Source organism: Lactuca sativa, chromosome 7 (genome assembly GCF_002870075.4).
Source record: "Lactuca sativa cultivar Salinas chromosome 7, Lsat_Salinas_v11, whole genome shotgun sequence".
Classification (NCBI taxonomy): Eukaryota; Viridiplantae; Streptophyta; class Magnoliopsida; order Asterales; family Asteraceae; genus Lactuca; species Lactuca sativa.
In genome coordinates this window covers 49,324,616-49,396,704 of record NC_056629.2, presented here as the reverse complement: position 1 = coordinate 49,396,704, position 72,089 = coordinate 49,324,616, and the positions used below count along the sequence as shown (strand labels likewise).

General features: G+C 33.9%; 3 protein-coding genes across 4 annotated transcripts; all 3 read right to left on the bottom strand.

Annotated features, from left to right (window-relative positions):
* Positions 1–9,077: 9,077 nt before the first annotated feature.
* Positions 9,078–10,020, bottom strand: LOC128127152 (chlorophyll a-b binding protein of LHCII type 1-like). Its single transcript, XM_052765553.1, has one exon. The coding sequence runs from the start codon at positions 9,943–9,945 to the stop codon at positions 9,145–9,147; it is 801 nt and encodes a 266-aa protein (XP_052621513.1). The 5' UTR covers positions 9,946–10,020; the 3' UTR covers positions 9,078–9,144.
* A 10,191-nt stretch (positions 10,021–20,211) lies between these two features.
* On the bottom strand, positions 20,212–21,137 carry LOC128127153 (chlorophyll a-b binding protein of LHCII type 1-like). The gene has a single exon (XM_052765554.1). It carries the CDS (start codon positions 21,077–21,079, stop codon positions 20,279–20,281), a length of 801 nt encoding a protein of 266 aa, XP_052621514.1. The 5' UTR covers positions 21,080–21,137; the 3' UTR covers positions 20,212–20,278.
* Positions 21,138–23,368: 2,231 nt separating this feature from the next.
* Positions 23,369–71,638, bottom strand: LOC111890303 (probable LRR receptor-like serine/threonine-protein kinase At3g47570). Of its 2 annotated transcripts, none has more exons than XM_042896214.2 (4): positions 70,607–71,638; positions 69,322–69,684; positions 56,766–58,739; positions 23,369–23,658 (listed from the first exon to the last, which is right to left on the bottom strand). In XM_042896214.2, exons 1-4 carry the CDS (start codon positions 71,535–71,537, stop codon positions 23,384–23,386), a joined length of 3,543 nt encoding a protein of 1,180 aa, XP_042752148.1. In that variant the 5' UTR covers positions 71,538–71,638; the 3' UTR covers positions 23,369–23,383. The 2 variants fall into 2 exon arrangements, with proteins under 2 accessions (XP_042752148.1, XP_023742217.1); XM_023886449.3 differs by lacking the exon at positions 23,369–23,658 and adding an exon at positions 31,416–31,827.
* Between the last annotated feature and the right edge of the window lie 451 nt (positions 71,639–72,089).

Here is a 72,089-nt window from a genome sequence, read left to right as displayed (position 1 = left end):
TGTTGTTATTATTGGTAATAAATTGTAAGTATCATGATATTGTTTTTAAAAACAATATAAATATGTTGCTATTGTAGGTTTTACATTGCACCAATAAAGATAAAAGATGAATTTTTATATAAGAATGGTTGTTAATGAAAATGGGAAGGCGTGCAACGAGACATTTGATCGTACCTTCAGTTACTACCATTGTGATAGGGAAGGTTTGGGCAAATCTAATGCAAAAATTGTGTTAAAAGGGACAAATACAATACAAAGAACTATTTATCTTCAATCTCTAGCCATAACTAAGATAGCTGATCATACATATAGCTAATTATACCATAAATGTTCTTTCAATGTATATACCTTTATAGGTAAACGAAACATCAACAAAATCACTGAGATCCCATTAGGATGGGATAGATGGGTTAGGAGGGTGACATATCATGTTGACAATTATGCCTCCTTAGGTGTAGATTGAATGATTCAACTAAATGATATTATAAATATTTATAGACGGACATGTACAGCTGTGTAGAGGGGAGGGGTGTAAATTGACACAAAAAATTAATCCCTTGTGCAAACACATGTAACGGTGACTAACCACAAGGAGTAGATCAATGCCAACACTAACACATTTGTAGTTTAAATATTCTATCACTAGGTGTGAGACTCATGTATTACATGAGTTTATTTAAAAAAAAAACTAAATATAAAATTCTAAACATTTGAAAAGTATGATCTTTTATAAGAAAAATGATAAAGTTTTAATTATAAAAAGTAAAGTGTTTTTTTTTTCGCTTTTAAATTTAAACAAGTAATTTAGATAAATAAATAAATAACTTTAATGAATCTTTAATTTGGTAAATTTTGAAATTAGAAGAAAAGTTCATTAATAAAATTTATATGCATTTAGTATTGAATATAAATATTATCTACAATTTAATAAAATGAAAAAACCATAAAATGACACGTGGAATAAAAATTAATTTAAATAACAAAAAAATTACATGTGACAAAATAAATAAAAATGTGACGTGTGACAAAAAGATCTTTATTTATTAGGGAGAATAATGATACATAAACAATATTAGACCACAAGTACATGGTGAATACGCCATAGAGAAATCTTAGGGCATGTTGTTGTAAGTTATTACATATAGAAACTTGAGAGAATTTTAGTGTCATCCTTTTGTTCATATTAGTAATCTTCTCCATTATGCAAAGTCTATACGTTTTAACGAAGAAAACTTTAGATAAATGGTAGAATGATATTGCGATTCGTAACATGTTAATAAACATTTTTTCAGTAAAATATAAAAGTACAATATATACAAGGTTTGTTTGTGCAATGTTGAGGCCATATGTCAAGAAAATATTGACAACAAAATTTATGATCATTATATATATATATATATATATATATATATATATATATATATATATATATATATATATATATATAATTTATTTTTAAAACTATATTACAGATTTGTAAACTATATTTGAAGATTATTTTTGGAAATCATATGTAAGTGCAAAAATTGTATTATTAGTCCATAAAACTATACAAATTATGAAATTACAATAAATGTTGTCTTTATATTTATTCTTATAAATTTACAAATTGAAGACCTTAATAATTATAAAAGAACAAACGAAATAAAAATCGATATATAAAATATTTAAAAAGCACACAGTAAACCCGATGGATAAATCTCATATGCTCTCCAACTCGATCACTGATGGGTCACACATACCCTAAATTAGATAGATCTCTGTCTATTTTAGAGTGTTCCTTTTATTCGTAATCAAAGATATTTTCTTGTCTCTCCTTTATGGTGGTTCGGCTTGCTTGTCTGTTCGCATTTCCTAGACCCAAGACCTACTAATATTATAATATTGCATGGATAATGGATAGCACAATTCGGAGTAGAAGATAACCAACAATGAGTTCCATTTGGTTGTAAGTCATAAAAATCCCTGACTAGGCTACTTAAATTGTCCGCATTTACAACGCAAACAACCTGGCGTTATCACCATTAGGAAAAACTATTAAGTCGTATACGAAAACCCCACATGCACCTTTCACCCCTCGAAAAATACCATTAGAGGTTCTTGGTCTATCTCCGAATGTGGGCCTAGAAGCATTAGCAAGCAAGGCGCCCAACGCCCAGCTCCACTAGGGAGGCCTTGCCGATCTGAGAAGTGCTAATTTGGTTTGTCTTCATGTGACAGATATCGAAAAAGTAGTCCGTTGAACTATCGTCGATGCTTATTCGAAAATAATGAATGCGACACAGCTGTCTACTCCAAGAGTCGCCACAGCTTCGCCTACGCGGATGATCTGGGATAGCAAGCAAGTTTATTGAAGGAGGAGCAATAGATTCTAGATCTGTTTCCCCACAGTTGAAAACTATGAAACAAATCAGCGGTAGTTCAAAACTGGAATTGGCACAAGGAAAGCGTTCATCACAGACAACTCCGTAATTACAAGACGGTATCTTCTCCTTAGGGTAAAGCACCCCCTTGGGTTCATCCAAAATCGATCTCTAAAAGCGTGGCTCGCGAGGCATCCCTCTCACAGTAGAGTTCCAAACCTCACCTCGCTCTTGTGACATGCTATGTTTCCCCCCAACTCTTCCCAAGGTAGTTCCTAATGTTTGGCACTTTCCAATTTATTGATTTGGAAGATCGCGACACCTATTTTTTTTTATTCGGATCCGATCTCTGTTGGACTCGTTGAGGAAGAAATCTAAGAGAAGACACTCTTCTCTTAGATAATTTTTTTTCAGTTCAAGAAAGTTGTAACATCCCAAAAATTATAAGGTAAACATTTCATTTTTAATTCAACCTTAAACACCAGTTATCCTTTTCAATCATACAAAAGCATATCAAAGTAAAAATAATTATCAAAGTACAATCCTAAAGTCACAAAGTGCGGAAACATGGGTAGATGCGCTACGATCAAGCCGCACCTTTCCCTTTCGAACCAAAAGTCTTAACCATAAACTATAAGCACAAAGCTTAGTGAGTTCCCCAAAATACCACATAGCATACATATATACATTCATCGGGCCCCGCCCGGTACAGATCTATCAGTAACATGCGATGGGCCCCGCCCAATACACTCATCAGGCCTCGCCTGGCATCGGACCCCGCTCGACATACATACAACACATGCAAGAGTCACACAGACAACTAGCATACAAATAACAATAATCTATGGGCCGACATTGGTGCCTTCGACCCGGCAAACACCGGAAGAACTCACCTCAAGTCGAGATAACTGAAACAGATGTGCTGCTGCTACTGGGTTCCTTACATTGAACACAACCAAATTATACCTAGTAAATAATTAAGATAATTCCCCATAATCCAAGGTCCATTTCATTCTCTATCATTACCATTGGTAAAATAACATTTTACCCATCTTATATCTGACCCAACAACTCATGACCCAACTTCCAAAAGACCCAAGGCCCAACAGGCCCAAAAGAGAACCTTGCGAGTATGCCCTACATACCAAACGCGTATGCCCCACATAATGCTCGTTGATGCTTAAGGTACAACTCGCGACAACATGAAATCGGGAAGACATGTATTACGCTGAGCGTACACATATGTACGCCCAACGTACCCCTTTGGTGACCATTTCTCATTTTAGGACTTAATGCTTGAGACCAAAATGTCCAAACTCATATCTAATCTCAAATCATCGACTTAAGTCATAAAGTTTCCACCTTTATTACTTTCCATGATTAGAAAAGGTCCAAAAGCTAAAACCCTAACTTATTTATCGATTAAGACATCTTAACTCTTGTATGGAGGGGATAGGAGGTCCAAGATCATATTTTTTTTATGGTTACTAATAACTCCATTATGGATAAAGTTTCCAAATTTATCCATTAGAATGGTCCAAACAACCAAGAACTAGTCTTTAAGTCTCTAATGGAACACAAGTGCATCTTTTTCAACATAATCCATTAAGTCCAAGCCTCCAAGCTTCATATCTGAATCAATATGATGTTTAGATGGATAAAGTTTCCAAATTTATCCATAACAAGGTCACAAACTTTTGAGATCTAAAGTTTATGCACTAAAGTGATCAAAAGCTCATAACACCCAAAACTAGCTAGATCTAACAAATACATCATCGAAATTCAAGCTTTATACCTCTAGAAGAAAGATCTAGGTGAACAAACTCTGGATCTATAAGCTCCAACAACCAACACTTCTCCAATGAGCTCCTTCTTGTCCAAGATGTACCAAGAACACTCCAAAACACTTAAAAACACCTTCTTTTTGCTCACAAGTCTCAAACTAGGGTTAGGGTTTCAAGGGAGGGTGTTGGACAAGTGGAGACTGAAAATGGAATGGGTTTGTGGAAGTTAAGGAGCTTAAATAGGGCTCAAACCACGAAAATAGGGTTTGGGCGCTGATCGCGCAAGCCCAACATACTCAGGGATACCCTAGTACGCCCATCATACTTCCACATACGCCTAACGTATGCGGCTAACCCAAAACCGTACTGACTTCAAACGGTCATAACTTCTTCGTTTCAACTCTGATTTTTATAATCTTTATATCCGTGGAATTGAGTTGAGGAGCTCTACAACCCTATCTAATTACTTTTAACTTAAAGCACATCGAAATAAAACTCTTAATTCATAAAAGAAGTCTGAAACATTACTTTTCCCATTTTACCCTTAGGCTCCAAAGCGTAAACCAAACTCTTGGATCACATAATCTACATTACCCACATCAAAATGGGTCTAAACCTCTCGTTCCATCAGGCTCAAATCCTTATGATAATTGATCTTCAGGTCATAGACCTGAACTATGGAACCACTCGAAACAGGGTGTTATAAAATGCTCTCTTTTTGACATCCCTGCTGCTTTCCTTTCCAGATTTTTTTTATCGAACGCATGGCATAGCTAGGACCATTCAAATAATGTTTGAGCCTATGTTCAAACACTACAGATCGAGTGGCTCTTCTTGGCAGACAGGTGGGTGCCAATACTACAGTGAAAGCAACGCTTTCGTGTATAGCATTTACTGTTTGAGATTTTTGGTACCTCCAGACGCGCCCCTGTTTCAAGTAAGCTCACCTCAACTGCTTCACCTTGAAAGGAAAGGTAGGAGCACTATAACGATGGAATTTACATATGCGTGAGGCCGCAATACATCTTTGTCATCATTTTCCTAGCCGGGTGGTTTACTAGTCCTCCGTCGGTACTTGTGGAAGAGTGAGCATCATTGACTGCGACAGAAAACCTAGTCGAAAAGCAAGAGTGGAGGCTTTGTTTGGTTGAGGCTTAATAGTAAATGTTATTTCGTTTAGTAGATATCGCTTCACACCTCGTAGTGTGTGCCCTAATTAATGAGGATAAGTTTCGATGTAGGGTATTTGCTATATGTTATGGCAAAGTCAGTTGTATAAATGAAATGAAACAAGACTTGAGCGTCAAGTTCCACATATGAGATAAACTATGGCAGTTCCTTTGGCAGCTCCTCGGGCCCGCAAAGATAAGAGGGCGGTGAGGCAAGGAAAAGTAAATCAACAATAGGCCATTTGCCGCCATCTTCTAGTGAACTATCGTTTTATTAGTCAAAATTTTACGACAAATCCAAACTGAGGGATGTTCTCTACTAAGGAGTTGCTTAAGTGAGAACTACCACTATGCGACTAGTAATCGCCCCTTCAAAATCTTGTCTTAATCATCATTTATCAGGACTAGTCGGCGTAAGTTCCTTTGCTTGGACACGATTTGAAGCTTTAATTCCTCTTTGGATGGTTTGCTTTCTCTTTATTTAGCTATTGAGCAAAAAGAGTTCGCTGAGATGCCTTGCTTTAGCTCCGTAATAATGGCTTCAACATCCTAGCCAAAGGAACGAACTTGGTCTGAAAAAAGTTGGAAGTGAGGACCATAAAGTCCCCAAAAATACAGCTTCTAAATAATTCTCATTTTAAAAAACCGGGTCTGAGTCTAGTAGGTATTTAAGTGGTCCTTACTTCTATCTAAACATTAAAAACCAACTTGGTAAAACTAATTAATAGGTGTAACGGTCCATAGTTAGGCCTCAGTAACTGGTTATATATGGCTTAGGCCCTTTTAAGCCATCTTAAATGATTTACAAAAGCAAATGAAAATTATAGAGTTATAATGTGCATTTCTTACTCGAAAAATAAAAAAACGGTTCGGGCCAAAGATGCATGGAAGTGAAGACCATTCCTTTTTGAAAACATGCAGCCGTTCATATCAACAAGTTTTATCTGATGACTTCAAGGCCTTAAATGCTACAATGAAGGAAGGTTTCTTCCATGTTAGTGTTTTAGTTATAGAGACAAGAGTCTAGTATGTTGCATTATGCTATAGAAGGTCATTAGAGTGTGGCCATTTAGTTTGTTGCGATCTCCAAGGTAAAGACCTTATCATTGGTTGAGTTTATGACTCAAATTGAGGAGGAGAAGGAGTCTCCAATAAATAGTTGATTTTGTAACTCGAAGGTTAAGACTGAAGGTCCAACAAAGGATGAAGAGTAGTTGGATGTTCGAGCACCACAACGAGCTAAGAAGTCCAAAAGTTTAATATTTGTTTAACAAGCCATAAAAATTTCGGCTATTATAGAGAGAATGTGAAGACGTATAAAGATGTTTGTTGTACGTCTGTATCCAGATACTTTCGAAGTGGTCAAGATGATCAATTGAAGAGCGACAAGTCGATTATCCCAACTAAGAGTGAAGGATGATATTGGTTTCAACAATCGTCGTTGTTGCAAGTATTACCCTCTTGTACCATATTGTACATGTGTGTGTTGTTAGAAGACTTCGTGCTTGTTAAGATCTTGATCAGACCTTGATTGTGAAATACAAGAACATCACTCATTATGAACCCTTGAAGTGATACTACGCTGATAAAGTCAACATATGAGAGTTATAAACAAACTGGACTTTTTAGGCCGTGAAATTAGCGATGTCACGCTAATCCAACTTAAATGATGAGTAAATTACATGAATGGTCCCAATGGTTTGGGGTAATTTGCACATGTTGTCCCTAACTTATTTTTTTAACTCGGAAGGTCCCTACAATTTGTTTTTGTTGCGCAACAAAAACAAACGCGCAGCAAAAACAAACAATAGGGACCTTTCGAGTTAAAAAAATAAGTTAGAGACTAAACGTGCAAATCACCCGAAACCATAGGGACCATTCGTGCAAATACAAACTTATAAAAAGTAAAAAAAAAATATATGCATTTTTACGAAGAAAAAAACGGTCCCAGCTAGGGGCGGTACCATAAATTTTCTCTAGGGGTAGCACAATTTTTTTTTCTTATTTATTCTTTATGTGAAAGTGTCTACAATGCAACTTGAATAAAAATGAGCAAGTTGTTTTAAATGGTATAAAAAAGTTTGACATGTAAAAGCTCCTAAAAACCATAAAGTAAATGTTTTGGCAACAAACAAAATGAGCTAATTAACCATGCTAAAAAGTAAATGTGTTGGCTTCAAATAAAGTGAGCTAACTAACCATCAGTACCCAAACTCATCAAAATGAGCTAATAGTAAATGTGTTGCCAATCTTGTTACAGTACTAACACCCGGGCATAGGAATGCTAACCTTTAAAAAGAAACTACAAAGATTGTTGTTTTGGATCATTATGCTAGTAATATAAACAAGTCTTGTTCTTTACTGGATTGGACATACACTTTTTACTCTCACAGACATAAGACTATTTCATTTAGACATTTCAGCAAACACTTAATGTGCAAAGACTTGTTCAAGAAACTCAACTTGTGCATATGAACTTAAAATCAGGAGTTTGAAATCAAATGACTAAGAAATTGTGAAGAGAATTACATACATTTCACATATACAATTCACATTGTTTTTAAAAACTCCAAGTACAAGAATGATGAACTCGTCGAATTACTTCTGCTGTTGAAATTGATTTAAAAAAATTTATTGCTTCTAATATGGGAATCGATTCAATGACACGCCTGAAAGCTAAAACACGATTGGTTTTATTGAAATTACTGAAATCATTGTCAATCTATTTTAAAAAGTTGATTATGTTGCGATTTTTCTGATCTGCGGATTTTAAACAATTCAAGGAGCCAATGAAAAGGGAAAACAGGAAACGAATGGAATGTAAACATGGGGTTAGCAGGAGTAAAAAAGACATATTTAGAGAGAACGATATTACATCAAAAATACAATTGTCCTTTCTAGCCACCAACCAAACATCCAAATTTTCATTCCTTTTGAATACGGTAGTCCTTTCCTGATTTTAATCATTTTATTACCACATACCAAACAAGGGATTAGGATTTATGTGTGATCTTGAGTTGCATAATTCATTTGAGGAGGAGCACGTTGGCATACATACGACTAAAATACGATTCATCGGCCTTCTCTTACCTTCTTCTCCGGAATTTTTGAGGGGTAGCCTGCGAACTAACTCGTTCCGCCCCTGGTCCCGACCAAAGATGCGTTGAAGTGAATACCATTCCTACTTGAAAACGAGCAACCCGTTCAAATCAACAAGTTTTATCTAACGAATTCAAGTTTAATACATTAAATGCTACGATGGTATAGTAAAGAAGCCTCAATAGTCCAATACCGCGTACACATCTACATATAGGTGATTTTATATCCAACATTTACCCGTCCAGGTCCAAACAAACCAAACTCTTATATCTACATATAAGTGAGTTAGTAAAGAAAATCAGTAATCGATGTGATATGACCCATAAACAGGTCATTGTAAGAAGTTATATGGCCCAAGCCTATCTAGCCAACTTTCTAACATAAATTATTTTGATTAGGGATGATCAAGCCTATCTAACCGATTTAAAAAGAATGTTTAAAAACGAGGTACGAAAAAGAGACCTCAACAGGTTGGATTTTAAAATCCTTTGACGAGTGTTCATAGCTGGTTAGGATTTTCATAACCGAAAGCAGTATTTTCTTTTGTGCACATCTACTTCAACCGTTGGGGCATACATAATATACGTAGGGACAAAAGCACATGACAATTATAACTATTAACTACTACATGTTATTCTATGATTAGAAATCATTTTAAGATATGCAGTCCAAAAATAGCTATATATTAATTCACAAATCATTTTACATCAAAACCCTTATTTAGTACATTCACTTTCCGGGGACAAAGTTTGTAGCATAAGACCAGGCGTTATTTGCAACAGGGTCAGCAAGGTGGTCAGCCAAGTTCTCCAACGGCCCCTTTCCTGTGACAATGGCTTGAACAAAGAACCCAAACATGGAGAACATAGCCAGTCTCCCATTCTTGATCTCCTTCACCTTCAACTCAGCAAAAGCCTCTGGATCATCTGCAAGGCCCAATGGGTCGAAGCTACCACCAGGGTAAAGTGGGTCAACAACCTCACCCAATGGTCCACCGGCAATTCTGTAGCCCTCAACAGCACCCATCAAGATGACTTGGGTGGCCCAGATAGCCAAGATGCTCTGAGCATGGACCAAACTAGGGTTTCCCAAGTAATCAAGCCCACCTTCACTGAAGATCTGGGATCCAGCCTTGAACCATACAGCCTCACCGAACTTCACACCATTACGGGCCAAGAGCTCAGGGAAGACGCAGCCAAGAGCTCCAAGCATTGCCCATCTGCAGTGGATGACCTCAAGCTCACGGTTCTTGGAAAATGTCTCTGGATCAGCAGAAAGTCCGGCGGTGTCCCAGCCGTAGTCACCTGGGAAGTCACCGGTCAGGTATGATGGAGCCTCGCCGGAGAATGGGCCTAGGTACTTGACACGGTCAGGGCCGTACCATGGACTTCCTGATGGCGCAGCCTTCTTGGCAGCTGCAGTCTTCCTCATGGAAACCCGTCCATTTCCGAAAAGCTCAGAACTTGAGGGACTTGTTTTCACTGCTTGGCCTGCGAAAGGAGAGGAGAGAGCCATGGTGGAAGCAGCCATTGTAAGTTTTCTTAAATTAGAAACTAAAAATATTTAGAAAGTTGGGGGCTGACTGCTTAAGTCATATGGTTCTTCACAAGTGCTATAAATAGGATGGTGCATTTTGTCGGGTACTGTTTTATCTTCCGGATATTTAGTTTGTTTTTGATTCGAGGCTGATATATTTGATCCATATGAACTACATCAATTTAGAACACCAACTAAAAATCGACAGCTGTACATTTAATTTCATTCCAAGATTTCCTATCCCAAATGTTTAAAAAACACTTAAACTCATGTACGTCAAACAAACCTTACTCAGTGCCCGCTCTACGTATACATCATTTTTAGTAACAAGTATATTTATAATTGGGTTTAGGATAAAATTTGATATCCAATCAAATTTCATATTTACCTATAGATTTGACCTGGTGATCTGAAATTAGTTAGTGGATCCTTATTTATTTGCAAAAACTAAAAGTGGAATCCATCATATAACAATATTCATTTTGAATTCAGATGAGTTTATTAATCATGATCTATGGATACTAACATACATTGCACACATGAAACATAAATAAACTCTAGCATTATTCTTGTGTATCGAGTGTTAACAACTGGAAAATCTAGTGCTGATAACTTAACCATGTCTATTTGATTATATGGAATTTTAAGGGAGGAAAGATTATATAAGAATACTTGTGTGGTAGCTCGCCTTGAACATATATGACACATTCACGTAATCATATTTAATTTTTAGTGCGTTTTGTCATCATTCTTGCATTTCTCAACAAATTCCATCATATATTAACTTTCTAGTTCGATTAATCATAATTCCTTGATTCTAAATCTGAATTATATACATCGTGGCATTATATTTTCTGTTTTTTTTTCAAGAATGACATGTACCTTATATATTTATTCGTTCATGACATCAACATACATTTATTTAAATATATCATCAAATTACTTTATCTAATGTCCATAATAACATTTTACTTAAAACTTTTACCCATAACAGAAAGTTACTTATATTTAGTTCATTATCCATGATAAAAACGTAGTTACATGAATTTCTATATATTAATAACAACGTATTTTATATTTTATCCATAATAACTATTGGTTTATATTTCATATCCATAATAGCAACATATGTGGATTTCAATACAAATATGGAAATGCACTTTATTGGTTTTATATATCATCATTATATGTAAAAAGTTTAGGTATGTTGTTATTATTGGTAATAAATTGTAAGTATCATGATATTGTTTTTAAAAACAATATAAATATGTTGCTATTGTAGGTTTTACATTGCACCAATAAAGATAAAAGATGAATTTTTATATAAGAATGGTTGTTAATGAAAATGGGAAGGCGTGCAACGAGACATTTGATCGTACCTTCAGTTACTACCATTGTGATAGGGAAGGTTTGGGCAAATCTAATGCAAAAATTGTGTTAAAAGGGACAAATACAATACAAAGAACTATTTATCTTCAATCTCTAGCCATAACTAAGATAGCTGATCATACATATAGCTAATTATACCATAAATGTTCTTTCAATGTATATACCTTTATAGGTAAACGAAACATCAACAAAATCACTGAGATCCCATTAGGATGGGATAGATGGGTTAGGAGGGTGACATATCATGTTGACAATTATGCCTCCTTAGGTGTAGATTGAATGATTCAACTAAATGATATTATAAATATTTATAGACGGACATGTACAGCTGTGTAGAGGGGAGGGGTGTAAATTGACACAAAAAATTAATCCCTTGTGCAAACACATGTAACGGTGACTAACCACAAGGAGTAGATCAATGCCAACACTAACACATTTGTAGTTTAAATATTCTATCACTAGGTGTGAGATTCATGTATTACATGAGTTTATTTAAAAAAAAACTAAATATAAAATTCTAAACATTTGAAAAGTATGATCTTTTATAAGAAAAATGATAAAGTTTTAATTATAAAAAGTAAAGTGTTTTTTTTTTCGCTTTTAAATTTAAACAAGTAATTTAGATAAATAAATAAATAACTTTAATGAATCTTTAATTTGGTAAATTTTGAAATTAGAAGAAAAGTTCATTAATAAAATTTATATGCATTTAGTATTGAATATAAATATTATCTACAATTTAATAAAATGAAAAAACCATAAAATGACACGTGGAATAAAAATTAATTTAAATAACAAAAAAATTACATGTGACAAAATAAATAAAAATGTGACGTGTGACAAAAAGATCTTTATTTATTAGGGAGAATAATGATACATAAACAATATTAGACCACAAGTACATGGTGAATACGCCATAGAGAAATCTTAGGGCATGTTGTTGTAAGTTATTACATATAGAAACTTGAGAGAATTTTAGTGTCATCCTTTTGTTCATATTAGTAATCTTCTCCATTATGCAAAGTCTATACGTTTTAACGAAGAAAACTTTAGATAAATGGTAGAATGATATTGCGATTCGTAACATGTTAATAAACATTTTTTCAGTAAAATATAAAAGTACAATATATACAAGGTTTGTTTGTGCAATGTTGAGGCTATATATATATATATATATATATATATATATATATATATATATATATATATATATATATATATATATATATATATATATATATAATTTATTTTTAAAACTATATTACAGATTTGTAAACTATATTTGAAGATTATTTTTGGAAATCATATGTAAGTGCAAAAATTGTATTATTAGTCCATAAAACTATACAAATTATGAAATTACAATAAATGTTGTCTTTATATTTATTCTTATAAATTTACAAATTGAAGACCTTAATAATTATAAAAGAACAAACGAAATAAAAATCGATATATAAAATATTTAAAAAGCACACAGTAAACCCGATGGATAAATCTCATATGCTCTCCAACTCGATCACTGATGGGTCACACATACCCTAAATTAGATAGATCTCTGTCTATTTTAGAGTGTTCCTTTTATTCGTAATCAAAGATATTTTCTTGTCTCTCCTTTATGGTGGTTCGGCTTGCTTGTCTGTTCGCATTTCCTAGACCCAAGACCTACTAATATTATAATATTGCATGGATAATGGATAGCACAATTCGGAGTAGAAGATAACCAACAATGAGTTCCATTTGGTTGTAAGTCATAAAAATCCCTGACTAGGCTACTTAAATTGTCCGCATTTACAACGCAAACAACCTGGCGTTATCACCATTAGGAAAAACTATTAAGTCGTATACGAAAACCCCACATGCACCTTTCACCCCTCGAAAAATACCATTAGAGGTTCTTGGTCTATCTCCGAATGTGGGCCTAGAAGCATTAGCAAGCAAGGCGCCCAACGCCCAGCTCCACTAGGGAGGCCTTGCCGATCTGAGAAGTGCTAATTTGGTTTGTCTTCATGTGACAGATATCGAAAAAGTAGTCCGTTGAACTATCGTCGATGCTTATTCGAAAATAATGAATGCGACACAGCTGTCTACTCCAAGAGTCGCCACAGCTTCGCCTACGCGGATGATCTGGGATAGCAAGCAAGTTTATTGAAGGAGGAGCAATAGATTCTAGATCTGTTTCCCCACAGTTGAAAACTATGAAACAAATCAGCGGTAGTTCAAAACTGGAATTGGCACAAGGAAAGCGTTCATCACAGACAACTCCGTAATTACAAGACGGTATCTTCTCCTTAGGGTAAAGCACCCCCTTGGGTTCATCCAAAATCGATCTCTAAAAGCGTGGCTCGCGAGGCATCCCTCTCACAGTAGAGTTCCAAACCTCACCTCGCTCTTGTGACATGCTATGTTTCCCCCCAACTCTTCCCAAGGTAGTTCCTAATGTTTGGCACTTTCCAATTTATTGATTTGGAAGATCGCGACACCTATTTTTTTTTATTCGGATCCGATCTCTGTTGGACTCGTTGAGGAAGAAATCTAAGAGAAGACACTCTTCTCTTAGATAATTTTTTTTCAGTGCAAGAAAGTTGTAACATCCCAAAAATTATAAGGTAAACATTTCATTTTTAATTCAACCTTAAACACCAGTTATCCTTTTCAATCATACAAAAGCATATCAAAGTAAAAATAATTATCAAAGTACAATCCTAAAGTCACAAAGTGCGGAAACATGGGTAGATGCGCTACGATCAAGCCGCACCTTTCCCTTTCGAACCAAAAGTCTTAACCATAAACTATAAGCACAAAGCTTAGTGAGTTCCCCAAAATACCACATAGCATACATATATACATCCATCGGGCCCCGCCCGGTACAGATCTATCAGTAACATGCGATGGGCCCCGCCCAATACACTCATCAGGCCTCGCCTGGCATCGGACCCCGCTCGACATACATACAACACATGCAAGAGTCACACAGACAACTAGCATACAAATAACAATAATCTATGGGCCGACATTGGTGCCTTCGACCCGACAAACACCGGAAGAACTCACCTCAAGTCGAGATAACTGAAACAGATGTGTTGCTGCTACTGGGTTCCTTACACTGAACACAACCAAATTATACCTAGTAAATAATTAAGATAATTCCCCATAATCCAAGGTCCATTTCATTCTCTATCATTACCATGGGTAAAATAACATTTTACCCATCTTATATCTGACCCAACAACTCATGACCCAACTTCCAAAAGACCCAAGGCCCAACAGGCCCAAAAGAGAACCTTGCGAGTATGCCCTACATACCAAACTCGTATGCCCCACATAATGCTCGTTGATGCTTAAGGTACAACTCGCGACAACATGAAATCGGGAAGACATGTATTACGCTGAGCGTACACATATGTACGCCCAACGTACCCCTTTGGTGACCATTTCTCATTTTAGGACTTAATGCTTGAGACCAAAATGTCCAAACTCAGATCTAATCTCAAATCATCGACTTAAGTCATAAATTTTCCACCTTTATTACTTTCCATGATTAGAAAAGGTCCAAAAGCTAAAACCCTAACTTATTTATCGATTAAGACATCTTAACTCTTGTATGGAGGGGATAGGAGGTCCAAGATCATATTTTTTTTATGGTTACTAATAACTCCATTATGGATAAAGTTTCCAAATTTATCCATTAGAATGGTCCAAACAACCAAGAACTAGTCTTTAAGTCTCTAATGGAACACAAGTGCATCGTTTTCAACATAATCCATTAAGTCCAAGCCTCCAAGCTTCATATCTGAATCAATATGATGTTTAGATGGATAAAGTTTCCAAATTTATCCATAACAAGGTCACAAACTTTTGAGATCTAAAGTTTATGCACTAAAGTGATCAAAAGCTCATAACACCCAAAACTAGCTAGATCTAACAAATACATCATCGAAATTCAAGCTTTATACCTCTAGAAGAAAGATCTAGGTGAACAAACTCTGGATCTATAAGCTCCAACAACCAACACTTCTCCAATGAGCTCCTTCTTGTCCAAGATGTACCAAGAACACTCCAAAACACTTAAAAACACCTTCTTTTTGCTCACAAGTCTCAAACTAGGGTTAGGGTTTCAAGGGAGGGTGTTGGACAAGTGGAGACTGAAAATGGAATGGGTTTGTGGAAGTTAAGGAGCTTAAATAGGGCTCAAACCACGAAAATAGGGTTTGGGCGCTGATCGCGCAAGCCCAACATACTCAGGGATACCCTAGTACGCCCATCATACTTCCACATACGCCTAACGTATGCGGCTAACCCAAAACCGTACTGACTTCAAACGGTCATAACTTCTTCGTTTCAACTCTGATTTTTATAATCTTTATATCCGTGGAATTGAGTTGAGGAGCTCTACAACCCTATCTAATTACTTTTAACTTAAAGCACATCGAAATAAAACTCTTAATTCATAAAAGAAGTCTGAAACATTACTTTTCCCATTTTACCCTTAGGCTCCAAAGCGTAAACCAAACTCTTGGATCACATAATCTACATTACCCACATCAAAATGGGTCTAAACCTCTCGTTCCATCAGGCTCAAATCCTTATGATAATTGATCTTCAGGTCATAGACCTGAACTATGGAACCACTCGAAACAGGGTGTTATAAAATGCTCTCTTTTTGACATCCCTGCTGCTTTCCTTTCCAGATTTTTTTTATCGAACACATGGCATAGCTAGGACCATTCAAATAATGTTTGAGCCTATGTTCAAACACTACAGATCGAGTGGCTCTTCTTGGCAGACAGGTGGGTGCCAATACTACAGTGAAAGCAACGCTTTCGTGTATAGCATTTACTGTTTGAGATTTTTGGTACCTCCAGACGCGCCCCTGTTTCAAGTAAGCTCACCTCAACTGCTTCACCTTGAAAGGAAAGGTAGGAGCACTATAACGATGGAATTTACATATGCGTGAGGCCGCAATACATCTTTGTCATCATTTTCCTAGCCGGGTGGTTTACTAGTCCTCCGCCGGTACTTGTGGAAGAGTGAGCATCATTGACTGCGACAGAAAACCTAGTCGAAAAGCAAGAGTGGATGCTTTGTTTGGTTGAGGCTTAATAGTAAATGTTATTTCGTTTAGTAGATATCGCTTCACACCTCGTAGTGTATGCCCTAATTAATGAGGATAAGTTTCGATGTAGGGTATTTGCTATATGTTATGGCAAAGTCAGTTGTATGAATGAAATGAAACAAGACTTGAGCGTCAAGTTCCACATATGAGATAAACTATGGCAGTTCCTTTGGCAGCTCCTCGGGCCCGCAAAGATAAGAGGGCGGTGAGGCAAGGAAAAGTAAATCAACAATAGGCCATTTGCCGCCATCTTCTAGTGAACTATCGTTTTATTAGTCCAAATTTTACGACAAATCCAAACTGAGGGATGTTCTCTACTAAGGAGTTGCTTAAGTGAGAACTACCACTATGCGACTAGTAACCGCCCCTTCAAAATCTTGTCTTAATCATCATTTATCAGGACTAGTCGGCGTAAGTTCCTTTGCTTGGACACGATTTGAAGCTTTCATTCCTCTTTGGATGGTTTGCTTTCTCTTTATTTAGCTATTGAGCAAAAAGAGTTCGCTGAGATGCCTTGCTTTAGCTCCGTAATAATGGCTTCAACATCCTAGCCAAAGGAACGAACTTGGTCTGAAAAAAGTTGGAAGTGAGGACCATAAAGTCCCCAAAAATACAGCTTCTAAATAATTCTCGTTTTAAAAAACCGGGTCTGAGTCTAGTAGGTATTTAAGTGGTCCTTACTTCTATCTAAACATTAAAAACCAACTTGGTAAAACTAATTAATAGGTGTAACGGTCCATAGTTAGGCCTCAGTAACCGGTTATATATGGCTTAGGCCCTTTTAAGCCATCTTAAATGATTTACAAAAGCAAATGAAAATTATAGAGTTATAATGTGCATTTCTTACTCGAAAAATAAAAAAACGGTTCGGGCCAAAGATGCATGGAAGTGAAGACCATTCCTTTTTGAAAACATGCATCCGTTCATATCAACAAGTTTTATCTGATGACTTCAAGGCCTTAAATGCTACAATGAAGGAAGGTTTCTTCCATGTTAGTGTTTTAGTTATAGAGACAAGAGTCTAGTATGTTGCATTATGCTATAGAAGGTCATTAGAGTGTGGCCATTTAGTTTGTTGCGATCTCCAAGGTAAAGACCTTATCATTGGTTGAGTTTATGACTCAAATTGAGGAGGAGAAGGAGTCTCCAATAAATAGTTGATTTTGTAACTCGAAGGTTAAGACTGAAGGTCCAACAAAGGATGAAGAGTAGCTGGATGTTCGAGCACCACAACGAGCTAAGAAGTCCAAAAGTTTAATATTTGTTTAACAAGCCATAAAAATTTCGGCTATTATAGAGAGAATGTGAAGACGTATAAAGATGTTTGTTGTACGTCTGTATCCAGATACTTTCAAAGTGGTCAAGATGATCAATTGAAGAGCGACAAGTCGATTATCCCAACTAAGAGTGAAGGATGATATTGGTTTCAACAATCGTCGTTGTTGCAAGTATTACCCTCTTGTACCATATTGTACATGTGTGTGTTGTTAGACGACTTCGTGCTTGTTAAGATCTTGATCAGACCTTGATTGTGAAATACAAGAACATCACTCATTGTGAACCCTTGAAGTGATACTACGCTGATAAAGTCAACATATGAGAGTTATAAACAAACTGGACTTTTTAGGCCGTGAAATTAGCGATGTCACGCTAATCCAACTTAAATGATGAGTAAATTACATGAATGGTCCCAATGGTTTGGGGTAATTTGCACATGTTGTCCCTAACTTATTTTTTTAACTCGGAAGGTCCCTACAATTTGTTTTTGTTGCGCAACAAAAACAAACGCGCAACAAAAACAAACAATAGGGACCTTTCAAGTTAAAAAAATAAGTTAGAGACTAAACGTGCAAATCACCCGAAACCATAGGGACCGTTCGTGCAAATACAAAGTTATAAAAAGTAAAAAAAAATATATGCATTTTTACGAAGAAAAAAACGGTCCCAGCTAGGGGCGGTACCATAAATTTTCTCTAGGGGTAGCACAATTTTTTTTTCTTATTTATTCTTTATGTGAAAGTGTCTACAATGCAACTTGAATAAAAATGAGCAAGTTGTTTTAAATGGTATAAAAAAGTTTGACATGTAAAAGCTCCTAAAAACCATAAAGTAAATGTTTTGGCAACAAACAAAATGAGCTAATTAACCATGCTAAAAAGTAAATGTGTTGGCTTCAAATAAAGTGAGCTAACTAACCATCAGTACCCAAACTCATCAAAATGAGCTAATAGTAAATGTGTTGCCAATCTTGTTACAGTACTAACACCCGGGCAAATGAATGCTAACCTTTAAAAAGAAACTGCAAAGATTGTTGTTTTGGATCATTATGCTAGTAATATAAACAAGTCTTGTTCTTTACTGGATTGGACATACACTTTTTACTCTCACAGACATAAGACTATTTCATTTAGACATTTCAGCAAACACTTAATGTGCAAAGACTTGTTCAAGAAACTCAACTTGTGCATATGAACTTAAAATCAGGAGTTTGAAATCAAATGACTAAGAAATTGTGAAGAGAATTACATACATTTCACATATACAATTCACATTGTTTTTAAAAACTCCAAGTACAAGAATGATGAACTCGTCGAATTACTTCTGCTGTTGAAATTGATTTAAAAAAATTTATTGCTTCTAATATGGGAATCGATTCAATGACACGCCTGAAAGCTAAAACACGATTGGTTTTATTGAAATTACTGAAATCATTGTCAATCTATTTTAAAAAGTTGATTATGTTGCGATTTTTCTGATCTGCGGATTTTGAACAATTCAAGGAGCCAATGAAAAGGGAAAACAGGAAACGAATGGAATGTAAACATGGGGTTAGCAGGAGTAAAAAAGACATATTTAGAGAGAACGATATTACATCAAAAATACAATTGTCCTTTCTAGCCACCAACCAAACATCCAAATTTTCATTCCTTTTGAATACGGTAGTCCTTTCCTGATTTTAATCATTTTATTACCACATACCAAACAAGGGATTAGGATTTATGTGTGATCTTGAGTTGCATAATTCATTTGAGGAGGAGCACGTTGGCATACATACGACTAAAATACGATTCATCGGCCTTCTCTTACCTTCTTCTCCGGAATTTTTGAGGGGTAGCCTGCGAACTAACTCGTTCCGCCCCTGGTCCCGACCAAAGATGCGTTGAAGTGAATACCATTCCTACTTGAAAACGAGCAACCCGTTCAAATCAACAAGTTTTATCTAACGAATTCAAGTTTAATACATTAAATGCTACGATGGTATAGTAAAGAAGCCTCAATAGTCCAATACCGCGTACACATCTACATATAGGTGATTTTATATCCAACATTTACCCGTCCAGGTCCAAACAAACCAAACTCTTATATCTACATATAAGTGAGTTAGTAAAGAAAATCAGTAATCGATGTGATATGACCCATAAACAGGTCATTGTAAGAAGTTATATGGCCCAAGCCTATCTAGCCAACTTTCTAACATAAATTATTTTGATTAGGGATGATCAAGCCTATCTAACCGATTTAAAAAGAATGTTTAAAAACGAGGTATGAAAAAGAGACCTCAACAGGTTGGATTTTAAAATCCTTTGACGAGTGTTTATAGCTGGTTAGGATTTTCATAACCGAAAGCAGTATTTTCTTTTGTGCACATCTACTTCAACCGTTGGGGCATACATAATATACGTAGGGACAAAAGCACATGACAATTATAACTATTAACTACTACATGTTATTCTATGATTAGAAATCATTTTAAGATATGCAGTCCAAAAATAGCTATATATTAATTCACAAATCATTTTACATCAAAACCCTTATTTAGTACATTCACTTTCCGGGGACAAAGTTTGTAGCATAAGACCAGGCGTTATTTGCAACAGGGTCAGCAAGGTGGTCAGCCAAGTTCTCCAACGGCCCCTTTCCTGTGACAATGGCTTGAACAAAGAACCCAAACATGGAGAACATAGCCAGTCTCCCATTCTTGATCTCCTTCACCTTCAACTCAGCAAAAGCCTCTGGATCATCTGCAAGGCCCAATGGGTCGAAGCTACCACCAGGGTAAAGTGGGTCAACAACCTCACCCAATGGTCCACCGGCAATTCTGTAGCCCTCAACAGCACCCATCAAGATGACTTGGGTGGCCCAGATAGCCAAGATGCTCTGAGCATGGACCAAACTAGGGTTTCCCAAGTAATCAAGCCCACCTTCACTGAAGATCTGGGATCCAGCCTTGAACCATACAGCCTCACCGAACTTCACACCATTACGGGCCAAGAGCTCAGGGAAGACGCAGCCAAGAGCTCCAAGCATTGCCCATCTGCAGTGGATGACCTCAAGCTCACGGTTCTTGGAAAATGTCTCTGGATCAGCAGAAAGTCCGGCGGTGTCCCAGCCGTAGTCACCTGGGAAGTCACCGGTCAGGTATGATGGAGCCTCGCCGGAGAATGGGCCTAGGTACTTGACACGGTCAGGGCCGTACCATGGACTTCCTGATGGCGCAGCCTTCTTGGCAGCTGCAGTCTTCCTCATGGAAACCCGTCCATTTCCGAAAAGCTCAGAACTTGAGGGACTTGTTTTCACTGCTTGGCCTGCGAATGGAGAGGAGAGAGCCATGGTGGAAGCAGCCATTGTTGAGGTTGGTTAGAAGAGAAGATGTTAAGTACTTATGTTTGATATTGAGAGTTGTGAAGATGTGTGGGTTTTGGGAGTTCATTTATAGATGGGAAAGATGTAAGCCTTCGTTATCGAGTGATATCTCTATCTTGGTTATCATTGGTCACTGAAGATATTACTTATATTTTAATCAAAATAATTTATATAAATAATGTTAGAAGTTAAATAAGTTAATTAAATTTATCAAGTTAATTAATTTATTTACTTACTTAGAACCTTTAATTTTAGAGGCTTCTACCTCTACTCGCATAATTAGTAACGAGTTAGGTTAAATTATATTTTGGTTTTTAGAATATAAAGAAAAACATAATTGTAATCATATTTTTTTAAAACTAGATGAAATAGTAAATGAGTAGCTCTTTTTAACAAAAGACAAAATCGCAAAAATGGTCCCTGTTGTTGGTAAATTTATGGGCTTTTGGTTCAAAACGAAACGTTAGTGCACTACTCGTCCAAAATTGGATATCTTGTGTAGTTTTAGTCTTTATGGTTATCATTTTTTGTGGTTTTGGTCCGTATCCTACCTGAAATGACGATTATGCTCTTAATTTTTTTTAATTTTTTTTAATTGAGTTCTTATTATTTTAATTTAAAAAATCCAATACCCCATCTTCCTGTTTTTTAAACATAAATTTCCTCCATTCCCCTTTCTCCCTTCCAAACTTGCAACATCGCCTTGACCTTCATCTCTAAATCTTTCCCGATTCCGACGATGACAACAACCAACACACTCTTGGCTTTGGCAACGGTAGTGGGGATATATTACGTCGCCGACCACGAGGTCGCCCCTTGGTTCAAAAAACAAGCCAAAAGCACTGGTGATCATCACTAGGGAGAGCACAAATACCCTCCCGACACACATCCTTGATTGCTTCCTATCTATTCATTATAATCCTTTTGATCTCTCATCGTGGCTTAAATCCATGATTTGTGAGCTTAATCCCACAACTGGACCACCAATGATTAACAATTCGTTTATGAACACCAGCTCAGCTAGTGCCGACGCCGCTGCTCCCTCGTCGGGTTTAACCTCTGTTTTTGTGGATGATCTGCAAGCGTTACTCGGGAACGCGATTTTCCCTCTGATGAAAAAAGCAAAACATTCTCCTCCTTCTTCATCAGGTTCCACATCTGCTTCATCTTCGTATAACTCGAAGCCTGATCCCAACTCTAATTCGGTGGTTCCGATCTACATTTTTTAGGTCTAGGGTTTTCATGTTTGAGGGTTAGGGTTTCCTAATTGCAACAGACGGTAGTGTAGAACGGTGATGGTATACGAGATTGATGGTGGTGGCCGAATTCATTCTACAAACTCTAGCCCCGACTGCAGCTTCGACAGAGGAGTGATGTGTGTGTGTGTGTTATGATTTTCTGGAAAATTTCTGATATGTGTGTGTGTGTGTGTTTGGGGAAAAACATCACAGATCCGTTGGGTTTCAAAATCAATGGAAAGAGTGAATATGGGGGTCTGATTAAAAGAGTGAGGATGGAGGATGAATGAAGAATCTCTCACTCTGCGTTTCAGAGAGAGTGAGAGAGAGGGGGAGGGAGGGAGAGAGAGAGAGAGAGAGAGAGAGACTTTTTCTCTATTTTAATTAATAAAAAAAATTTGAATAAATATAAAAGAAATTAAAAAAACAAATATAAGGGTATAATAGTCTTTTTACGTTGATAGGGACAAAAAACAATAGAAATATCAAATTTTGGACTAGTGGTGCACCAACATTTCGTTTTAGACCAAAAGCACATAAATTTGCCAACTACAAGGACTATTTTTGCATATAATAGTATTCTTAATAAAATACATTTTGTAAAACTTGTTGACTAAAATGAAAGTGAAAGTCCATCTGTTTTTTTCTCAAAACGTTTTTATAAAAAGCTAAAAAACAGTTTTACACAAAGGGCATAAATTTGAAGGATCCCACATTTAAGTATATTTCATCAAACTACATCAATTTGAAGTCTATTTCATCAAACACATCCGCATCTAGGAAACCAAATATACACTTGCAATTATAATTTTTTTTAATTAACAGCATAACAATTTGATTTCGAAAATCCAATATTCATTGATGAACTACATTACTTTTACCCTTTTTTATTGCTATTAAAACTAGAAGAGGGATTACACTAATAATATATATATATATATATATATATATATATATATATATATATATATATATATATATATATATATATATATATATATATATATATATATATATATTTAATAATATTTTTATCTACTCCGGATTTCTATGTCCAGTTGGCAGGTCTCTTCGCCAGGAGTTCTGATATTTTCCCACATTTGATAGCAGCCATAGAAATGGGCATTTGCTTTGGTCCACACTCCAGTGTTTTTGTATACGGTTGCTTATTTGTGCAGCAACTGGTTGTACCTTCCACTTTATAAATTGTACGTACACGTCTACTTGACTCGTCCCACCAACAGCAACAAGAATGATTGTACGTTTGTGCTTTAAAGTTTGCATCTTCATAAACTTGATTTGATAGTGAGTTTAACGACCAATCTGCAATATTGATATTTGTGGTATTTAAAAAACTTTGGATAGGGTCCAAAAAGTTTCAACTTGCATCAAAGGTCAAAAATCAAAATATTTCTGTGATTTTGGTCCAAAAAAAAGACAAAACTGCAAAATTAGTCCTTGTGGTTTGCAAAAAAACTTTGAATAGAGTCCAAAAAGTTTTCAGCTTGCATGGAAGGTCCAAAATCAAGAATTTTTTTGGTTTTGGTTCTTGAAAAATTGAAAGGACTATTTTGCCCTTATTATTTATTTTTCACATTTTCTTTATTTGTTTTAATTGTTTTATAATTAAAAAAAAGCAAAAGAAAAGAAAAATAGAAGGCAGGTCCACCCCACCCGATTTCTCTCTCTCTCTCTCTCTCTCTCTCATCAGTTCGTCTTCCTCAACCCTAGTTCACTTCCTTCCAATTTGTCCGATCAATTAGTCCCATTTTGGAGGTTAGTTTCATCTTTATTCAGAACAAGAACTGAAGTTCGCTACCATTATATCAAATAATTTCTTCTGAAGTTTCAAATTTCTTGATCTGGGTCGATTGAAAAGGAGCTGCAACTCAAAAAAAAAAACAAACCCACCCTCCTCTGTTGAATCAAATTTACAAGCCCTAAATTTAAAATATCCATGGCAGTCAAGCCCAAACTATGTTGGTATTCTTCTCTGGATTCGACAAGGCGTGGTGGTGGAGACGATATGATTGGGGGTGCGTGAACTGCCCGGGTCGACGGTGATATCATGACTCTCTAAAAAAAACTTTACAATTTTATAGTTTTAACACTAACCGTCAATGAGAACCTGGACCCATTCTAGACAACCCCGATACCCTACGATCGGAAGCTGCTTCGGACACCGATAACCATCTGTTAACGGCCGATTTCTTCTGTATTGACCTTATTGGACTTGGGCAAGGGCTAGGGTTACGACTTGGGCTCTAAGTCAGAGCTGGAACCACTGATTTGATCTTAGTCGATCTCAAAGAAGAAACTCGAGGTGAAAAAACACAAGGGGAAGAAGCGTAAGGTGAACAGATTGAAATTTCTTCACGGAGTGAAGTATTTGTGATGTTGTGTCTTTGATTTGTGGAAGATACAACAAGATGGGTTGAAGATGAAGGGTGGAGAAGACGATATGAATAAAAAAGGTCATGTATGTATGCATATGAGAGATGTCATACATAATTACCATCTTCATCATCTCTATCAGATCCTTCTCTCACAACTTTTGTCAATGTCCCCATCACAAACCCTAACCCTAATTCGTCAAGTACAGCTAAAAGCAAACACAATCTTTATGGTAGCCTAGATAAACCCTATCAGATGCCCATGAATACACAACTTTAAATCATTATTCTTTGATTTCATTCACCGCCACTATTAAATCGACGACATCAAAACTTCCCTGGCTCCATCTTCAGTGATAAAATCGACAACCATTTTCTGATTTTACTTCAACTTTTGGATTTTATTTGGGGATTCAAGTTCATCAGTAAAAACCAAGGCGGTGAATCGACTCGACCAATACAACTCTATCGATTTGTGGCGGAGAAGGGAAAAGGTCGGCGAAGGAGGAGAAGAAGAGATCGATGAAGGCGAAGGTGGAAGCGGAGGCAGAGACGGGCGAAAATGCAGATTTCAGGTGGGGTTTTGCTCTCGAATCTGTCCCCACCTCTTCTTTTCCTTTCCCTTACTCCATCTGGTAATCTCGATGGTTGTTTGATCATTTAGGGAATAATTTAAAAACCCACATGCATACATAAATCGGTACTTGATCTTCATTTGGTGTTTGAGATCAAGTTTAGGCAACACTTTCAGATAAGAAATCAATTCAGATCAAGTTTATGTTTGAGTTTCATAGTAGAAATCGATTCAAATGGTGGTGAAGGGCAGTTCATCAGATCCGAAAAAAATGATTTCTAGGTTCGTGAATTTGATGTTCTTGTTCTTGAACTCAGGGAAATACGAGTGTTCTTGAGATTCACATTCATATTTGTCTCTGTGTGTGTGAGAGAGATATTTTATTTTTTATTATTTAAATACCAACATAAATAAAGAAAATAGAAAAAATAAATGAAAAGGATAAAATCGACTTTTCAAGTGTATCAAAGACCAAAAAACCTAGATTTTGGACCTTCGGTGAATGTTGGAAATATTTTGGGCCATATCCAAAGTTTTTTGAATACCACATAGACGAATCTTACAAATTTGTCGAGTTTAACATATTATTATTTAATGTTTATGCTAATAATCAAATATGTACAACTGCATATTATTAAAACAAAGTAGGATTATATATATATATATATATATATATATATATATATATATATATATATATATATATATAGAGAGAGAGAGAGAGTTAAGTTCAAATGAGAACACTAAATAAAATGAGAACATGAGAAAACCATTTATATGCTATTATTTTACTTTGAATTTAATATATATAGTATTGTAATAATTATAATATGAATATATTCAATTTTATATTGGTATTCTACTATAAAATTTATATATACATGTAGTAATTTAGTAAATTTTAATGTGAATGTTAAATATGTGATTGTTCATATATTCGTTGATGAATAATTTCATAAAGTTGTACATACAAAATTTTAATATGAATATTAATGTGTGATTGTTCATATATTTGTTGATGATTAATTTCATAACGTTGTATATACAAAATTCATATAAGAATAGTAACATAAAATAACGTTTTCAAATTCTCACTTTATTTCGTGTTCTCATTTGAACTTAACCCCATATATATATATATATATATATATATATATATATATATATATATATATATATATATATATATATATATATATATAGGATATAGATCCGGTAAATTTTTTTTTTCGTAGGAACGTAAGAAATTTATATTCGACTAATTTTTTTGGCAAAAAAAAAACAAATGAATCACCAAATGAATCAATAATAACATGATTCACCAAAAAAATCCCACAAAAACATTTCGATGATTCATTTTTATGATGATTTTGTTGATATTCACTAAAATTGTCATAAAATTGAATTTTTTTCTTAATTTACCTAAAAATGAATCATGAAGGTGTTTTTTTTCGGAATTTTTTCTTGTGAATCATCTTACTTTTGAATCATCTAATGATTCATTTCATTTTTTGCTAAGAAAATATGTATATAAAAAAATTTCTTACCTTACTACAAAAAATTTCCTTCTTATTTGATCTTGACTCTCTCTTTCTCTCTCTCTCTCTCTCTCTCTCTCTATATATATATATATATATATATATATATATATATATATATATATATACATATGGCTAGTTTATAATGTGGGTAGACAATTATTGTACAGACGTATGGAAAGTTCTATTCTACGAGAATTACTAAGAGAATAGGTTGTTTAGTAATGTTAATACTTTTAACCTCACACAATTATCATAATTTTCATGCAGTCTCACTAATTCTTATTCGTGTTTGTTCTCAAGCATCGTTTTTCACTCATTTTCATTTTTACAAAATACAAATCGATAAACATTTTGACGACATTCTAACAAAATGAGAATAATAATAAAAGTCCATAGTAACCTTATAGACAATTTAATTAGGTAGAATATGTGATAATGATAATAATTATGTAAGATTTAATATATTCAAATTATCAAGCAACCTATTTTCTTTGCTATTCTCACAGAATAGCACAGCGCATACGTCCGTACAATAGATGACAATCCACATTTGAACCTAACTATATATATATATATATATATATATATATATATATATATATATATATATATAGTAATTTATATCCCATGGGAACCATGGTTAAAAAATTAATTAAACTTTCTAAGTAAAACTCAAAACTATTAATTAATTATTTTAAATAACTTATTAATTAAGAGATATTTTTTAGTTACTTATATAATTATAATCGTTTATTGAAATAAATACGTAAAATTATATTATCTTATAATTTGTATAAATTTTATTTTACTATAATTAATATAAAATTTATTTTATTTTTTATTCTAATATTATTAATTTAATGTAATTAAAATGAGAAATTTAAATTTTGAAATTTGAAATGGAGAATCAATAGATTGACAAATGACATGATATTAACTACAAGGCCTAAAATGGTGACATAGGGCAAAAGAACTACTCTTTTATTAGTATACTAGTTTATAACTCGTTGAAACCACACTTACAGAATGAATTAATCTTTAATAGTAAAAAATCAAAATTATTAATCACTTATTTTAAATAAATTATTAATAAATATTTTTTTAGTAATATAAAATTATAATCATTGACTTAAATAAATATGTAAAATTTTATCACTTTATAATTTTTATTAGTTTTATTATAATGTTATTAATTTAATGTAATTAGAGTGAAAATTTTAAAATTTGAAATTTAAAATGAAGAGTCAGTTGGTTGATAAGTGGCATGCATTAATTTGGAAACATATTAGAGCGACACATGACAAAAGAAAAATAAAATATACATTAATTATGAGGCCTAATATGGTGACACGTGTCGAAAGGAGAATAAAACTATTCTTTTATTAGAATATATATATATATATATATATATATATATATATATATATATATATATATATATATAGTCAAGATCAAATAAGAAGAAATTTTTTGGTAGGAAGGTAAGAAGTTTTTTTTCTACATACTTTTTTTCGCGAACAAACAAAATGAATCATTAGATGATTCATTTGTAAGATGATTCACAAAAAAAAAATTCTCAAAAAAACATATCGATGATTCATTTATACAATGATTTTGTTATTATTCACTAAAATTGTCACAAAAGTGAATTTTTTCTTAATTTACTTAAACATTAATCATAAAGATGTTTTTTTGGGAATCTTTTCTTGTGAATCATCTTACAAATTAATCATCTAGTGATTCATTTCTTTTGTTCGTCAAAAAAATATGTAGAAAAAAAACTTCTTACCTTCCTACCAAAAAAAAATTTCTTACCGGATCTATATCCTATATATATATATATATATATATATGTTGAAATGTTTTCTCTCATGTTCTACAATGCATTAATAAGAATCAAGTAAAAATTAAATGCATATTTAATGATATCCATACTTATAATTCTTTTTTATGGAAACTAATAAAATTCGTCATTAATGTCAACAATAATATTCTTTCGGAATGCATTAATATCTAGAATAAAAAGAGTGTATTCTTGCAAAATGAGAGTGTAATCTAGTAGAATATACTCTTATTCTTAATATTCGATGCAAATTTATTGTATTTTAATTGTCTGATTCCTGAAACAAAAAACGAACTTATACATAAAAACCTAGATGCAAATTTATTATGAAAGAAAGTTATTGCTGATATTAATGAAGAATATATTTAGTTTCTATATAAAGAGAATTATAATTATAGAAGGTAAGAAGTTTTTTTTCTACATATTTTTTTCGCGAACAAACAAAATGAATCATTAGATGATTCATTTGTAAGATGATTCACAAAAAAATATTCTCAAAAAAACATCTCGATGATTCATTTATACAATGATTTTGTTGTTATTCACTAAAATTGTCACAAAAGTGAATTTTTTCTTAATTTACTTAAACATGAATCATCAAGATGTTTTTTTGGGAATTCTTTCTTGTGAATCATCTTACAAATTAATCATCTAGTGATTCATTTCTTTTGTTCGTCAAAAAAATATGTAGAAAAAAAACTTCTTACCTTCCTACCAAAAATAATTTGTTACCGGATCTATATATATATATATATATATATATATATATATATATATATATATATATATATATATATTATATATATATATGTTGAAATGTTTTCTCTCATGTTCTAGAATGCATTAATAAGAATTAAGTAAAAATTAAATGCATATTTAATGATATCCATACTTATAATTTTTTTTTATGGAAACTAATTAAATTCGTCATTAATGTCAACAATAATATTCTTTTGGAATGCATTATCTATAATAAAAAGAGTGTATTCTTGCAAAATGAGAGTGTAATCTAGTAGAATATACTCTTATTCTTAATATTCGATGCAAATTTATTGTATTTTAATTGTCTGATTCTTGAAACAAAAAACGAACTTATACATAAAAACCTAGATGCAAATTTATTCTGAAAGAATGTTATTGCTGACATTAATGAAGAATATATTTAGTTTCTATATAAAGAGAATTATAATTATAGATATATATTATGATTTGTAACATGTTTTCATTTACTTTCTTACCATAGACCAACTTCTTATTTTACCAAATTTACATTTTTAACTCAACTTGTTATATATAAGTTTTCTTTATATTTTTATATCTTCTTTTCAATACCATTATTATAAAATTTCGTACTTTTATGAATATTTTATTTTATTTACCCTAAAATAGCGGGTGTTAGGGTATAGCTTTGCTTGATGCACATGATTCAATGTTTTTAAACTTTTAGGATTGAAAATCTTGAAATGATATAAGTGTACACACGCTAGTTCTTTGATTTTTAATATAGTCCGTCATTTCGATAATAATTCTCAAAAACACCGTTACACCTACCTAGGTTTTAGAGATTACATCCAATTTAATTTCAAATATTTGAGTGGAGTTTGAACTAAAACACGCACTAAATGTTTTTTCACCTATCCATGTGGAACTCATTGCTAAAGTAGAAATAACACTTTATTACTAGGGAATTAAACCCAAGTTAGATCCATGCCTAGAGCATCTTGGTTATCTGGGCACCAATTCATCTTAATGGGTGCAATCGAGCCATTGAGGGTTATTAGATTGCTGGTGGACCTGTAGGCGAGGTTGGTGAACAATTTACTCTGGTGGTAGTTTTGACCCATTGGATCTTGCCAATGATCCAAAGGCTTTTGCTGAGTTGAAGGTGAAGGAGTTCAAGAATGGAAGACTGTCATGTTCTATATGTTTGGGTTATTTGTTCAAGCCACTGTAATATGAAATATAATGGAGTATTTAGTTAACGTAGTTTGATCACCTTGGTGACACTGTTCCCAACAATGTTTGGGCTTATACCATAAATGATATGCGAATTATTGACTAATAGACAAACTAACACCAACAAACCAAATACATTTGACAGATAGTACATTTACTCAACTGTAAGCAAAATGAAATATTGACAAATACGAATTTATGTTGTAATGCAAAATGGATTTTAATGGATTGAGGACATGTTGTGTTGCTGTAAATTGGATATTCATATTGTAATAAATTTCTGAAAAAAATTATATTGATTTTCTTGAGTTCTACTTTGGTGATTAAAAGACCAAAGAGAAAACATGGTTACTTGATAACCAATAAAACAACTAAATGATTGTTTTACCAGTACGGTTGTTTGGATTTCTTCTAACATATATATTTGCTCCATCAAACCGTGTTACTCTTGACATCAATCAAATGCATAAATTTGATATATTTATGCAACGAGAAGCGTTAATGTATATAGTCAATGATAAACTAATGGTGGTTGATGGTAAGCTCCCATCTTGTTGTGCAACCATTTATTCAAGATTTTCAAAATACTGAGTTCTGTATGGCAACAAATTACCATATAGCCTAATATTTGGAGGTAAACCATCTTAGTTTCTTTAAAGAGAACTGATGAGGCCTTTTATAAGATGACAATGGTGTGTTTGTGACATTACATATTATAAAAGATGACAATGGTGTGTTTGTGACATTACATATTATAAATGAACTTTGGAGCATGGTATAATGTGTTTCAGGAAATCTTTGTGGAAGAAAACACTTACATGCATGTTATGTTGACAAATACATGTGACTAATTATTTGCCACGAAACTCTTGTATATTTTACAAAGCCTAATCACTGTTTCTTTCATGTTTATCCTGTGAGAAGCTGAATCAAAGGTGCAATCCATTGCCAAATTAAAAATGGATGTTAGAGATTCTTGTTTGGTAGATAATTCCCCATTGATTAAATTCATGTCAACTACATCAAAAATCGAATGTTGTCCTACTTCAAGTACCCAGCTTCGTAGACTTGTCTGACCACAAAACATTTCTTCAGTGGGCTTCTTCCTTGTGAATGTCTCTAACAATAGAATTCCAAAATTATAGACATCGGCTCTGGTAGATACTATTCCCTCCATCCCATATTCTACGCATGATAAAGTAGCATATTAGAAGTTATTAATTCCAACTGTGGTTCTAGGTTTTTCAACCAAGAGATTTGTATTATCATAACAACCTTTTATGAATCCTTTTTATTTCCTATACATTGAAACTAAAAATTATTTACACAGTACACCTACTACCATAAGGGCACGAGTCCTGGATAGATGATCAAAATCTACTAAATATACAATCTTCCCCATTTGGGAAAAGTTGTCAACTTAACTGCTTTGGACATTTTACGACAAACAACTCTAATAAAGTTATTGTTGATAGGAGGAAGTAATATAATATTGTTAAGGAAATATGCACTTGAAAAGGTGGGTTCTTTGAGTATTTTGTGAGTTGTAGAATTGTTGTGGAGTCCGATCTTCCTTGACCTTATACCCGCTACTAAGACTTGGCAATGGTTACAAGACAAGCTTGATTTTAGGGCATATTTGGTTAGAACAAAAAAGATTTCTAATCAACCTTGGACCCTCAATTCTAATGGGGATTGTGATTCCAGAAAAGGAACGACAAGCTGGAGAGATAGCCTTTACACACTTAATATTATTAATTTGTGATTTGTAACACTTTGTTTTGTAAACCGGTAGTGGTAGAATAAGGTGTAGTTATATTTTGAAGATTTGATTGTGGAATGATATTCATTGTAAATGTTGGTATGGAAAAGTAATGAATAAGTTCTGTTATTTGAAAAGAAACATGATAGTTTTAACAAACTTGTTGATTTACAACCATATTTAAAGTAATGAAATTTGCGCTTAATATGGTCAAAATGATTGAATTTTTATTTCAAAATGTATCATGGTAATATAGAACACATTAGTGAAAGAATCGGCGAGACAAAGTCTATATGAGAAAGTTATGTGCCTTCGCAGTTGCGGGGTTTGAGTTGAGCTTAAACGAAGTCTATATGAGAAAGTTATGTGCCTTCGCAGTTGTGGGGTTTGAGTTGAGCTTAAACGGGTCAAACTATTTTCCTTAGATGGAAAATTTCAGTGGTTACAAGGACCATGTTTTGAGTTACATAAATGGTATAAAGTTATCAAGGTACCATTGTTTGAGTAATTAAAGTACATTGCTAAAATGAGTAAATTGGAGAAAACATGGACCTTGTAACTGTGTCGAGAACCTAAGCATCATATAAAAGCTTAAGTCGGTTTTTATTCTCCCAAAAACACTTTAAACACCTCCAATGCATTTTGGAGAAAAGGGAGAATGATTTTTAAAGTACTTCATCTTTGATTGAAGCAATATATAGAAAATCAAAGGGAAATACAAGGATTCATCTTTCCATTGAAGGTAAAAATCTATCCTTATCGCAATGATTTCTTGTTTTGACAGCCGAATTAAAAGAGGGTTTATGAACCCTAATTTATACATATTCTTGTATGGTGAAAACTATGATAAATAAGAAAAATGAGAGTGTTAATTACTTATTTACAAGGTTTAGACTTCTAAAACAAAGCATGAAATTCTTGTTATGATGAACTGGGAAGTGGTGAATTAAACCCCAATTTGGGTAAATGGCTAAAAACTCGAAAGTAAACTAGTATTCTTACAAATTGATGTAAGATGAGGCTTTAGTGGATAAAATTAAATATGAACCTCTAAGTTTAAGCTCAATCCATGTAAGGGCTGGAATTGTTGATGATGGTGATTTTCGAAAGTTGTGGAGTTAAATATGTATTACAAAGATAATATATTTGTATTGTTAGATTTTTATGCTTAATCATGTTATGTTGTTTTAACATCCTTAGAGACAAAAGGTGATAAAAACTACAAGGAGTAGGAACTCACACTCAAGTAAAATCTTAATATGAATAACTGTGCTTCCCTCTTAATATTTGGTATGCTACTATTATTATTGAATTAAGTGAAATAACTATGATTAACCATTATTTTTTGTATCCTTTTTAGGACCAAGTAACCCCGCTAGGGGTAAAGCTGTAGCCAAAAAATAAAATAATTTTAATTTGTTGAAGAAATCATAGTGAGCCTTTAAGCCGAGAACCAGAGGAGCTAATTGTTGAATATATCATGGTAAGACTTTGTAGCAAGAATCGTAGTTAATAGTTGTTGAATGATCATGGTGAGCCCGTATGTGCAAGACCATTGTTGGATGTGTTTTATGATGATGGTGTGTATTTGTGGCTAAGAACCACATGGGTTGTATAAATTGACAGTATTTTTGGAACTTGAACTACCTTGAAAGGCAGTATATAATTTTATGCATGATAGTGTTGATTTAATCTTTATGACTAATTATTTTTGATATTATTTGTATACAGTGACCAGGTTATTGTAATGTCCTAATTTAACTAAGTTATGAATGATGTTTATAATATGTATGAATGTATATGTTTGATAATTATGAAGCATAAAGTGTTATTAAGAACTTAATGGTTAAAAAGGATATTTTGGTTATTTGCTATAATTAATAAATTGAAATTAGTTGAAAGTATAAATTGTGTCTTAATTCCTAAAAATAATGACTTAGTGTTAAAGAAAGAGAGGAAAGGATTTATATATGGTTGGAGGATAAAGAGGGGTAAAATGGGAATAAATAACATAATTTTTGAAGTTTCAGAAAACACAACATGGTGGAGGTTGTGCCATCGCGTAGGAGGCGGTGATTTTTTTTACGTAAAAATGAAAATAATGTTCTTTGACAGACCCACAACGCGGAACGGGTATACCACAACGTAGTGAAAGTAGATTGTTAAATACTTTAGTGGCGAAAACCTTTTGTGGCAGATAAAAAGTGTTGTGAAAACTATTAAAACAAGATGTAAGCCTTCGCCCATCACCAAGCGTGGTCAAGATACCACCACGACTTGGTGACTATATCAGAAGAAAATTAAAAGACGCAAATTCGTCTTTTTCACTCCAAAACACATGACATCAGAACATAAGTGATATGTAGCGATAATTGGGCGATTTCCTAGTTAGAGTGTCATATCTTGAAGAAGGATTGATGGGTTTAACAATCAAGCTTCATCTTTGTATGTAGATTAAAGGTAAAATGTTTATTCCATTGAAATTCTCTACGAATTTGAATTAGGGCTGAGAACCCTAATCCGAAATTAGTTGTAGTATGGGTGAAATTGATGTATTTTAGGTCATTAATGATTTATCTAGTTCAAATACATTGTATGAAGCGATTACCATGACTTAATCTTTGATTTGTAGATTTTACCACATGAACCCTAGTTGGAATTTGATATTAATAGTTAGGGTTTGGATGTATGATGTTTATTGGAGTAAGAATGAGTATGATAAGAATGTTATTGTATAATTATTATGTTCCATTTAATGATTTGAAAGTTGGTTTCTATAAACTGATTTATGTAATATGATGAATTGGTTATATAGAGTATATGGGTTAATAGAATAAGGCTTAATGGAAGTTAATTATTAAAATTAACATGAATTTGAATGTTGGAATGATGAAATAAATATATTAATTGAAATTATTTGAATCATTTGGTAAAAATGGTAGTTAAGCATCTAAAAGGTATGATGATATAAGAATGATTTGATTCTTGTAACAGCTCCGGGAGACAAAGCTGTGGATAGAAGTTCGGGTGTTGGAACGTCAAGCAATCAACAAGTGATAAGGTGAGTAAAACTTGTTTTACTTATGGATTGGATTTCACATGACTAATGATTATGTTTATATATATATATATATATATATATATATATATATATATATATATATATATATATATATATATATATATATATATATATGGAGATGAAAGATAAATTTTAGCAAACATAGTGTTTGAATGCTAAAGTTCTAAATAAAATGGAATTGGGTTAGTCTTAGTGACCGTAATATCTTGGGTATGAAATCATTAGTGTGATAGTCTTGGTGACTGAAATACCATTAAATGAGAATCAAGTGATTTTGGTAGTCTTCGTGATTGAATACCATTGGAATAGTATTAGTAGTAGCCTTGGTGGCAAAATACTATTGTTAGGGATGGGTATGGAATAGTTTGAGATATATGAGAAGTTATTTTTTATTGTATAATAATTTTATAAAGTGATCCAAGTTTTATTCACTAAGGATATTGCTTATTGTATATGTTATTGATGTGCATTTTAGGAACTAAAGGAGTTATTAATCAAAGTGTGTTGGAAATAAGGGAAATGATAAAAGTTACTTTTGTGTATCGTTAAACATATATTGTAGTATTTGTAACAACCTAATATGATCCTTACGCTTTCTTTGTATGTTTATTAAAGTTTTAAAACTTAATGTTTCATATGTATTGTACAATTATTGTATAATATTTTATAAAAAGGAAAAAGTTTGGGTGTATTTATGGATAAAATTGTGGGTGGTATAGTTACTCACTAATCTTGCATAACTTAACCCTTATATTTTGTATACCTTTTAGGACCAAGTAACCTCGTTAAGGGTAAAGCTGGAGCCAAGAGATAACAGACTTTTAAGTTGACTATATAGTTTTGTGTTTACTTTAGAAGGATTGAAATACATGGACGCATCCTTGGATGTCATGTTAAATATACAATCTTATGATAACTACTTGTTTAGGTATATGTTAATATAAATGTACAGCTTGTTAATTTTGTAGTTTAAAAATGAAAAAAATTAGATGTACTTTGTATTAATTTTTTGAGTGTTACATGATTCTTATAACTTCGATGATATGGGGTATCACTTATGATGATCAACGTATAAGGGTTATCTGAAGCAAAGATGTCACATCAATAAGAATGTTATTTCTAAAAACAAGCTTGTAACTTATTCTAAAGGAAAGAAGAAACCACATTGGAAATATCAATTTATGTTTGAGACGGTCACAGAGAAAGACATTACATGACTTATTAAAGCTTCTAAGATAAAAAAAACAGCTCATAGGTATTGGGAGCTCAGATACAAGTGTGGAACTGGAAGGTCTTGGGAACCCACAAAAGAGTAAGAGTTAAATGAATAGTGAAGTTGATAAAGTAGCCTAAAAAACTTCAATTGATAGAAGATCTATTAAAGAGACCATACCTCCAACTAGGTTAGCTCTAATAGTAAACTACTTTACATTCAATAAGAACACCATTTATAAAAACACGCTTGCAATAGATTTTGAAGGAATGATGAAATAGATGAAATATCAATTTATGTATGAGGTGGTTACAAAGAAAGACATTACATGCCCTATTAATGTTGTAGAGATAAAAGAGATCTCATAGATATTGGAGCATAGATGAAAGTATAAATTTTGAAGCTAGTGAAATCTTAAAGGATAGTAAAATTTGAAAGTATAAAGTAGCCTCAAAAACCCATATTATTAAAAGATCTGGTAGAGATACTATACCTACTAATATACTCCATGAGTAAACATATTGCTATTTTCTAGAGGCATTGATGATGAAAGTATGAATAAAGTGGATACAAATATGGATAATGATTTGAGCACCTTGGTAACAACTAGACTTCACTATTGGTCAAGATACCATCATTCACTAAAGCACTATAAAATAAGTGGGTATTCATGGTAAAGTTGAGCATGATAGAAGCAAGAGATACACAATAATATTGGTGATTACGGGGTTCCAATAAAATGGAAAATTAATTAAAATGATATATTCTATTATGTTCTACAAATGATCAAAATCAACTACTGTTGGGTATTGTCGCAGTTAACGACATATATTTGGAGGAACTAACTATTAAGACAACTTTACTACCTGGAGACCTTAATGAAGATATCTACATGGCAAAACCCAAAGTATTTCAAATTAAAGATAAGGAAAATTTGTATGAAACTGAATAAAACTCTATATGGTTTAAAACAGATACCAAGGTAAATCCAAGCACCAAGGTAATGGTACTTGAAGTTCAAAAAATTTATGTAGAGAAATAGATATATCAAATGTGAAATTGATCACTTTTTCTACCGAAAAAAGTTTAGTTTCTCTTACATCATTTACTGTTATATGTTAACGACATGTTAGTAAATGGAACCGACGTGAAAGATATCAAAAATTTGAATAAACATTTGTTTTGAGAATTTTAAACAAAAGACTTGGTACAACTAGGGAGATATTTGGCATGTTCATAGTTATAGATAGAACATGAGATACATTATAACCTTTTCAAAAGATTTAAATCAGGAAAGTGTTAGATAAGTTTAACATGACATATGCAAAAAGTAGAATTATACATGCCGAGATCAACCAAAACACTAAAATAATAAATTACTAAAAAATTGATGAAGACGAAGAGGCAGTCAAAGTTCCTTATTCATACACATTGCATATGTATGATAAGTTATGCACAAGGCAATAAATTGGTCATGTAGTGTGACTTGTGTGCAAATTTATCTCAAATATGGGTAAAGAACGTTGTTAAGGAGTTAAATGGCTAATACGCTACTAGAAAGGAACATTTAAAGAGGCTTTTTTTTTCAGAAGAAAAAGGGTTATCTTAGACTAAACGAACCCAAGTGTTGCTCTTTTAACCATAAAAGTTGAATAGATGGAAATTATAGAAGTTGACAAAGAGCTTATTAGTTTGAAAACTTATAATCATAGTATGGTACCAAGCATGGGGATTGCAATCTTTGTTATGGCGTTCGTAGTAAAGTTCATCTTGTGATAAATTAATTATTTCATAACAAGACGGAGCTCACATAGATGTAATCCCACTTCTTTAGATAATTGATAAGTGATAACACATTATCCTAGACAAAAGATCCTTGGTACATAAATGAAAGAAATATGTTACAAAGGTGGTTAGAACAAAGCAGTTGATGTTTAACTAACCTTTTTGATAATTCATGAAAAGGGATAAAAATACGAAAGGGAAATTAATTGGGGATTAGTCTCCAAGCGGGATCAAATTGCGTGACTTAGTTTTTGTAGTAGTCTATATGTCTATTCCAAAGGACATCAAATATAATTTAACCTTATTGAAATTGATCGTTAGAAGCTAGATGTGTAGAATACATCCCCAAGAAGGATCCATAAGGAAAATTCTAAAAGGGAATCTACATATTCCATCTAGAGATTCTAAAAGTAAAGTCGAAAGCTATAGGATATAGGATATTATTTTATGTTTATTGTGTTATGCTTATCGTTTCCTAGCTTCTATCTTATGTTTAATCTATTATGCTTTCTTGTATCTATTTATTCCCCTTTAAACGTGATAATCAATAAGAGATTGAAACATATTAATCTTGATGCCATTAGAATTTTAGATGGTATCAGAGCAGGTTCCAAAACCCTAAAAAATGCACTTATAAAGATGTCAGGATCTTCAATCAAAACAAGATAGGAGAAAGCTCTAACACCATGATCGATCATAATTCCCCATATTATCTTCATCCATTGGACTTCTCTAAATAGCTCCACGTTAATGATGTCCTCATAGACAACAACCATGTCAAATGATTACTAGAGATGGAGAACTTCCTTTTGCAAAAAATAAGTTTGAGTTTGTTGGTACGATCAAGAAACCAGAGAAAGGGTCTAACGATGACAACATTCTGTGAATGAGTTGCAACATAATGATTAAGGGGTGGCTTACCACTGCAATGGAGAAGAACATCCGTAACAATATCAGTTACACAAAACGACATCATAAATATGGTTGGGTCTTCTCAAGAGTTTTGGAAAATAGAGTGTTCCTAGTGTTTATGAACTGAAACAAAAGATTGCAACCACCAGACATTCTGGGCTTTCTTATCGACATATTAAACGAATCTTAGATCACCGTGGGATGAAACCTTAGCAATCCAACCTCTTCTTCACTATTCTTGCAACAAGTTTGCTGGTGACATATAAGATGATATATGAGTTTCAAAAAAAGGAATGTTTGTACCAGTTCCTCATGGGATTGGTTCAAATTTTACTTTCATAAAAACTCAAATCTTAGCAACCAGACCCACTCAGTTTTCTTTGTATTACAGGTTATGGCACGAGAGCATAAGTTGGCTGGCATAACGAGAGATTTTGGATTATAGACCAGTAGTTATAAATAATTGTTTTAAGGTCTATTGTATATTATTTATGCTTTTGGTCTGTATCGGAACATGACATCCCAAGATTTTGCTATTTAATGAAAATACATTATTTTAAAGAAATGCTTTGATAAATTCTTATCACATTTTGTTTTGGGAACAAATTCCGTAGCGGTTTTCTTTAAACGATTACTCTGATTTTAAGACAAAGCATAAACAAACCGGTCTTTTCTGGCCGTGAAATTGGGGATGTCACAGGTGGTATCAGAGCATTATTTTAAGTGAACTAAGAATTTGTAGGATTTCTAGACTTAAACTTAGAATGCTAAGTGAAGGTTGTGAGATGAGTGTCTGCCATATTTTAGACACGATCACTAGTATATTTTAGAAGAGATTCCTAAAATGCTTTTATGTTCTAAATGCTATATGTTTTCCATATATGATATTATTTGTTCGGATCTATGGTCTGTTACCTACCGGATCTGGAAACCTTATGTGTTTAGGATTCTAAGCGTACGACTATGATATTAGAACTAGCATGTAAACGTTTCAAAGTGATAAGGATGATCTGAAAATATATCATGAATGATGATCTAAATTCGCCTAATTTGGTGTATAGATTGAAATGGAAAGCACACAAAATGGATTAGGAAATGATAACCCGCAGCCTGAGCCACACGTGATTGGGAGTGCACCAGAAGTAACAGCTGCACTTGAGCCAATCATAATGGAGGGAGTATACACAATGGTTCGAATGGTGTTGGATCATCCGATGGAAGAAACAAGGCGTTTACTTCAACAAAGTAAGGACGAACTTACTGTGCCAGTACGCCAAGAATGTACTCTTAGGACAACAATCGGGGTTGCTAACTCAGTCGAAGAAGTGATCAACGGTAGCATCGCCAACACGGTTGAAGTTGGTAAGAAGAGGAAATTTGGGGGTATTCAAGGTCTGACAAGGGAAACTTGTTCTCGAAGTCTCGAAAAATAGGAGATAAAAGAAAAATGGTGCGGTAAATGCAAAAAGAAAAACTCTAGAAAAAGTAACGAGGAGGTGACATGTTTTAAGTGTTGAAAGCATGGTCACTACGCCGACGAATGTCCATTTAACGAAAGGGTATGTTACGATTGTAATGAGGAATGGCACTTCAAGCAGAACTACCCAAAGAGGGAAGAAGCTACAAAGCCAAATGTACCACTGATGCATTATGAGAGATGCGACGAGGAGGTGACTTGTTACAAATGTAAAAAGACAGGGCATTACGCCATCAAGTGTGTATCCAAAGAGAGGGTGTGCTATGAATGTCGAGAAGAAGGGAATTTATCTAGGGACTGTCCGAAGAAGAATGAAGGAGAAAGACCAAATGCACTGCCACAGCCAAGGGCAGGAGAATTTTAAATGATCCTTGACGAAGCAGACAATAATACGAGGAATCAAGGATGAGGATTTTATATCTAAAGATCAAGTTATGAAGTAGCGATATGAATAGTAACTTATGGTGTAGCCTATTAGAGGCATAATATAGGTAGAACTTGAACTTTTGTGTAATAGTTTCAATGAATAATATATACCATGGTTTTGTTATCTGATGTATTGAATGACACCTATCGGAAGATAGAGAAGGTGTTATCTTGCCTTTTGTTTATGTCTGATAAAATAACAATAAATTTAAAGGAGTATGGTACGTCTGAAGTACACCTTCGATTGGCCGGATGATGGAACGGTTGGTGTAATTCTTGAAGTTGTCCCATCGTCTAGCATTTCCATCACCAATCCAGATGAAGCATGATTGATGATTGAAGATACGCATAAAAGAAGTACTAGTAGAGCCTAGGAAAATTTTTATGGTTATTTGGAAACATCCGTATGTGTTAAATTGTTTTGTGATTTTAGGAGATAAGAACTTGGGGACTGCGAGACAATACTTGGGACGAGTATACGTAGGTGTGAATGGTAGTAGGGACCTATACTACCAAAAGCACAGGACTCACGCTTGGATCAGGGAAAGTCACAAGGTTATCAATAAGTTAGTAACTGATTTTGTTTGATTCAGGTATGTCGTTACCACCGTTTCAGTAATGATTAAGAAGATGATTGTTGTTTCGACCCTAGTGGTCATATCAAATTGAGTCTGACTATGATGAGTTTGTTACGTGGTTCCGAGAACCGAGTTCGATGTAGCATTTGACTTAAGTCAGAATATTGAAATCAAAGCGACCAATTGTATCGCGCTCATTGTTAAAGAAGTTAGTAGCTCGAAATGCTACATGCTAAAATGTGATCATATCACATTAGAACATGAAGGAAGATATATTCCATTCTTGAATTTGAATCTAAGAGACCTAAGTCTAAGCGTTGCATCATTCGATGAAAGGTCATTAAAGGACTACCCATCGGTCTTTTACAATGGATAAATGAAAGTATTTATCCTAACAAGAAGAAGGATTCCTCAATAAGGATTTACTTTGTAACTTGAAGGTTATGATTGAAAGTCCAACATAGTACGAAAAGAAGATGCAAGATTGAGCATCGCCTGCAGTCAAGAGGAAGCCTAGAGTTAGATACTCTGTCGAGGAAACATAGAAGTTTCGGTTATTACCTAGGATGAAGAGATAACGTATGGAATCATTATTCAAACCCTATTTCGTTGATGATTCCCGAACGTAATCATCCTAAGGGGGAGATAATTGTAATGCCCGTAGATCCGCGCTAGTTAATTTAGAGATGATAAGCATCAAAAATGACTTTTTGATGGAAGATTATTTAGAAGGATTAATATTAACTAAGTTGTAGTATATGTTACAAGGATTCCATACATATAAAGAACGCTGAAATCCGAGCTATAACGAATAAGTTATGACCTGTCGAAGTTTCGCGACAGAACTGGCACGACACAACGCAACGTAAATAGTGAATTTACGTTAGAGCAATATTTGGCCTTAGCGATCTAAATGAAAGTCATGGAATACGTTAAACCGAGAGCATGCATAAAAAGAACGTCTAAATCTGACTTCGTATGAGGAAGTTATGAGTTTTCTAAGAGGCTTTAGAACAGTCAGATCTGGAAGTTGAATGTGTGTCTTAACCGTTTAAGACCCAAAATCAAAAGGAGTATGAGACTGGGACATACGCGGGGCGTAATCCCAGTACGTGCAGCGTAGGGGGTCGCGTTCCCCGATTCTGTGAAGTTGCCGGGTACGCTCAGCATACAGATTTGGTACGCACCGCGTAACCAAGAGGGTTGACTTTTGTTGAGTATTAGGTTTTAGCCAATTTTTGGACCTTTGAGCCATAGGAGGGGTAAAATGGTCTTTTACCCTTCCGAGAGAACCTAGAGGAAGATTAGCCTAGCCTTTGAGAGTAGTATTGATTAGAGTAATTATTCTATGTGGTTAGGCGGAGGCTAGACCAGTATTTCCGAGTTCGAGATTTACCAAGTTACCCGAGGTGAGTCTTCTCACTATACTTTACCTAAAGTGGTAATTAGACTTATGTGACAGCGTATCTTGTATGCTATCTATATGATATGATTCTATGTGATTTGTGTTATGTATGATTCAGAGTTTATACAGTTAGGACCGGAAGGTCCACAGAGTTAGGACCAGAGGGTCCACACAGTTATGGGACTGGAGGGTCCCACTTAGACACATTGACTAGAGGGTCAAACAGAGTTATAGCATCGAGTGGCTAATATGTGTTGTATGTGGTATTTTGGGGAACTCACTAAGCATTTATGCTTACAGTGTTATGTGTTATGTGTTTCAGGTACTAGTAACGATCGCGGGAAGGCGCCGACATGATCCGTACACACAGGCAGAGGGTTTTATTTGTGATCTTGGGATATGTTTTATTTTGATGATAATTGTTGAACATGAGATTTGAGAATGTTAAATGATATTTATGTTGTTCGAAAAATGAAAAATTGTTTTGAAAATTTACGTCGTTACAGAGTCAAAGTAAACAAATTTCTATTTGTTCTAGATTTTAAATGTAATGTTCTTTATATTAGTCGACGAAGTCAAGATCTCCAATGTGCAGTAAAGTTTTTTCCTGATTTTTGTGTAATGTAGGGATTATGAAAAAGGAAGGTGATTGGAGTGGGTAGATGTAAACAAGGAAGTACCGAATGGGGATGGTCGAGGATAGAAGAGGTATGCCAACTACTACAGATACATGACACAAAAGAATAGGTTACACCTTGAAGGGAAATAATTTTAAAGGCTATGTTTTTAAAAGTAATAATGTTGATTTTAGTAACAAAGTGTGTGATTCTTGGGTTAAAGCAAAACTTTCTAGAACACCTTTTTCTATTAGTTATGTTAAAAGTAATGCCATTTTGAGTTGATTCATCATGACATTTAGGGTTTTTATCGAAGGTCGTCCTATAAATGGGAAAACTATTTTCTTACCATTGTCGATGATTACAATCGATTTGTATGGGGTTTTTCTCATTAGACACAAAAGTGATGCAAGTAGATGTCTTGTTGATTTTCACAAGATGGTGTAAGTGTAGTTTCGTTTACATATCAAAAGGGTTAGATGTGACAATGGTAGAGAATTTACATCTAATTCCATGATTGAATTCTACAACATAGAATAATACTTCTTGAAACCACTTGCCCACATACATCTTAACAAAACAATGATGTTAAAAAGGAAGCATAAACATTTACTCGAAATGACTCGAGCTCTACGATTTGATGCCAACATTCTAAAAAGATTTATGAGAGAATGCATTCTTACCGTTGCATATATTATCAATCATCTTCCTTACAAGGTCATAAAAAAACTCCTTATGAGCTCGTTTGGAACCGAAAACCACAATATGATCATATGAAGCGATATAGCCTTATTTAACTATGTATTTAAACTATTATCCTAATATATTTGAGTAAAAATGATATATTTTAAGATATATGATACTTAATATGCTTTGAAATGTTCAATTACAGTTAAAATGGGAGTTGGGATGCAAAACAAGCTAGAAAAGATGCAAAAAAGATGTTGCTAGCAGACTAAACCTCTCTTTAGTGTTTTTGCCATATCTAATGACTTTTAACTCCAATTTGTTCTAAAAACTAGATAAAATTACAGACAAATTTTGTCTTTGTTCAAAATTTGGATTCTTAATTCCCAAGCCGTGACAAAGTCATTTCCACGGCCTGGAAAATAAAAAAAAACTGTGTACACCACAGATTCTAGTTTCCACAGCATGGCAAGTCTTTTTCCCTGTAGTGGCGACGCTGAAACCTATAAATAGAGCTAAAAATTTACCCTAGTGATATATCTTTGTGTTGGATTAGTGTCTAAGTCCATAACTATATTTGACATGTACTTGACCCGATGGTGCATGGTCCTTTTGGGTTGCCTTCACCAAAGCAACTTGATAGGATGAATTATGGAAATAAAGGAATAATTATGATTTATTAATATATTATGAGAATAATATATTAAAGGAGAAATCATATTGTTTAATTAATATTAGTCAAGAATTAATAAGAATTAAGTTTGTGGATAAAAGACATTAATTAAACTTAAGGGACTAGAACTATCAATTGTGTGATAGTTGAATATTGGGCTAATGGACTCCATATTAGAGGGGTAGACGAATTCTATGGGGAAACCCATTAGAAATCGTCCTAGGCCTCTAAGGAGGGAGTCCATGGGTTGCTTAGGGCCTAAGCATCCAAATTAGGGTTTCATTGTTAGATAACCCTAATAGCCTCACTATTTAAAGGACCATTGAGACTCAAAAACGTGGTGAACTTATTCCTTAGGGTTTCCACACGTTTTGGGCAGCCTCCCTTCTCCTTATTCTTCATCCTCTTGCTCTTGGTGTTTGTGAACCATTAGAGGAGTGACATTTGTGACTCTAAGCTTTCTAAAGTCATTACAAGGAGGATTTGAGATTGTTATTGCTATATAACAATCAAGGTAAGATCTAAACCCCATTCATAAGTTAATTTGATTAATTGTATGCTAGAACTAGGGTTTAAAGTATTAGATGAATTGCATGTACAATAGAGAAACCTAGATCCAAGCATTAGGGTTGCATGAGCACATAGGATGTTCTTATGGCTAAAACCCATAAGTGGTATTAGAGCCTTGATTGGTTTCTATTGTATTGATGCCTTGGTTATTTGTTCAAGCTTCAAAAATCGATTTTTTGGCCCCCTGTCTGATGAACTCGGCGAGTCCATAGAGGAACTCGGCGAGTTCGAGCGTCAGAAGGAGGTAGTTTCGGGATTTCTTGCTGTTTTACTTGAGGATACTTGCCTTAACTGTTTTGGGTCATTAAAATCCGATTTTAAACATATATTTGAGTATATCCTTGACCAAACAAAAGATAATTACCAATTGATTAGATAATAACTTCCTTATATGATTAAAGATTGATTATTTGTATTAATTGGGTAACTTATATTGCAAGAAATTGAAATTAGGTCAAATATAGATAATGACCAAATTAATTGTTTAATTTCTATTATTTGTTATTTGATCTTTATGTGTTGTGAAAAAGTTTCAATTTTCCCCCTCTAGGTTTTATAGTTTAAATTTGAACTCAAAAGTTTTGTTTTTGAAATTTAAATAAGTTAAACCCTAATGTTTTGAAATGTTTCAAAACTTGCCCTCATGTTTTGGAATTTAAAGTTGATTAAAAGTTTAATTTAGAAATGTTAAATTCTAAAGCCCTAGTATAGTTTTGAAAAGTTCAAATCACACCCTTATGGTTTTATTAATTAATTAAAGTGTATAATTAAAAGAGATTTAATAAATCCATAAAGTTTTGGTTTACAATTTAATTAAATTAAAAGTATAATTATTAAATTTGACCACCTAGTATTTTAAAAGTGTAAAATACACCCTATACTATATATAACTTTAAAAGTCTAATATTATATATATGTATGAGTAAAAGTCAGTCTTACTATTAGTAGGCCTCATTCACGAAGATGGTCTATAAGGGGTGTTTAAGGAAATTTCCTATAAAATGGCGATTGAATGGGTATCTACTCTTACCCACCGCACTCTTGACTAGTGGAGGGTCGTTAGCCGAACGGGTAGGATAGGACAGAAACCTTCCATTATAAGTATAATGAAGTACAAAAGTAACTAAATGCTTTCATAAAATTCCCAATCTTAGTTACTTTAGGAAAAAGTGAATTGATGCAATTCCATGAAATTACACTTTGTGCCTTTGCGAAGTCGTTAGTGGAGCGTGTGTGGTTAACCGGCACACTAAATGGTTCTAAGCAATGGTAGCAAAGGGTGACTTAATGTTTGTCATAGTCCGGTGGAGCGTGTGTGGTTAACCGGCACATCGAATAGGTGACTGTAACATGTGGGGGAACCATGTAAGTTTGCATGGTTATTCACACTCGCTTTGTGATCCTCGGTATCCCAGTCACAAACTAGAGGGGCATATCGAGATTTAAACATGCCATTGAAATGTTCAGTGAATCTCAAAAGATCTAGGAATTTTCAATGGATTTAAAACTTCAATTTATTTTTCGTTTTTCTTGGTGGAAATTGGTAAATCGTCATTTACCTACCTTCAAATATTCTGCAACTAGATTACGACATCCATTTTCTAGGTTGTAGTGTATTGTGTTGGATCCTAGCCTCGATGTTTCATTTGGGTGTCACATCGAGGATTCTAATCAACTAACTTGAATTTGTTTTCTCCCGTTTTGTAGATGTCAAAGTATGACAACTATGGTATTCCCAAATCCAGTGGAACAAGCTTTCCACATGAAGATGATATTCCACGATTCGATCGAGGAACAAGAGATCATGCTTCACTTCCTCCACCTCCTCCAATTATTCTCCCTAACCCACAAGTTCAAAAGATTGAAAAGTTCAAACTCACTCAAGCCCCTTTGGCAAGTAAACATGAAGAAGGAAAGTCAGTGTGTGCACACATCCTAGAGATGAAGTCACGTATTGATAGATTAAGAATGTTGGGATCTGTTGTCTGTGAGGAGTTGGCTGTTGACTGAGTTCTTCAGTCACTTCCTGACTCATATAGTGAGTTCGTAAGAGGGTACTATATGATTAACCACGACGTAACCCTCATTGATCTCACCTATATGCTTATTGCTACTGAATCAGCAATGATTTGGCGCACTGGAAAAGCAAAGTTGATTGGTGGATCTGCCTTCCGGACCTCTATGGATATAGGCAATGGCAACAAAAGGCATGCCATGACCGAAAAGTTTGATCATAAGAGAAAGGAAAAGTCAGAAGTAGTTCCATGTGCTGTTCCAAAGAAGTCAATTTGCTTTTATTACCAAGAGAAGGGGCATTGGAGATGAAGCTGCCCTATTTACCTAAGAGATCTAAGAGATAGGAGAGTCAAAACGTATGGCTCTGCTTTAGGTAAAATCCATTAACTAACTCTTTTAAGTTCGTATTATAGATTCTTAATACATGATGTGATAAGATTACATTTCGATGTCTTGTAGGATCGAAGAAAAGAGAGGAAGCTAAAGGGAAGAAGTGAGCGTAATCTAATCGTGAAGAAATGGATTTCGATCGCATTACTTGAAGATTAGAATCTTGATACTACTTGGAGTTAGAAAAGATTGCTAAGAAATATGTATTAACATAGTTTTTCGATGAGTTGCATTGTAAGGACAAATTTTTCCGCAATAAATAAAATTTTGTTTTATATTATTTATTTATCCTTACAATGGCATGCATGAAAAATTGATGTTTGAAGATTTCTATTATTAGCAATAATGGATTTGATTCTTAATTATGTTATTTGTGGAAATGTCAAGAATTTACCAAATAGGGAGAGTTTCTCATCGTCCAAGTTTCAATTGTACAGAAACTTGGAATCATGCAACGTGTATGATGAATGAAAAACTTTCACATTTGGAAATTAGACTATTTCGTTGACAAAGTGTCAAGTGAAGGACTAAGAGATTGAGTACACAAAGTTGTGTGTTGATCAAGTCCACCACAAGAGTAACAAAGATATTTGTCATGATTTACTAAAAGTTTTAGTAAATATGATTATACTTGTAAGATTAAATGTAATTCTGAATTGATTAAAAGAGTTTAATTCAATAGCAGAACAAATAAGAAGAATCAAGTAGGCAGAAAGATAAAAGTTTCTCTATTCTAAGAAGAAGGGAGAGTACCTTTTATTATGTTTTATGATAGGTCTTAATGATTAAGAACCATATCTTAATTGATCCTCTAAGTGAGTCTTAGTATAATTGTATGTCTGAGAAGAGGAATCAAGAATTGAAGAAATGGTTAAATCAAGAAGTCAATCATACTTCGTTCCAAAACAAGTCTTAGAGTTAAGATTGTGACATTGAGTGACAAGTCTTAAGAAGGTTTATAACATTCATCAAATGTAGAATTTGGAAAAAGGTTTTCTTATTCTTGCACATTTGAAATTGGTAAGTTGTGATGTCTTGGATTAGACAAAGACCAACGAGGACCAATTTTGTGAAGTGTTTTGTCTTGATAAAAGCTACACTAACTCTTGAATATTTGTTTGTCAAGAAATGTTTATTGACAAGAGAATCTTATATGTCAAGGAGTCAGTGGGAGTCTTAATGGTCTTGAAAGGGTTCAAGAACAAATCAAAATAAACCTTATCAAACATCACTAGCACACGACTTGAGGTTTGCAACCTATCGTGTTGACACTATCTTGTTTCTGTGCCATTCCAATTGAGTTAATTATGCATGTGAGTTCTATGAGTTCTCATTGGAACGCATAAATGGCAAGCACCTTGATCAATGAAAAGTACATTGATAGGAAAGGGTGAGCTGCTTAACTACTTCGAAGACATGGTGAGCACTCATGTTACCATGAGGCAAGAAATCAAGATTGGGAAGGTTCGATCCATATGAGTTTGAATTTGTCGTAAACTTTGGTTTTGACAAATTCACATGGACAGGAACACATACACCATTAAAATAAGTATCATAAGATTCCCTCTTTCATAAAAAATGACTGTGAGGAAATGCCTTCACTAAGAGAGATTTTAAGAAGATAGTGATATTGAAAATTGGATTCTCGAATTCGATTATGGTTACGGTATCCCTTTCCATGATTCGAATTGTGAGATTTGGCAATTAGTCTGAATTATTTAGACACACATGTGAGCTATTTAAGGCAAAAGTGTACAAGTTTGAGAAGTTTAGATAAAAGGATTATCAAAGCATTAGGTATTAGAAATATGAACTTAAGAAATTCAATAGGTATTGTTTTTCTGGAAGTTAAACTATTTTCTGAATACATGTCAAGGCTAGTGGGAGCATAAGTGTTATGCTTATACGACAATAATCATCATGATAGTGGGAGCATAAATGTTGTGCTTGTATGATTATTAAGGTGTGTATTGCAAGTTAGCAATATTAATTATAGAAAACAAGAGTTAAACCTTGCAAAGTCGTAACGTTTGAAAAGTTGTTTCTCTATAATTAAGGGAGAGAATATTATGCTTCATTTCAAATCTAAAGGTTTAGGTTGTGGATTGTTAATAAATTTAGTCAAGGATACATAGTGCGTTCTTAAATTTCGATTATGATCATGGCATCCCTTTTCATAGTTCGAATTATGAGAACATGACACATTAAATATTATGGCAGAAGATTGATAAAGTATCATATCTTTATGTAAGACATCATGCATCGTGTCCCATACGCTTTGGGTATAGGATCGATTGCAAGGGTTATAATATTTAACCATTCTAAAATTTTCCAAATGTCTAGCGCATTTAGAGGGAAAAAGGACAAGAATCGGTTTTGACTAAGATAATTAAACAACTATTAAAGGACGATCCAAAGTTCGCCGAGGATTGATCGCTTGTGAGTAGTTGGAAGTATAGTATTCGATGGACCATATCGACATTATTGTGAATAGATAAGATTCTATTAAGAATGAGTTGTCATATGGAAAATATAGAAATGGTTCCATATTAGGAGTTGGATATTGAGTGTCTATGTCTAGATTAGAAAATTTTATGCAAAAGGATATTCAAGGAATGTACTTTGAGTGAGAGACATCACGTCTATGGAATTGTATTGTTACAATCTCAGATAGAGGACTTTGTAATTTCATTGGCAATAGTCATTATGACTTCTGTACTATGACATTATGAAAGGATCATTGCATAAAATGTTAGAATCTAGCATATTCTATAAGTGGTAAGAATTTGATATTCTTTCACTTGTGAAAAAGAATTAGGAGTTGTGAAATGAGTATGATTGGAAATGTGTTCATTTGATCTATTTCACAAAGTAAGAACCGTAGGTAAACATTGTGTGCATGCTAAGAGCATGGGACAAGTGTAGTAATAATTCAAGTAAGAAGTTGATTACCTGAAACAACAAATAATGAGTAATCAATATGGTGATAGATAAAAGGCGTTTTATTTATACTCAAAAGTTTGGGGCCATATGGGATTAGTATTATTCTTGTGTTTCACTTTGCATGTTTTGACTTCCTGAAAAATTTAATTGGTTCAGAACAGTCAAATTATTCGAACGGACCACAGTCGTTCATATGTTGGAAGTAGGTATGAATGAAGACTGTCGTGAATTGGTGTGTGGATTGTCTAAAGGTATTAGACATAAGCAATTGTTTGTTGCAACGTTCATGAGTGCTTATGAATATGATTTGAGCATTGGATTAAACCCACGCTCACTTGGATGACTTCATGAATTGTATCACGAGTGATTGGTGAGACGATAACATCTTATATTCTTAAAACCGAGATGTGTGAGTTGTATCTTGTGAGTCGGTTGCACATTGATAATATGTAAACGCACTAGTAACTTGGTGTTATAAAACATATTGTTGTGTGTAATTCGGTAAGTGAGTGCAAGCGAGCATTGAGTCAAAGTTTATCCGTTCCTTTTATCCAAAGTAGGATAAAAGCGATATCTTTGGGTCCCTCGATGATTTAGTGATGGCAACTAAGCGCTTGGCTGAGCCGGGACTAATTTGATGTGATCAATTATAGTCTATTGTCAGTCGTCGTAAATCGGAAGTCGGGAAATAGTATAGAGAGAATGATTAGAACTCATGTCTTATATCTATACGATATCTAGAATGGAGGAATATATGATCCCTTATCTAAAGGACACGTGTATCTGATAAGATCAGAGTTGACAGCGGCTTTGGAAAGCTACGATTGCAGATCAGGATCTGAAGTCATACGCAGAATAATTATTAGACTTATCCAAGTGGGAGACTGTTGGATTAGTGTCTAAGTCCATAACTATATTTGGTATGTACTTGACCCGATGGTGCATGGTCCTTTTGGGTTGCCTTCACCAAAGCAACTTGATAGGATGAATTATGGAGAGAAAAGATTAATTATGATTTATTAATATATTATGAGAATAATATATTAAAGGAGAAATCATATTGTTTAATTAATATTAGTCAAGAATTAATAAGAATTAAGTTTGTGGCTAAAAGACATTAATTAAACTTATGGGACTAGAACTATCAATTGTGTGATAGTTGAATATTGGGCTAATGGACTCCATATTAGAGGGGTGGACGAATTCTATGGGGAAACCCATTAGAAATTGTCCTAGGCCTCTAAGGAGGGAGTCCATGGGTTGCTTAGGGCCTAAGCATCCAAATTAGGGTTTCATTGTTAGATAACCCTAATAGCCTCACTATTTAAAGGACCCTTGAGACTCAAAAACGTGGTGAACTTATTCCTTAGGGTTTCCACACGTTTTGGGCAGCCTCCCCTCTCCTTATTCTTCATCCTCTTGCTCTTGGTGTTTGTGAACCATTAGAGGAGTGACATTTGTGACTCTAAGCTTTCTAAAGTCATTACAAGGAGGATTTGAGATTGTTATTGCTATATAACAATCAAGGTAAGATCTAAACCCCATTCATAAGTTAATTTGATTAATTTTATGCTAGAACTAGGGTTTAAAGTCTTGGATGAATTGCATGTACAATAGAGAAACCTAGATCCAAGCATTAGGGTTGCATGAGCACATAGGATGTTCTTATGGCTAAAACCCATCACATTCCACTTCGACTTGGGAGACAAGAAAACTCAAAGCTACTATTTTAAGGGTCTAGAAGGAGACCGGGGGGCCGTTAAGCCGATACGGAGCGAAGATCTGAAGGATTCGAGAGCTGATTAATGACATGATTAACATTCCAGTTGTTTCTATTTGTGTTTTAACTTTCTAAATTTGGGTGTAAAACCCGTTATTTTCATTTGGAGTAGATGAAACTCGATTTTATGTGTCAATTTCAATGATTTTGGATTTTATTAGTTTGTTTATTAATTGTGTTTGATTATTCACATCATCTATCATGTTAAAGTTATGATTTTTATAACCTATTATTGAATTATGTGGTTTTAAGAGGACCAATCTAATTACATTAACTTGACTCTTAATTAGTTTATGGCCATTAAATTGTTAGGATTAGAGATTGATCAAATCCTAGGGTTAGGTAATATTAATCTGTGATTTTGACTGGGTTAGAGAGTTGTAGATATGCATGCTATGCTTCTATTGATTGTCATGCACATTGATAAGAAATCACTAGATCATCTCTTTCATATTCCGAATTCACACTAAATTAATTGTGTTCACTAATTACATGATCATTGTGTTAGTTAATTAATTATTAGTACTAGGATATCCTATCAAAATAACTAGTCACGTTAGAATTTGGTAACCAACTAATAATTCCACCGCACTATTAATGAAATTAAAATTATGGTTTTGGCATGTAATCAAATCAAACCAAAGTACATGAAGTGATTCGTTTTCAATCAGTTTATCTAGTTAAGTTTAGTTATTGATTTATTTGAGATTTAATAATCAAAACCCCCTTTTACTGCTTTCTGTTATTTAGTATAACCTATAAATAAATATTCTAATACTAATTCACTATCGTTCCCCTTGAGTTTTATACCCTTGCTTATCAAAACTATAATACACCCGATCGGGTTTACTGTGTATAAAGTGTGGTTTAGATGCAATAAACTAGAAATTATAAATAAAAGACTAGTGCATTAAAAAACACATCATAAATGTATTTGGCTTCATTTCTTACAACAAAAACACAAACACAGAGGGGTCAAATCCAAAGAAAAAGGAAACCCATGTTTGTTCTTAAGCTACCCCAAGGAACCAAAGGGTAAAAGGTATACGATATAGAAAACAAGAAAATTGTTATAAGTAGAGACATTTTGTTTTCTGAATCCATTCTTCCTTCAGAAACACTAAAGTCGACATACGATGAAGATGATGAACCAATCAAATACCAAGATGACACATGTCATGAAAAACATCCCATCGAACAATATTTCTCACATGATTCCATTAATAAAGGACCACTACAAAGTGATAATAGTAATGACAATATTGTTATCTTCCTATGTACACTAGTCAATGGAGAGGAATAATTGGGGGAGGATAACAATTTTTAAACATAATCATATCTCGAGCCAACTAAACCCATTGATCGGCAAACCTCGGATACCAAGCCTAAAAAATAAACAACAGCTAGAGGCATGAGAACTAAATCATGACCTTAACACTTCAATAACTACCTTGTGAAGCTTCCCCCTTTGGTCAACCACAAGCTTCCCATTACCGATCAAGAGGCCTCAACAGTACACCCATCTCTCACTTTGTTTCAAATGAAAGTTTTTCTAACAATCATAAATCTTATCTAATAGCCATTAACTCAAATATCAAACTAGATTGTCAGGATAAGTACTGGGAAGAAGCCATGCAACAGGAGATTCAAGCTCTCCAACAGAACCAACGATGGATGTTAACTGATCTACTATATGGAAAATAAGCAATCGAATCCAAATAGGGTTAATAGATAAAGTATAAACCAAATGGAGAATTTTAATGATACAAGACTTGACTCGCTGCAAAAAGAGTTAACACAAATGGTAATGGTTGACTACCACGATATGTTCGTCCCGATCGCCAAGTTCATCAATATGAGAACACTTCTGGAGGTGGTCATCAAGAAGAACTAGATTATTCACCAACTCGATGTCAAAAATGCATTCCTACATATAGATTTACATGAGGAAGTGTAAATGAAGACTTCTCAAGCGTTTGCTCAGGATAATGAAACGCTGGTTTGTCAGTTGTGAAAATCATTACATGGCTTGAAGCAAGTGTTTTAGAATTGGTATCACAAATTCACCACATTTCTTTTAAACATAAAGTTGAGTCAATCCAAGGTCTACCACTCTTTGTTCATACAAAAGGACGAAGAAAGCTTTGTTGTCATTTTAATTTATGTGGATAAAGTTATTATAGTTGGTAACAACCTCGATCGAATTTAGAAAATAAGAAACAGATTGATGAAGCCTTAAACATCAAGGACATTGGTGCATTAAAATATGTCCTTGGTATAGAATTAGCAAGGACACACTACAACTTGGTTCTAAGCCAACGAAAGTATGTTTTGGACATCCTTGAAGATAATGGGATGTCGGGGTGTAAGCCGAGTTCATTTCCCATTGAGCAAAACTTGATGTTAGATAAAGGAGAATCAGACGCTATGGTTGAATCTAGCCAATATCGCCGACTCATAAAGCGACTACTTTACCTCAAGGCTACTCGTTGTGACATAACATATGTTGTTAATGTCCTAAGTCAGTTTGTTGTTGATCCTTGATAATTTCATATGAAGGCTGTGAATTGGATGCTTATGTACTTAAAAGGAACACCGGGTCAAGGAATCCTCCTTCCTCGTATGGGAGAATCAGTATTAACTGCATTTTATGATTCTGATTGGCTCGGATGTCCTTATACCATACGTTCTAGAATGGCATACTTGCGCATTCTTGGAGGTGTGCCTATCTCCTGGAAAACAAAAAAATATCGGTTGTCTCCCGATCATCCATGGAAGAAGAGTATCGAGCAATGGCTTCTTCGGTTAGTGAAGTTATATGGATGTGATGGCTGCTTGATGATATGTAAGTGTTCATTGACTCGCCACCCACATTATTTTGTGACAACCAGATTGCACGCCACAATTATAACAATCCAATATTCCATGAACGCACAAAACATGTCTATAGTGATTGTTTCTTTGTCCGTGAAATAGTTGCTTCTCAAGAAATTCCTCCAATGAAGATTGACAATAAAATGCAAGTCGCTGACTTACTGACAAATGGGCTTGGCATACATCAACTTCTATTCTTCCATGGAAAGATGGGCATTAAGAATTTACATGCTCCATCTTGAGGGGCAGTATAGGATATAGGATAATATTTTATGTTTCTCGTTTGCTATTATGCTTATCATTTCCTAGCTTCTAGCTTATGTTTAGGGTATACTCTTTTCTTGTATATGTTTATTCCCTCTTAAACATGATAATCAATAAGAGATTGAAACAGATTACTCTTGATATCATCAAAATTCTAGAAAAGGTTTTACTTTCCTTGAGACTTTTAAGGGAGTATCCAAACAGAGTATCTAAACAGATCTAAAGGCACTATTATGGTTGTAGGTTGTTATTGGCCTTGACCTTATTTATTTATTTATTTTTTATGTAGGTCTGCCAGTGAGGCTAGCCCACTTGGTAGAGTTGGAAGCCTTTTAAATTGAAGGTCTCAGGTTCAAACGTGGGCATAAGCAAATTAATTAACTTTGTGATTTAACTACTAACCACTAAGCAACCATTCTAAAAATAAAAGTAGACCTAATTTTCTCCCTATATATATTACTCGTAAACCCTATGACTTTAATGTTCCGAAATGAGTAGATCTCTCTAGTTCGTGTGTTGACACAACATGCCTACCCCAATCATATGAACACATTAATTCTTGTGCACTCTTTATTTTCTAAGCATTTTTTATTGTGTGTTTGTCATTTGAAACCCTAATATGATTATAACAATGTAAAAGGAAGAAACAAGTGGAAAGAATATTGTTACCTGGTGCCATGTATCCTATTGTTCCCAAAGTTGTAGTTCTTAGCATAAATTCTTCTTCACCAAACATTTTGGCAATACCGAAATCACAAACACGTGCGTTCATATCATTATCAAGTAGGACATTGCTTGGTTTCAAATCACAATGAATAATAGACGTCGTCTGGCCATGATGTAGATACTCCAGGGCGGATGCAACATCGATCATTATTTGTAGTCGTTGCACAACACTGAGATGATTATTGTGCGAGTACAACCATTGCTCTAGGTTCCCATTCGACATATATTCCATAACTAAGCATCTAAAATCCAAGTTACTGCAACTACTAATGATTCTAACAAGATTCCTATGGCGAATATTGCGTAGTACTCCACATTCAACATCGAAACTCTTTGACCCACGCTCTGAGAGCAAGTTGAAAACTTTTACTGCAACAGTTGCACCATTAGAGAGCTTCCCTTTGTACACCGACCCATAAGCCCCATGCCCAATCAAGTTGCTTTCGTCAAATGATTCTGTTGCTCTTACAAGTTCATAATAAGATAATCTTGTAAGTTGATGACCTAAAGATGGCTCTATATTTTTTCTAATCTTTGTTTTATGTCTTCTCAGTAAATAAACAATGGAAGCTAACCCGACTGCTGATGCGATGATGGGTAATATATACTTGAGAGAAGACAAAAATCTCGACTCATGATGTCCGCTTCTGCATGACAATACTTCCAGTCTTGGTGCACCACATAGATTTTTATTATGCATAAAGGATGAAGCGGTGAAGTTATCAAATTGACCCTTACTTGGGATTTCTCCTTGTAGCATATTGTAAGACAGATTTAAGTGTTCTAGATACCTGAGTGCCTCTAAAGATCTAGGAATCACACCAGACAGATTATTTTGAGATAAATCCAAAGAGTCCAAACTTATTAAGGTGCCAATCGACTCAGGAATTGAACCTTGCAGGTTGTTATGGGCCAAGGAGAGTTTACTCAACATTCGGAAGCCACCTAGGTTAACAGGAATAGCACCTGAAAGTCTATTAAATGACAAGTCCAACGTGCTAAGAGGTGAATTGGAGCTTCCAACACTTGATGGTAAATCACCGATTAAAAGATTTAAAGACAAGTTTAGGACCACAAGCGATTTATGGCTCCACAGTGTCGCTGGTATGGTGGAGTTGAATGTATTGGAGTCCAAGAATAACCACGCAAGAGAACCAATATCTCCCAAGCATGGTGGTATATTTCCTGAGAGCCGGTTGTTACTTAAATATAATTCGCCCATGTTTTTCAAGAGACAAAATTCACGTGGAATCTTTCCTTGTAATCTGTTACTTTCAAGATACAATTGGCCAATATTTTCCAGCTTCCCAAGTATTGCAGGGATGTTACCCTCTAACTCATTCATGTCCAAACTTAAAGTTCTCAAACTAGTCAAGTTGCCAATTCCACTTGGAATGTTGCCTTTGATTCCACATTCAAATGCTTGAAATACTTCGAGAGATGTAGAGAGGTTGCCTAAGGAATCTGGAAGGAATGCATTCAATGGGTTTTTTGCAAAGCTGAGCATCCTCAACTTTCGGCAATTTGTCAGTGAAGACAAGAATTCTATTTCTGAACCTTCAGTGGTGAAATAGTTTTGACTGAAATGTAGTCGCTCCAAAAGTTCTAATCTACCAATTATAAATGGTATGGGACCAGTAAAAGAGTTTATAGATACATCTATAGTAGAGAGTTTGGAAGCATTGATGATTGAGTTAGGCAGGCTTCCATGGAATTTGTTATCGCTCAAATATAGTTCTTCAAGATTGGGAAGCCAGAAACCCACCGCTGCAAGTATATCCCCTGAAAATAAATTCCGAGTTAAGTCCAACATCTTAAGTGTTGAGATGTTGAATCTAATATTTCCACTGAAGAAATTTTCTTTTAAACTCAAGTGCTCAAGCTGATCAAGGTAGCAGATCTCATCTGGAATAGCTCCTGCCACAACGTATAAAAAGGGAAATCTGTTAAAAGTTTAATTTTACATAGATATTGTATGTCATTAATTTCGTCACATGGGTGTTAAAATCAAATTAAATTATAAGGAAATCTAGGATGCTTAAGCTTTACAAAATTTATTATTTTTGCCAGGTTTTTCTTAAACCTATATTTGTGCCAGGTTATAAACACTCCACAATAGTAATCTTTTTTAAAAGTTATTTTTGGAAATTAATTAATTTATCTTTCTTTTTTAGCGTATTATATAAACTCTCCTATAATTTTCAAAATTTCAAGTCATTGTTATATTTTTGAAAAAATATAATTAGTTGGTATTATTATTGTATTAAATAAAAAAGCAGAAAAGAGTATGTTACCGTATATGAAACAAGTTTAACGGAAAACTATACTTACCGGTAGGGGTGTTCGTTTAGATTGATCGGTTTGATCCGATCCAATCAATTGAATCCAAATTGATTTCGGTTTTCAAAATATGGATCTGAATAGTCCAAACCAAAATTCAAATTTGATCCGATCCGATCCAATTACAATTCGGTTGGATCGGTTATCATAATTCGGTTTTCAAAAACCGAAATATTTTAAAACGACATATAATTATAATATTTTACAAGCAGCAAAAACAAATTATTTAGTTGTCATTTGAAATTTATAAACAACTAATTAGAAGATATATTATAGTTAAATATTTTATAGGTAGAAAACTTTTGAAAGAAAATGCATATTAATGTTTTTTTATCGGGTGAAATGTATTGAACTTATTTGAAAAAATAAATTACAAATTTAATAAATAACTATAGATATATATTATAAATAGATAAATAATAAATATTTATTCGGTTTTTTTAGACTTTTCGGTTCTTATTTTATAAACCAAAACCAATCCGAAATCCAAAATAATAATTTGGTTTTATTGAAAACCAATCCAAAAATCCGAATATCCGAACCAAATAGTTCAATTGGATAATTCGATTTTATCCGAATAATGAACAACCCTACTTACCGGAGGAAAACCGAGAACCTTTTATCCGCATTGAATTTTGGTATAAAATTTCATATGAGCATTAGGTATGTTTTATAAAAGAGAAAAATAAAAAAATATGAATATGCATCAAAAAATATTTTTTATAAAAATATATTTTTCAAATTATTAAAAACAAAATATATGCGTTTTTTTCACTACATTAAAAAAACTTATTTCAACAAAAATATTCCTTATAATTTTTTTTAATATTTAAAAAATAAGTTTTCAAAAATATATATTTTTGATATATATTCATATTTTTTTGTGTATATATATGCTTATGAAAAAAAATCAATTTTTTCTCTTATTTTTTATTTTGCAATTCTTTTAGATGACCCGTATCTGACTCACATGTGAAATGTGGTGTAAAATTACATATAGAGGAGATATATACATTAAAATCCCAATATTTTCATTGATTTAGCAAGAAAATCCCAAACTTTATTTTTTTGACAGTAAAGTCCAAATTACCGATAGATTTTGATACTTTTACCCTTTTTTTCCGGTTAGCCGGTAATTAAGACTTTTTTTTGTAAAAAAATAAAGTTTAGGACTTTCTTGTCAAATCATCAATTAAAACTTTACTCTAAAAAATCAAAGTTTAGGACTTTCTTGTCAAATCGTTGAAAATATTGGGACTTTAGTGGATATATCCCTTTTTTAGTTAGAAATTTAATGGCATGATACTCTTTAAGCATAAGAGTTATTGAAACATTTTCTAGTCAGGTAGATCCTATTGAAATCTTTAACGTTTGCTTCTTGTTAAATCATTTTTTTAATTTCAACAAACCAACATTGAAAAAAATGGAGATAATCAATAAAGAAAGAAAGAAAGAACCGGGGTTGTGTTCGCTTTTTGCAGTCCCAAAAATGGAAAAATAAGAAACCGAAAAAAAAAACGAAATTGCACTTCTTTCCCTTCTCCACATTCACACCTTTTTGACTAGGCATGTGTTGTTTGTGTTTTGTTAACCTGTCCCTACTTTTTAGTTCAAGATTTGGTAGCAAAGCAAGAAGAAAGTTTTACAAGTCTTTTCACTCTTTCTCGGTCTCTCTTTTGCATATGTTTCTCCTGATCGTGATTGTGTCAGGGTAAAGATGATGATGGTAAGAAAAACAGTGGTGTTGCAACAAAAGTCACAATTAAAAGTTCTTGGGTTACAAAAATACACTAAAGTCCCAATATTTTCAATGATTTGACAAGAATGTGCTAAACTTTATTTTTTTGACAGTAAAGTCCTAATTGACAATTTAACAAGAAAGTCATAAACTTTATTTTTTTGACAAAAAAGTCCTAATAACCGGCTAACCGGAAAAAAAGGTAAAAGTGTCGAAAATTGCCGGTAATTTGGACTTTACTGTCAAAAAAATTAAGTTTAGGACTTTCTTGTCAAATCGATGAAAATAATGGGACTTTACTGTATATATCCATATAGAGAAATTTCTCTGTTAACTTAGTTTTTTGTGATTCTTACTCTACCACATATTACATAAATTTATGTCTTAAAATAGTAGGCGACAACATATTGTATAAAATAACTTAGTTGGTGTCCTATTCTATATTAAGAGTAAATTACATAAATCGTCCATCAGGTTTCATTCAATTTATAGTTTCTTTCCTACAAAGAATACTCTCATTCGAACGATTTCCATGGTTTTGTTTTGTTTTGTTTTGATTTTGGTCCCTAATCGATTTTAAATGACTATTTCGCCTTTAATGGTAGTTTCATCTCTGTTTTCTTATTTCTAACTTTATATTGTCTTTGGTTGTTCAAATAGTTGATTATTTCCTTTCAATCATCATCGAAATACTTGGCTAAATATTTGGTCTTGAAGATTACTATATTATTGGTCGATTTCTTAACAATTGGTATCGGGGATTCCAGGTTGGTAGTGATTCCTCAAAGACTATCATCGACCATGTCCTCAATGAAATACGATATCCCTTTATTGTGTGTAATTTTAGTGTCATCATGTCATTTTATGTAATCGGGACTAACATGTGAGCTAAAGGGCTTCATAATTTGTACTCTAATATATGTACGGGTTCGTGTGGAGTGCACGCTTGTATAAGATCAAATTAGAAGTCGGTTCGACGACATGTCGAGGGTCGTGGGGCAGCGCCCCTGGGTCCGGGGTTTCCAAAGAAGCGGTGCCCCTTTGGCGGGATATAGGGGCAGCGCCTCTAGCGGGGTCCAAGGGGCAGAGCCCTTGGCTGCGGTCCCGCTAAAATCCGGATTCTTGAGTCTGAGTATGGTAAAACTGATGATATTCGTCAGTTTTGGAAGCCCTAAATCCTCATTAAAATATGAATTACCCTGACTTGCTTCCAAAGGAATTGATGACGGCCCAACCCTAATGAAACCCTAATCTCATTCATTATATATAAATGGCTCTTCCTTTTAGATGAGATAGACACATATAAGCTCTCGTTTTCTTACTCTCATATAATATTTCTAGCAAATTAGCTTATGATTTTTGTGCCTAGAATTGTAAGTGTCCACATGGATTATCCTAGGCTGAATTTCTTGCAACCTCGGCATAGGGTAGAAATATCAGTTTAGAAAGTGTTCTCACGATCCAAGTTGGTATCCAGATCTCCACTACAAAACTTATAATTTCTAACAATCGAACTGATATTTTATGTTCCTAGAGACGTGTGAATTAATCCACGAGATCACCATTAAGTTTGCCAAACTGGAAAAGTTCGAAGGCATTGACTTCAAGCGTTGGAAGAAAAAGATGCACTTCATGTTGTCTACTATGAAAGTAGCATACATGCTGACTAATCCAAGACCAGCGTAGCCTGAGGAAGGTGTTGTTGAGACAATTGAAGAGATAAGATGGAGACAGAAGTGGGACATCGATGAATACATTTGCAAAGGTCAAATTCTGAACGGTATGTCTGATGCTTTATTTGATATCCGTAGTGAAGCCTTATGTGCTAAGGCCTTGTGGGACACCCTTTAATTGAAATCTATCACCGAGGATGCTTCTAGCAAGAAGTTTCTGGTCAGTGACTTTAACAATTATAGGATGAATGATTCAAGGTCTGTTACTGAACAATACAACGAACTCCTTGGCATATATGGTCAGTTTAAACTGCAACATATGAATATGGATGAATCCATTGTTGTGTCAACCATCATTGACAAACTGCCTCCATCCTAGAAAGACTTCAAACATAACTTGAAACATGAAAAGGAGGAACTATCTTTGGTTCAACTTGCTACTGACATTCGTATTGAAGAATATCTTCATGTGAAGGAAAGTGACAAATCTGAAAAACCCAAAGGAAAAGTTGAATCTGGACAGCCCTCGGTTCATATAGTTGAAAACAAATCAAGGAACCAGAACCACAAAAGACATGGAAAACGTAAGCAGAAACATGTCCCAAGCAACTCCAACAAAAAGAGAAAGGATTTGGTTTGTTGGAGGTGCAATTAAGGTGGGCATTTCAAGCGTGATTGTCATGTGCATTTAGGCAACAATGGTACTGGAAACAGTGGAGCCAATGGGAAAGTGAACGGGTCTTCTGCCCAAGTTAAAGTAGGTCAGTGTTTGACTAACTTTGATATTTCTAATCAGAATGATGTTTACTATGTTTTATTCATTCTTGAATCATTTTATGTGCATGATGATGATGTTGCTTGGTCGATCGACTCCGAGGAAATGAACCATATATGCAAGGATAAACGGATGTTTGATACATTAACTTCGCTTGAAGATGGGTCGGTGCTGAAAATGGGAGATGATTCATTTATTCACATTTGTGGTTTAGGTGTCGTGTGTCTTGAATTTACTTCTGGAAAGACAATTAAGTTATTTGATGTTTTGTTTGTTCCCAAGATTCGCAAGGATCTTGTTAGTTCTAGTTGTTTGAATTCTGATGGTTTTAAACAAGTTGTTGAGTCGGATAAGTTTATTTTATCTAAGGGTGGAATGTTTGTTAGCTTTCGTTATTTAAATAATAGAATTTTTCGTTTAAATATTGTTGACAAATTGTTACCTATTCAAAATTCTGCATTTGTATGTTCTTCTTCTAATGTTGATAAATATATGCTTTGGCATGTAAGATTAGGTCATGTCAACTTTAGAAGGATGCATGAGATGTCAAAAGATGGATTAATTCCAGCCTTTGATATGACATGCGATAAATGCAAAACATGCATGCTTACAAAAGTAACAAAACAGCCATTTCCTAGTGTCACTAGAATTTTAGCTCTTTTGGAACTTGTACACAGTAACTTGTGTAATATTCACTCTACTCCTTCTTTGGGAAATAAAAAGTATGTAGTCATTTTTATTGATGACTGCACTCGGTTTTGCTATGTGTATTTGTTATATTCTAAGGATGAAGCCTTAGATAAATTCAAAATATACAAAACCGAGGTGGAATTGCAATTGGGAACTCCGGTTAAATGTCTTAGGACTGATACGGGAGGTTAATATATGGATCCCATATACTTCCAATTAGTGGGTATCATTCATGAGACCATGACACCTTACACACCCCAACAAAATGTTATTATTGAATGCAAAAATCGAGTTTTAAAGGAAATGGTAAACTCGATGTTGTCATACTTGGGATTGAGTCAAGGATTCTAGGAAGAGGCCATGTTAACGGCCTGTTATTTATCAAATAGGGTTGCAAATGAAAGGAAAAAAACAGTCTCATATGAACATCGGTTCAAGAAGTAATGGTAGGCCCTTGTGCTACCGGATGAAAAGAAATTGAGAATATGTAAGTTCAGTCCATATGAGTTTGGATTTGTCATAAACCTTGTCTTATAATAGTGGTTAGAAATGACAAATTCACATGGATAGAAACACATACATCATAAAGTCTAAGTGGCAATAGGTTTTTCTTTTACTTCATGAAAATAATTGTGAGGAAACGATTTCACTAAGAAGATTTTGTAGAGTTAGCTGGTGTGATGATTGCGTTCTGAAATTCGAGTATGATTAAGACATCCCTTTTCATAGATTGAATTGTGAGAAACGACAAAAGGTTTGAACATTTGGTACTCATCGCTATAAGTTCTGAAAAGGTTTAGACACACACATAAGTTATCTAATGAATGGTGTATAAGCTTGAGAAGTCTAGATAAAGGCTTATCGAAGCACCACACATCAGAAATCTAAACTTTGGTAAGAAAGTCAATAAGTATTGATTTCTAGAAGTCTAGCTGATCTCTGGGTACATGTCAAAGCTAGTGGGAGCATAATTTTTATGCTAGTAAGAACATAATCATTATGCTAGTGGGAGTATAGTTATTATGTTAAGTGTTGCAAGCTATCAGTGTTATTTATAGGAAACAAAGTTTTGAATTTGCAAAGCTGTAGAATTTGGAAATTATTCCGCTATATAAAGTTTTAAGGGAGAGGAACTCATACTTCATTTTGAATCTAAACGTTTAGACTGAAATTTTGATGGCACTTAGTCATGGATATATATGAATGTAATGTTGAAATGTTTCAGCATTGGAAATGATATATATGGAAATATTATAGCAAGAGACTAGTCAAGTATCATGTCTTTATGTAAGACATTATGAGTCGTATCCCATATGCTTCAGATATAGGATCAATTGCATATGTTATAATATTCACCTATTCTTTTTTTCCAAATGTCTATGGCATTAGGAGAAAAAAAGGGACTAGAATCAGATATGACTAAAGCTATTAAACAATTGTCAAGGACAATCTAAGGTTTACCAATAATTGGTTACTTGGGACAGTTGAAAGTATAGTAATAAGTGGACCATATTGACAAGATTCTAATTAGATAAGATTCTATTTTGAATGGATAGTCATATGGTAATTCTGGAAATGTTTTCATAAAGGGAGTTGGATATTAAGAATCTATATGTAAGTTAGAAACTTTAATGCAAGAAGGATGTTCAAGGAATGATCATTGAATGTGAGACTTCATCTCCATAGAATTGTTTTGTAACAAATCTCCAGTGGAATCTTTTGTAATATCATTGGTGAAGTCTTTGTGACTTTGATGCTTTGACATTACAAAAGGAACGTTACATGTTTAGATCTAACAAGATTCTAGTAGTTGTAAGAATTTTATATTCTTAAAAATAAGGATTAAGGAATTGTGAAATGAGTATCATTGGAAATGTGTTCAATTGATCTATTTCACAAAGGAAGGACCATAGTTAAATATAGTGTGCATGCTTGGAGCATGGGATGACTATTTTTTTTAACTCATGTATTGAGTTGGTTAATCGAAACAGTAAACAATGAGTAAGGTCTAATTTATATTGTGATTAAATAATAAGTGTTTTGTCTATATTCAGAAGTTTGAGACCATATTGGATTAGATTATTCTTGTGTTTCACTTCGCATGTTTTACTTCCCAAATAATAAGATTATTCAAACATCCACAGTGAATCATACTTTGGAAGTAATTAATGAGGTAAGACTGTCATGAGTCTGACTGTAGATTTTCTATATATGTACTTAGACATAGCATAAGTTTTTTGTAGTGTTCATGAGTACTTCTGAAATAAGATTTGAGTATTGGATTAAACCCACCCTCACTTGAATCACTTCATGGATTTTATCACGAGTGATTGTGAGACGATAATATCTTATATTCTTGAAACAGAGACATATAGTTGTTGTTTACAAATCGATTATGCATTGATAATACGTAAACGCATCAGTAACTTTATGCTATAAAACCTATTGTTGTGTGTGATTTGATGAGAAAATAGTACAAGCATATGAGTCGAAGTTTATCCGTTCTTTTTACCCTAAGGGGATAAAAGAAATATTTGTGGACCCCTCGATGATTTAGTGATGACACCTGAAGCGCTTGGCCAAGTCTGGACTAAATTGATGTATTCAATTGTAGTCTGTTGTCATTCATCATAAATCGGAAGTCGGGAAACAAACCTTGGACATAGAGAATGATAATAATCCATGTCTCATGTCGATACGATATCTTGTAGAACGTAGAAATATTTGATCCCTTATCTAAAGGATGTGTTACTGTTAAGATTAGAGTTCGACAACGGCTTTTGAAAGCTATTATTGCTAATAAGATTTTGAATACATACTTGCAATAATAGTTATTAGACTTATCGAAGTGGGAGACTGTTGAATTTGGTGTCTAAGCCCATAACCATATTTGATATGTACTTGATTTGATTATGAGCATGGTCCTTTTAGGTTGCCTTCACTCATGCAACTTGATAGGATGATAAGAGGAGAGAGAGTAGGATTTATTATATGAATAATAAATTGGTGCTCAAAATGATTTTATTAATATATTACAATATTAATATATTATTTGGAAATCATATTATTAATTAGTAATTAATCAGAAATTAATTGGATATTAATTTTGGGATTAAAAGCAACTGATTAATAATAGAGGGACTGTTGTGTAAATCATTGATTAGAAATTTTAGGAAATCATATTATTAATTAGTAATTAATTAGAAATTAATTTGATATCAATTTTGGGATTAAAATCAACTGTTTAATAATGGAGGGATTGTTGTGTAAATCATTGATAGTTGCATAACTGGGTTGATGGACCATAGAGTGGAGTTGATGAAATCCTATAGGGAGGCCCTATAAATTTTGTCCAAAGGCTCTAAAGAGGGAGTCCATGGGCTGCCTGTGCCTAACAAAGGAATTAGGGTTTTCTCCAGAAATCCTAGCAGCCCACACAACTATATAAGGAACCCTCCACTATGGAATTTTTGGCCTATGTAAGCTTCTAAGAGAACCTAGCCGATTTCCTCATATCTCCTTCACATCCTTTGTATAGAGTGTCTATGAGACTATGACCTCATTAGAGGTGCAACACTTGGGGCACTAAGCTTTCAAGAGTCAAGGTGTTCTTGTTATTACTACATAACAAGTGAGGTAATCATCAAAACCTAATGTTCATACGATTTCTAGAATTATGTATGCTAGTTTTAGGGTTATTGTTTTGGAGTTTGTATTTGCATGTTTAATAGAGAAAAACATAGATCCAAAGCAATTAGGGTTGCATGCACACCATAAGATTGTTGTAATGCTCATAACCCATCAAAAATAACTGCGAAGTATTTGTGAAGATTGCGAGTATTTAGGATCGGGGAAGTATTTAGGAATCATGAGACACAAATACATGAATTACGGTCTCGATGTAATGGATATGCTCAAAATGGATTTTCTTGTGTGACGTTGGTAGCTAGACTTTTGATAATTAAAAAATTTAGTTTTGCTTGGGGGCAAGAAAAGTCAAGTGTGGGGTATTTTTATATGTGCATGTTTATTCAAATAATTTCGGCATTATATTAATATGTTTAGCTATAATTGTGCTTATTTTTGGACAAAAGGTACTTAATATGTTTAAAATCTATTTTGTAGCAGCAAAGACATGCTAGGGAAGGAAACAAACGTGAAGTTGGAAGCAAGAAAGAGTGGGGTAAGTCGATCGAAGTCAAATTTTTCAAGATAACTAAAGCCCACGCCATGGGGAGTCCATGCCACACCGTGGTGGGTAGAATAATCACGATCAATAAAGCTGCCTTGGGGAATACACGTGTAATAAGATTGCCACGTCGTGGAGCCTATTCGCCACGACGTGGGAGGAAGATTTAAGGAAACTATATATATTTCAAACCTTAGGTCGAATGGAGGGACTTCTAACAGATTTTCTGGAGAGAACTGTGAAAAATAACCTCTGGAAAACCCTTAGAGGATCATAAATTATTTTATGTACTCTTTAATATTGAAATCAATAAAACCCCATTTTATGTTTTTTCTCATAGTTTAACTTTTAGTAATTGTCTTATTAATTAAATCTCATTCCCTGTGTTCGACACCCGACTTACCTAAACTATTTTATAATCCGACCAGGTATAATGCCTATAGAAACATAAATTAGTTAAATTAGTTAGATTTATAAATTTAAAAGTTGATAGGTATATTTTATGGAAATCATTGAGCAAGGAGATTCTTGGTGGGATGTGTTTGATGTTATTTGAAGATTATTTGTGTTACTATATTTTCATTTGAATTTTCTAGTGGATTCCAAAACTATTGACGCTTAGTTAAAAGGTGTGTCTCCAAAAAGTCTAGTTGGAAGATTTTTTCTTTTTTCTTAATAAGCAATTATCTCCTTTATTTAATTGAGGAGAATTTCCTTGTAAGATAACCTTGGTGCCTAAGTTTTAGCCATAATGTTTATCTCAATTGATATGCGCTGAAGTGATAAAAATATAAGAATTTCAATATAAAGATTGTAATCCCAATTGATATAGTGAAATGATTTTCTGCAGCCCCTGTCCGTGGCGTTTCCAATTAGGTTATTATGTAAAAAATGTTGGTATTATTCTCTTTTTTTACTATTTCATACTTTATACTGTTGTTGGTTGTTCAAATATATAGTTAATTATTCTGTTTGAATCGGTTTAACGTTTGATTTTGAAGATTGTCTATTACTATATTGGTGGTCAATTTGTCAACAACATCACTACCAATCAAGTTTCTAGATGAAGTGAATGCACTCATTATTAAACGTACCTGTGAACTGATTACGACCAAGATAGAGATTTTTCAGGCGTGTTAGATTCCCAACCTCCGGAGGAATGCTTCCTGTAAAGTTATTAAGTGATAACATAAGCCTCCGAATCCCTTTCAATTTCCAAAAGCCATGTGGAACTTGTCCGGTAAACTGATTGCTGAAAATATGCAGTCCTTCAAGATTGGGAAGATTGATGTAGACATTCGGAGAAAGAACTCCTGACAAGCTGTTGTTACTGATATCAAAAAATCTTAGAGAAGACATGTTGAATATGATTTGAGGAATATTTCCTACTAAATTGGCTGCAAAAATGGACAACTTCTGCAACCTCTTCAGGTTCCCTATCTCCTCTGGAATTGAACCTGTTGACAAAAAAGCAAGTATACTCGATGGTAAGATGTAATGGTTGTATTTAGCGCCAGAGGATGGAAAACATATGAATAACTAATTATATTTGGGGTTTCAGCTAGCTTATGTCGAACATGGACATCACTATTCAAATGATGAGCACTTGTGATCGGTTGTGAAGAGATATACAATATTTTTGCATATATATTTGGAAAAAGGAAATTATAAATGACAATCATGATAACTTAAAAAGATGGAAAAATAAACTAGTAAATAAACTAGCTAGCCAATCAAACACAACATTATGCATGCATATCAACTAACTTTTTGAGCATAATGGCCACATTCTTTTAATCATGAAAAGGTAATATTTTTGGCAAGACATTTAGGGTATGTTTGGGTTGGCTTTTTTATGTCAAAAGTGATTTTTAAGAAAAATGTTTATTAGCTTATAACTTTTAGGAAAAGCTCGTTTTAAAAAAATGTTTGGATGCGAAAAGCTGTTTTTTCAGGAGTAAAATGGTTAAAAAGCTAAAAAGCTAGGATTTTCCAGCTTTTTGAAAGCTTTACTTTTTCTTATCCAAAAAGCTGTTTTAAAAAACGCTTTTTAAATAGACAATCACTTTTTTAACTTATTAGCTTTTTAAAAAGCTAAAAAGCTAATAAGGTTTTTTTTAAAAGCTATCCCAAACACTCACTTAGGTTGCAAAGGTGAGATCAAATAAGCCCCATTCATGTTGTGTTTTACAGAAAAACCGTCAAATATAACCTATCAAATTGATTTGATTAAAAAAATAAATCATTGTCTAACTTGGTAATAAACTTTGTAATCATATTAATTAAGTATAATATTAATATTTTAGAGATTGAAAGAATTGACAAAAGGAGGTTGATGAGTTAGGCAATTTAATATTGGGTGCAGAAACAAATTCGTACCTTGCAAGTCATTCTGACCAAGAAATAACTCCTTCAAAAGAGTCAAATTCCCAATTTCCCGTGGTATGCTGCTATTAAATTTATTCATGGATAATGACAAATACCGAAGCTGCTGACATTTGTATATGTTTGACGGAATTGGACCCGTGAACTTATTCCCAGATATATAGAACAGCCTGAGTTTAACAAGATGATCACACATATCCTTCGGAAGACTCCCAGATAGAGCATTCGACGACAACTCAATCCTTCTCAATGATGACTGATTGAAAATCGCAGGTGGCACCAACCCAGTAAATTGGTTATTATTCAAGTACAAGTCTTGCAGGCTGGATTCATTACCAACTTCAGGTGGGATGTTTCCATGCAACGAGTTGTAACTTAAAACCAGAGTCTTTAGAGATGGCATGTTATCAAGAAAAAAAAGTGAGAGGGTGCCTGTGAAATTATTGTCATTCATATACAGTTTCTCAAGTCTTGGCATGTTGTTGAAATATGATAGTGGTAAGTTTCCTGTGAGATCGTTGCGTCCCATGTACACTTTTTCCAGATGATGCAACTTCTTGATCTCAAAAGGTATAGAGCCATGGAAACTGTTGTTGGTGAGATCAATCAAGATGAGAAAGGAAAGATTGCCAATATATGGAGAGATTTTTCCAACAAGACCCATGCTAGAAAGACGCAAAGCAATAACCCTTTGAGTTTGAACCTGAACACCACATGAGACGCCTGACCATGTACAAAAGGAGGTATCTGAAGTCCAGTTTTTTGATAAAACACCAGAATGGTCGACAGTGATTTGAGCTCTGATTGCTTCGAGAGCATGTTGATCTGTGCTCAAATAGGCACCATTGCCGGCCGTACAAACCCAGTAATAGTTTAGAATCAAGAGGGATATTGTAACATTAAAGCTGAAGGTATTCTTCTCCATAGTTGTTTATGTACGTACTTCCTTCTTTGATTTTGTTATATACAAGATCGCCTGTTTCCACATATTGATTATTTGAACAATAAATGGTGCGAGTTACGAGGCCAACTACTACCACCACTTACGAATTATTGAAAGAAACTGGTGATGGCTTTGCATTTATAGTTGCATAGCTAGCTGACAATGACAATTCACAAGTGGCTGTTTTTTTTTTTGAACTGCAAGCTGGCATTAAAATGGAAAAGTCTGCTATAACATTCAAGAATTGGGTACAGCACCATTCAAACAAGCTCAGGTTATGCCCTTTCCTCTTTTTTGCATTGATCCAAATGATTGAGAGTGATTTTAAGCGGATTGCGATTTGGAAATTGGGATTGGAGAGTGTGCCATTAAGTTCCTACCCGGATAAATGTTAGCATTATAGCTTCATGAATCCTTGCTAGCCTTTGATGTCTCCTAATATTTTCTTTACATTGTAACAGGTACATTGCAACCGGTTAAATTATATCAAATGATTTCATAATTACTAGTATTTTTTAACTATCAATAGATGAC

Excerpts from the sequence above, each read along its gene's own strand:
- LOC128127152 (XM_052765553.1), bottom strand. The coding sequence starts at position 9,945 with ATGGCTGCTTCCACCATGGCTCTCTCCTCTCCTTTCGCAGGCCAAGCA.
- LOC128127153 (XM_052765554.1), bottom strand. The coding sequence starts at position 21,079 with ATGGCTGCTTCCACCATGGCTCTCTCCTCTCCATTCGCAGGCCAAGCA.
- LOC111890303 (XM_023886449.3), bottom strand. The coding sequence starts at position 71,537 with ATGGAGAAGAATACCTTCAGCTTTAATGTTACAATATCCCTCTTGATT. Across the intron at positions 58,740-69,321 it reads TGGTCGTAATCAGTTCACAG|GAGCTATTCCAGATGAGATC; the intron begins GTACGTTTAATA and ends ACGTTGTGGCAG. Across the intron at positions 31,828-56,765 it reads AATAGGATACATGGCACCAG|AATATGGGATGGAGGGAATA; the intron begins GTAACAATATTC and ends TATCATGCGTAG.